Source organism: Vigna umbellata, chromosome 4 (genome assembly GCF_029865625.1).
Source record: "Vigna umbellata cultivar VRB3 chromosome 4, Vumbellata_1.0, whole genome shotgun sequence".
Lineage (NCBI taxonomy): Eukaryota > Viridiplantae > Streptophyta > Magnoliopsida > Fabales > Fabaceae > Vigna > Vigna umbellata.
Window position 1 is genome coordinate 21156806 of NC_142168.1, and position 69427 is coordinate 21226232.

Here is a 69427-nt window from a genome sequence, read left to right on the forward strand (position 1 = left end):
TATGCATTGTTGACTGCACATTTAGCTCCCAGACTTAAGGTATTTTAACCCAAAGTCTTATTTTGCAAGACAAACTTGTGTTGGTATATACATCATAAAAATACATATTTTAAATAAAAACCAAATATTTGATATATAATAGACACATATATAAAAGTATTTACTTTTTCCATCTACCCCAGTGTGTCTGCTGCAGAATAGTGGTGTGTCAGAGCCATTATTTTGCAGCAGCAAAAGATGGTTCTGTTAAGATCTGGTGCAAAATAAGGTGATCTGATTTATACTATATACCTTGTAATAGGTAGGGGTGGGCAAAGTGCACTGTACTGCACTGCACTGTAAAAATTTATAGTTAACTATAAACCAGTTCAGAAAAACTGTACTGAACTATAAAATAGTTCAAAATAACTGAATTGAACTATTTTCTGGTTTAATTATACTGCAGTACAGTTCAGTTAATTAGTTTTTAGTTTATCACACTACAATTCAATTAACTATATTCCATGTTCAATTAATTCATGACAACTCATCAACACTAAACTCTTCCCAAAGACATAAATCAATAAACTGCGGAAGAAAATAAAACACGATAAAGTAAAATTCCCATAATTAATTAATATACGCCACAATAATATTAATTTGGTAGAAACAAAAAATAATAAAATAATTTATCCACACAAACATTATGTCATCTGCGTAATGATGTGAAGATGCTAGCATCCTTCTTCACCAGTCCTCTGGAGAGAAGATGTTACAGAACCAAAGCCCTCAAAACGAGTCGTTTCTCCAAATTGTACCTAAACAACCAAGGGTACGCAATAAACACAGAACTATCCCATCCAAGCTGACCCACCCAAAACTCTGTCACTACATCATGTTTCTCCATGGAACAGAGCATCATTGCAGGGTGTTTCCTAAACCCATCATAAAAATGACCTAAACCACTATGATAGAAAATGACATAAATCACAGTTCACAATTAATTGTACAGTTCACAGTTAACTGTACACTAAGTTCAGTATTTTTAAACTGAACTGTTAAACAATATAATTGGTTTTTAGTACAAATAGTTTAAGTTTTTTAAGTACCAAATAGTATAGATTAACTATAGTTTACAGTTTTTTATTGAACTGTGCCCAACCCTAGTAATAGGTAAAGAAATGAGGTGATCATATAATTCTGTATGAAATCGAAACCCATTTATAGATAATTTTATTTTGCTTGTATACCTTTGTTAATTAACATGTCTGTATTTAGTATACGATAAACTTCTGTTCTAATAATCAGTATTATCTTGTACGTACCTTGAGGCATAGGTTAGACTCTAGAAATTGGTTTTATATTTGTAGGGAGTTTCTATTTGCATGTCAATGTGGCATTCATTTGTTTCTTTAACCCAGACTTATGCTCTCTGTTAAGATTCCTCCAACAACATTTCTGAAATGTTTTGTGGAAAACTAGTCTTCAAAAAAAGAATCGTTAGAACATATTGAATTATATTTTTCAAGGGATATGTCATTTATTCCCATTGAAATTTGTGCATGATTGTATGCCATGGATGGACACTGATTTTAAACTAATATCTTTGAACCATACATGTTGCTTCTCTACTTACACTTTTTGGGTTTAGTGTTAATTTACTAGGTAAAGAGAATATACGTACCTTTACCAGATGAAAATGTTCGAAAGCTTCTGTTAAAACACAAGCTCAAGGGTCAAGCATTCTCCTTACCTAGTAAGCAATGTGCTCATATTTTATGTTGTGATATTTCTTTTGATATATGCGTACTCGGTGATACTACAGAGTGTATTTCCTGGTTATTTATTCTTCTATAGGGTAATTCTGAGTTTACTGTGGCTAGCTTGTACCTTCATATATTCTGGTTTCACCTAAAACTTAATGCCAAATCTGGTCGAATTAATCTACTGCTTATCGTTTGCCAAAGAAATACTTGAAAATGCAAAAGTTTTATTAGCTGTTAGAGATGTTATTTTCTTGATATAACCATCTAATTTAAACTGATGTAAAATTAAAACTGATATATTAATAAATTAAAATTAAATAACAAATATACCAGTCCAAAATTTAAACTGCTATAAAAGAATAATCATACGTGAGAAGATTAAAAATATCTTGATAATAAATTAAAATCCTAATTTGTCAATTGTAAAGAAAGACCTAAGTCAATAGTTAAACATTCCCATCAATTGGTTATATTAATTTTATCAACATATTCTTACACTATATACTTTGTTTACAAAGGATTAAGACAATAGCTGACAATCTAGTTGTAACAAATGTGACTCTCCTTTTAGATGTAGTTGATTTCCAAAGCCTAAGTTCTCTTACATCATGATGAAATAGAGATATAACAAGGTTTAGGTTTAAGATAGTTAAAGTTAGAAAAAAGTAATAAGAGGTAAATCAAGATATATTTAGTCTGATGATTACCGTGTACATATATAGCAGATGCTAGCAATGCAAGATCCTATGATTAAGGCTAGCATTAAGATACTACAACCAAATAAGGTAACAAATAATGCTGACAGCCATTGATTGGTAATTACACTAATTACAGAGATTGACAGTATCAAGTCAAATCATTGGATCCATACATTAAGGGATCTTGTCTCTAATTCCCCCTTTCAAACTGATGGGTGAAAGAGTCACCCCAAGTTTGTCTTTGAGTTGGTTGAATCGTGTATGAGTTAAGGCTTTAGTGAGGCAGTCAGCAATTTGATCAGCTGATGGAACATAGGCCACAACAATCTCATTTTGTAGCACTTGGTCTCTGATGTAGTGCACATCAATTTCAATGTGTTTGGATCGAGCATGCATAACTGGATTTGAAGCTAATGCGTTGGCACTCAAGTTATCACACCATAGTGTTGGTTTTCTTGGCAGAGGGAGTCTTAGCTCATCAAGGAGTGAACGAGTCCATGCTATTTCAACAGCTAAGTCAGTCAGGGCTCTATATTCTGACTCTGTGCTAGATCTTGAGACTACCTTTTGCTTCCTTGAGGAACAGGAAACAAGTGTTTCACCAAGGAAGACACATTGACCTGCCATGGATTTTTTATCGTCCACACTTGTGGCCCAATCTGCATCTGAGAAGCCTGTTAAGTCCAAGTCATTGAATGGTTTAATGTGTAGACAGTGTTGGATGGTACCTTGAAGATATCTCAATATTCTTTTGATGCCTTGCCAGTGATCTATAGTGGGAGAGCTCATGAATTGGCTGAGCTTGTTAACAGAGAATGCTATGTCAGGCCTTGTGTTTGTTAAGTATTGCAATGCTCCTATAGTTTGTCTGAACACGGTTGGATCTTTTAACTTCTCCCCTTCAGTTGTAAATTGCTTGCCAGTTACCATAGGTGTTGGACAAGATGAGGCATTTTCCATTTTGAATTTTCTAGGATGTCTCCTATGTATTTCAATTGCTTCAAGTACATACCAGATGCATCTCTTTGAACTTCTATGCCTAAGAAGTAGTGTAGTGGACCAAGGTCCTTAAGGGAAAACACAACATTGAGTTGTTTGATGAAGGATTCTAAAAATTTGGTGTTGTTCCCTGTGACAATTATATCATCCACATATATAAGTAGAAAGGTAATGTGATATGTACCTCTTAGAGTGAAGAGTGAGGAATCACTTTTTGTGTTCTTGAAACCCCAGCTGAGTAAGGCATTTTTGAGGCTGTCAAACCAGGCTCTTGGGGCCTGTTTCAATCCATAGATTGCCTTAGATAACTTGCAAACATGTTCAGGTTTAGTTGAGTCTACAAATCCCTCTGGTTGATGCATAAACACAGTTTCTTTGAGGTAGCCATTAAGGAAAGAATTGTTTATGTCTAGCTGTTTGACCTCCCAATTGAGATGCACTGCAATTGAGAGTATGATTCGAACTGTACTGGCCTTGACAATTGGGCTGAAGGTCTCTTCGTAATCCAATCTAGCTATTTGTTGAAATCCTTTTGCAACTAATCTTGCCTTTCTCCTTTCAATTGTCCCATCTGCTTTGTACTTGGTCTTGAAGACCCATTTAGAATCAATGATGTTTTCTTGGCCTTGATATGCTACCAAAACCCAGGTTTTATTTGACATGAGTGCCTGATACTCATTATCCATAGTTGCGTTCCACTGTGGTCTTGTGGGTGCTTCTGTGACATTTTCTGGTTCCTTCTCATTTGTAAAGGTTTCAGCTAACCCAACATAGGGCTGCTTTGGCTTGTGAATTCCAGCCTTGCTCCTGGTCCAATGAGTGTTGATGGTTGTGCTTGGTTCAGGAAAATCTTGGGGAGCTTCAACAACTGTTTCTATGGGATCAGTGTCATGAGAAATTGGACTGTTCCTTGTTGAATCATTTGTATCTTGATCTCTGCTAAGATTAACTGCAGCACTTCCAGTTGGACTAGCTTTTTCTTGTTCGACATTTGGATTGCTGTCATCGGAAGGTATTGCTTCTCCAATATGTGATTTACCTGTAGTGGGCAAAGAAAAAGAGGCCGATGGACTTTCAGTTAGTGTTTTCAAGGGACTTCTTGTATTGAGAAAACCATCATGGAATGGAAAATTTTCTTCATTGAAAACAACATGTCTTGAAGTGAAAATTCTTCCATGAGAGTTTATGCATTTGTATCCTTTGTGGGAGTTACTATAGCCCAAGAACACACATCTGGTTGTGTGGAATTGCAGTTTGTGCTGATTATAGGGCTTGAGACAGAGATAACAAGCACACCCAAAAGGTTTTAGGGAGTTGTAGTCAGGTTCCTTTCTAAAGAGCAATGAGTAAGGACTTTCATTTTGAATGACTAGAGAGGGCAGTCTGTTTATGAGATAAACTGCCGTGGAGAAAGCTTCCCACCAATAGTGTAAGGGCATTTTGGCTTGTCCTAGTAATGTCAAGCCAAATTCAGTAATATGTCTGTGTTTTCTCTCAGCCCTACCATTTTGTTGTGATGTGTAAGAGCATGACATTCTGAATTGTATCCCTGCTTCTATTGCATGGTTTTACACAGTCTTATATTCACCACCACCATCACATTGGATTGTCTTAAGTCTCTTGTTAAACAAATTTTCTACCATGTTTTTAAACTGGATAAAAGCTTGTGCAGTATCTGATTTCTGTTTCAGAGGATAAATCCAGGTAAATCTACTAAAGTCATCAAGGAAGTGAACATAATATTTGAAACCCGAAGGAGATGTTACTGGTGCAGGCCCCCAGACATCAGTACGAACTAATTCAAGAATTTCTTTAGCATGAGAGGAAGAGGTTTTAAAGGGTAAAAAATGCATTTTGCCATATTGACAAGCCTCACAAAAGTTAAAATGATCACTAGGTGATAGTTTGACATTACAACTTTTCAAGACTCTATCTAGAACTTTATTATTTGGATGACCAAGCCTTCTATGCCAGCTCTCCTTGACAGATACATAAGTACACGGGTCCCTTTCAGTCCTTGAGAGCTGATACAAGCCATCTTTAAGTATCCCTCTTAGAATTACCTTCCCTGTCAACTTGTCCTTCACAAAGCAACAGTTTGCATCAAACTCAACCAGAATGTTATTGTCAGCAGTTAATTTCGACACACTTAATAGGTTTTTGGTAATGTTGGGCACATATAAGACATCATGTAAGTTAAGTGAGTTTAGCTTTGAGGAACCTGTGGCAACAATCTTCAATTTTTCACCACTTCCAACTATTAATGAGTTGTTACCATGATGTTCTACCAGATCCTCGAATTTGTCAGTTTGGTGTGTCACATGATTGCTTTCACCACTGTCAAAGTACCAATCATAATCTTGAAGAGAGCTTTGTGAGGCTAGGAAGGCATTGTGTGCTCCTTGTCTGTCACTGCCTGCTAAATAATTTGAGTTTGAATAAGACTTATCAAACCTGTAGTAGCAATTTACTGCTGTGTGCCCGACCTTGCAGCAAACTTGACATGTTGGATTAGATATTCTTCCTCTTCCTCTGCCTCCTCTCCAACCTCTGAAGTTAGAGCCTCTCCAGTTGCTACCGGAACCTCTCCAGTTATTGTTTGTGTTGAATTTGTTGCCTTTGTAATCAGTTTTGTTGGCAACATTTGCTGAAGGACTAAGGGTTAGGTTGGTGAGACTATTCAGTTGATCAAGTCTACTTTCAAAGGTCAGCAATTGAGCCTGCAGATCCACCAAAGTGAGACTGGTTTGATCCGATAGCTTGACCACCGTAGGGTTGTATTCAGCATCTAAACCATTCAGGGTTTGAATGATTAGATCTGAGCTGGAAATGGGGCTGCCTGCAAGTTTAAGCTTGTCGGCAAGATTCTTTATTTTGACCAGATACTCCTCCATCTTCATCTCTCCTTTTCTGATGCTGTGAAACTCAGATTTAAGGTAAGTAACTCGAGACCTTGTGTGTGCACCTGCTAGGCTTTGGGCTTCATCCCAAAGTTGTTTTGAGGTTTCACAGTGCAGCAACTGTGTTGCGATTTCAATAGTCATTGAATTCATCAACCATCCAAGGAGTTGTGAATCACGAGCCTGCCAATCTTCAAAAGCAGGATTTGGCTTCTTGCTTGAATCTGTAGAAGCTATGAATTCTTCAGGACACTCCTTTGTCCCTAGCATGTGACCATCGAGCCTACAGCCTTTGACTATAGAGATCACCAAGGATTTCCATAGTGGGTAGTTGTCTCTATCCAACTTGACAAACACAGTGGATGAGAGATCATTTTTGAACGTTGAATCTGCAGCGGATGCCACATTTTTTTTATTGGATCAAGAGCCTTCAGGGCTTAAGAGCTCTGATACCAAGTTAGAAAAAGTAATGAGAGGTAAATCAAGATATATTTAATCTGATGATTACCGTGTACATATATAGCAGATGCTAGCAATACAAGATCCTATGATTAAGGCTATCATTAAGATACTACAACCAAATAAGGTAACAAATAATGCTGACAGCCATTGATTGGTAATTACACTAATTACAGAGATTGACAGTATCAAGTCAAATCACTGGATCCACACATTAAGGGATCTTGTCTCTAATTGTTAGTTATGTAACAAGTTTTATAACTTCAAAACAATGGAAGTATATTATTTAAAATGCTTAAAATAATATTTTATACCAAAATAAAAAAATGCCTCTGTAATTGTTGTATGCGTTGAATGTTTGAAAGAAACCTACAAAAATGAATAAATATATATTACCTTAATATATATTACCTTAACCACCTTAGACTTTGAACTTCTAGTATAAAAGAGTAATGACATTTTGGGATCCCTCAATTTCTTAGACTATCTCTACACCTCCTCAAGGAAGATAATGAAACCTTTCCTTCCTTATTTCTTTTACCATAAATAGGAGGAAAAACTGTAGTATATAAAATAAGTGTTTGAAGGAAACTGTTTTTTTTTTAACTTTTCTAAATTAATCCATAAAATATAACTATTATTTCAATACATCCTTCTGTCAAAGGTTTAATTACTGATTAACAGAAGACATCACATGACAATATTTATCTTCAATAAATCTTCAATAAATCTTCATTGTGTAGATATTTGATGACACGTCTTCAATGGAACAAAATGTTATAAAGGATGTTCGGGAGCAATGAGTTGCATTTCTTTTAACCATTTGTAAATGATTGGATGTTTCAATATTACATTTTGAATTTAGGAACTATTTTATGTATAATATGTTAAGTACTTATGTTAGGTAAATATATTTAGGAACTTTGTTAGGTAAATATTACTTTTTGATGTGTTAATGAAAACAATATTGATTATTTTACTTGTTATTGATTATTTAAACTGTATTCTGGGATTGAATCTTATGCAAGTTTGAATATGGATAGTAGTACATACAAATAAAATATCTAAAAAAAGACATCACTTTTTACACCGGTCAAAGTCACATCAGGTATAAAAAGTCTTGCTTTTTACACCTATTATAGCACTAGTAGGTATAAAAAGAAAATTTTCCCTCTAGCAACGAAAAAGACTTTTTATACCTGCTCTCATAGTACTAGGTGTAAATATAAGAGTTTTATGCCTATTACGAACAACACAGTTATAAAAGTGAGTTGGTATAAAAAATTGTAAACTTTTCATACCCCTTGCTTCTCTACCTACTCAAAAATAGGTATAAAAAACTTTTTTAACAGGTATAAAAAATTATTTTTTACTAGTGATAAGGTAATGGAAACGAAAAATACTTAGATTATAGAGAGGAAACGGGAGAAATAAAATGATAAACAAAACAATCAATATGTGAGATAATAAGATAAAGGAAGAAAAAACAAGCACGTTTACTATCACCACCGCTTGATCTACAATATCACAATAATAATAATAATAATTGTTACTACCGAGGGCGGAGTAACCGACCGGGCGTGTTCAGATGTGTCCAATCGGGTCTCTCAAGTCTAATATGTCCGATTGGGTCTCTCAAGTCTAATATGTCCGATCGGGCGGGCTTCTAAAACTGTTTGCTAGAGACAGCGGTTGAATGCTCACGAATGTGTAATTAATGAGGTAACGGTCCTTGTCGAATATTTAAGATTAGCATTGAAAGTCATTAAAAGGTAATTAATGGGTAATATTCTCTGAAATCATATAAATAACAATCGAAGGAGAAGGTAAACTCTCTGCTTTTTACAATTACATAGACCTGCAAAGACCAATTCTGACTTGAGCATCAGAGTGTTTCCTGCAGGTCACCCCACTTATACTGAGAGCGAGCATAAGGAAGGTGAAGGGCGAAGGACCGATCGACTGAGGAGGAGTGTTTCCGGGAGGAGGCAGCAGGAGTTTTCCCCAGTCCCATTCAGCAGAAACATTTTCGTGTTACTACCGAGGGCGGAGTAACCGACCGGGCATGTTCAGATGTGTCCGATCGGGTCTCTCAAGTCTAATATGTCCGATCGGGCGGGCTTCTAAAACTGTTTATTGGAGACAGCGGTTGAATGCACATGAATGTGTAATTAATGAGGTAACGGTCGTTGTCGAATATTTAAGATTAGCATTGAAAGTCATTAAGAGGTAAATTAATGGGTAATATTCTCTAAAATCATATAAATAACAATCGAAGGAGAAGGTAAACTCTCTGTTTTTTACAATTACATAGACCTGCAAAGACCAATTCTGACTTGAGCATCAGAGTGTTTCCTGCATGTCACCCCACTTATACTGAGAGCGAGCATAAGGAAGGTGAAGGGCGAAGGACCGATCGACTGAGGAGGAGTGTTTCCGGGGGTGGCAGCAGGAGTTTTCCCCGGTCCCATTCAGCAGAAACATTTTCGTGTTACTACCGAGGGTGGAGTAACCGACCGGGCATGTTCAGATGTGTCCGATCGGGTCTCTCAAGTCTAATATGTCCGATCGGGCGGGCTTCTAAAACTGTTTGTTGGAGACAGCGGTTGAATGCTCATGAATGTGTAATTAATGAGGTAACGGTCGTTGTTGAATATTTAAGATTAGCATTGAAAGTCATTAAGAGGTAAATTAATGGGTAATATTCTCTAATATCATATAAATAACAATCGAAGGAGAAGGTAAACTCTCTGTTTTTTACAATTACATAGACCTGCAAAGACCAATTCTGACTTGAGCGTTGGAGTGTTTCCTGCAGGTCTATACTGAGAGCGAGCATAAGGAAGACGAAGGGCGAAGGACCGATCGGCTAAGGAGGAGTGTTTCCGGGCGGAGGCAGCAGGAGTTTTCCCCAGTCCCATTCAGCAGAAACATTTTGGCGTCCACCGTGGGGCCGAGGATCATTGAAGATAACCTTTTACGACCACAGGGATGGAGCAAGACCCGGCAGTGTTTTTACAGGAGATGAGAAGAAGAATGGAAGCAATGTAGGCGGAGATTGAAACCCTTAGAGGCGAGCGGAATGCGGCTAGAGGGACGCAAGCTAATCGTCCATCTTCCGCACACGCCCAAACACCACCTATTGTAGAGATGCCGGAAACAGAGCCAGATTCAGAGGAAGACACAAATCCTACTCCTAGTAGTCATTATCAGGGAGAGGATCAGAATGAAGCTGGTTCGCATCGGACCGCGAACCGTCCGGTCCCAACCGGTCGAGCTAGAGCTTTGCACCCGTTCACAGCGGTGATCATGGAGGAGCAGATTCCGGATAGAGCATTTCCGGCCTTGGAAAAGTATGATGGGTCGGGGGATCCGGAGGAGCATTTGAGATCTTTTGTTGACGTCATGACCATATACTCCCCAGTGAAAATGTGTGGTGCAGAGTTTTTTCCTTATCAAATATGGAATGGACGCAATGTTACCGGTCGAAGTAAGAGAACCTACTATACGAAGGGAAGTTCAAAGTCTGCAAGATAACAATGATGAGCTTCGTGTGGAGCTTGATACTTTGGATGAACGAAGAGAGGTGGCAGTGATCCGAGCGGAGGCTCGGAAAAGGCTTCTGGCGAGACGTTACAACACCAAGGTCAGGCCTCGACAATTTGTTGAAGGAGACCTCGTGTGGAGAAAAACGGCAGAAGCCCGACGAAACCGATCGTCGGGAAAATTAGTCGCGAATTGGGAAGGCCTCTTCAGGGTGGTGGAGAACTTACAAAATGGAGCATACCGCTTGGAGCACCCGACGGGAAAGGCTATACCCAATACATGGAACGCATCCCATTTGAAATTTTATTTCAGCTAAGAGCTTTGTGCTTATTATTTCATATCAATAATACATTATGTTTATCACACGAAATTTTCGTCATGTCTTAACAGCTGAACGGGTGAGGCAGATTTCTTTTGTGAACTCTCACCTTGGTTTTAGGGCACGCTTCTAGAGAGCTCCTAAGACCTAAACCGAGCGGGTGAGGCAGATTTCTTTTGTGAACTCACACCTTGGTCTTAGGGCACGCTTCTAGAGAGCTCCTAAGACCTAAACCGAGCGGGTGAGACATATTTCTTTTGTGAACTCTCACCTTGGTCTTAGGGAACGTTTCTAGAGAGATCCTAAGACCTAAACCAAGCGGGTGAGGGAGATTTCTTGTGTGAACTCTCACCTTGGTCTTAGGGCACGCTTCTAGAGAGCTCCTGAGACCTAAACCGAGCGGGTGAGGCAGATTTCTTTTGTGAAGTCTCACCTTGGTCTTAGGGCACGCTTCTAGAGAGCTCCTAAGACCTAAACCGAGCGGATGAGGCAGATTTCTTTTGTGAACTCTCACCTTGGTCTTAGGGCACGCTTCTAGAGAGCTCCTAAGACCTAAACCGAGCGGGTGAGGCAGATTTCTTTTGTGAACTGTCACCTTGGTCTTAGGGCACGCTTCTAGAGAGCTCCTAAGACCTAAACCGAGTAGGTGAGGGAGATTTCTTGTGTGAACTCTCACCTTGGTCTTAGGACACGCTTCTAGAGAGCTTCTAAGACCTAAACCAAGCGGAACTCCTAGGAGACAACCCAAGCACGAAGCGAAAGGCTATGCGCGAAAAGTTGATAAGTAAAACATGAAAGTGCAAGAAATGTGTAGAAAGCAAAGACTCAAAAGGCATATATTCATTAAGTTCAAAAGTTGTTACAAGATAAAGTTGAAACAAAAAGCCGTAAAATCCTATGTCTAACACCTAGGATCGACCTTCAGCTTCATCGGTCTCTCCGATCACTTTGGCAGCAGCGTCGGCATCTTGGGCGGCCGGAGGAGAGGATGGCGGAATGTGGATTGTAACCAACTTGTTATCCACCACCATCATGCTCACATCAAGGAGGGGATCGTCGGTAGGCACTTGAAAGAGGAGATTACACTGGGCGAGAGCCTTATCAAACCCGAGTAGATGCTCGTTTACCACCTCATCGCCCAGAAGCTTGTTTTCTGCCTCCAACTTTGTCACCCGATCCTGGAGAGAATCCCACTTGGCCGTCACCTTGGTGTTGGAAGAGGTGGCTTTTTGGAGGTCGAGTTTAGCATCGTCCAAAGAACGTTGCATACGGCGCTGAGTAGAACGGGCCTTGGCCAACAAAGTGCTGGCTTTCTTCTTGTCCTCTGCCGCTATTCGCTCAGTCTCGGCCAAGCGAAGGGTCAGGTCTTGGTTGGCCTTGAAGATAGAATCGAACTTTGCTTGAAGAGCTTGAAGCTCTGTGGAAGCGGAAGCTCTCTTCTGGGCGGCATAGGTCAAGCACATGGCCGACCGCGCAGTCAACTCCAACGCCATGTTGGAGGCCTCTTCCTCGGTCAAAAATGGCGGTCAAAAATAGCTTACAGAACACATTAGAAGGAAGATTTTTGTTGCCCAGAAAACCGATCAGAACGCGGCAAGAGGACTTAGGGGGTAGCTGACAGAGCTGATTTATCAAGTCCAGATCCTCGGGAGCCATCCGGGGCTTGGGCCAGGAAATGACCTTCTGACGATCTCTAGTCCAGTAGAAGGGAAACTTAGCCTCTTTGGTCGGCGAGCAAAAGCTCTGGTATCAAGTTTCTGTGGGCACGACTTTAAAGAAATGCCCTTTAAAGTCTTTGTACGAGCTGTTGTCAAGGGTCAGTAGGTGCTTGTTCCCGACCGTCCGAAGGGAGACCCAAGGTTTGGACGGGTGAGGCTGTACATGAAAGAAATAAAGGAAGGCGGCAGGAGTCGGTTTAAGAGCTAAGCCGGAGCAGATGGCGGAGAACGCTTGCATGAAGGCCCAACCGTTCGGATGAAGCTGCGTGGGAGCCACGTTGAGCGTTCTCAGTAAACCCATCTGGAAGTCAGAGAAGGGGAGAAGAACCTTCAAATCCTCGAACATAGTGGCATAAACATAGAAGAAGTCGGTGGGGTAGTTACCCCGACCATGGCAGACGCGCTCGGTCATCTGACAGATGGCTAGTTTAAAATGCTTAGCGTCGGCAGCCGCCTTGACCAGACAGACGTGGCTGATTAAATTTCGGAAGGGCTGGCGGTGGTAAAAGCAGGAGGAAATTTGGCTAACTTCGTGAGGCACCCAGTCGTAGCCGGGGACAGTTGGCCAAGCTTGGGGCTTCCCATCCCAAGCGCTGGTGGAGTCCACATGGATGACAACTTCGTTAGAAGCGTCACTGTCTACCAAGAGATCGGAGGAATTCCCTGAAGGAGAAGCCCTAGCGCCGGGACCGGGAATGGCACCCAGGGATGAAGATGGACTCGCAACGTCATCGTCGGCGTACCCCCTACCCTCGTCGCCGGAGAAGTCAGAAGACATGGTTACTTGAGAAGTTGAAGACGAGAAGGACAGAAAGGAGATTCAGAGGAATAAGATGCTGGCGACGGCAAGGAGACTGAAGTAAAAAATTAGGGTAAAAGTATGGGTATTTATACAAAGATTAAAACCGACTCAACTGGTATATTCAAAGCGTCAAACACCAAAGGATCTGACGGTCCAAGCGACCTGACGTTTCCGTGATAGAAAGATCTGACGGCTCAGGCGATCTGAAGTTTCGTTTTTCACATTTCCCGCCTAAAAGTTAGAGTCATGACTTTACGGTTCTCGACAGAGCAAGTGTCAGCGGGTTAAAGGCTTGGACAAAGAAAGAGGAAAGCCGAACGAAGACCACCTCGAAACCCTGCGCAAAAAGGTATTTTTGCTAGGGCTTAGGGGACTTGTGTTACTACCAAGGGCGGAGTAACCGACCGGGCGTGTTCAGATGTGTCCGATCGGGTCTCTCATGTCTAATATGTCCGATCGGGTCTCTCAAGTCTAATATGTCCGATCGGGCGGGCTTCTAAAACTGTTTGCTGGAGACGGCGGTTGAATGCTCACGAATGTGTAATTAATGAGGTAACGATCCTTGTCGCATATTTAAGATTAGCATTGAAAGTCATTAAGAGGTAAATTAATGGGTAATATTCTCTGAAATCATATAAATAACAATCGAAGGAGAACGTAAACTCTCTATTTTTTACAATTACATAGACCTGCAAAGACCAATTCTGACTTCAGCGTCGGAGTGTTTCCTGCAGGTCACCCCACTTATACTGAGAGCGAGCATAAGGAAGGTGAAGGGCGAAGGACCGATCGGCTGAGGAGGAGTGTTTCCGGGCGGAGGCAGCAGGAGTTTTCCCCGGTCCCATTCAGCAGAAACAATAATAATAATAATAATAAAAATAAAGAAAGCGAAAGAAATAATATTCGAATAACTACGTGCAATTGTTCCAGTCAACTTTATTAAAAAAAATCCAAAATCTAGAAGTTCTTTAAAGAATTTGGTTAATTTATCACAAACAAAAAAAATTAGTAAATCAAAGTCGAAAGCAAGTTCTGAGGTCGAATTTGAGGTTCTGAATGAAATAATTACTATATATGCCTTATTACACATACTGTGTGAATTCAAATCATGTCCAAAAATTCAAAGATTCTTAACAATGAATTATTGCAATAGGTGCATCCATGCCATATTCACTAGTACAATAAAGGGAAATGACACCGGTTAATTTCGCTTATAGGCACCGGTTCTGCAACTGAGGCATATAGAGGCGAGGTAAAAAGGATAAGTTTAATGCCTCGGTTGTGAACTGAGTTAAAAAGAGATCGGTTTTTGCCTCGGTCCTCTTTTGAACCGAGACCGTATCTTTGAAAATTCTAATAAAAAAAAATCAAAAAACTGCTGAACCTGCTGGGTCCTTTTCCTTAAGCCTTTAATAGTTCAGAAAATCACTCCAGGATTCCTTTTCCTCAAGCCTTTAATAGTTCAGAAAATCACTCCAGGATTCATTACAAAGCATCAAAGTTCAGATACATACATTACAAAGCATATAACAAAAGCCAGTGGGATGAAAGAATCAATGTTCTTCATTACAGAGCATATAACAAATGGAAAAAAAATCAGAAAATAGAATCCGAAAATCATTACAGAGTATCAAAGTTCAGATACATCAGAACATCAGAAAATCATAGTTCAGATACATTACAGAGCTGGAAAAAAAAATCAAAGAAACCACTGGCACCCGACGGCAAGCGGGAAGGCTCCTGACGGCAAGCGGCAAGCGGGTGCTAGGCCAGCGACTCCACCACTGGCACGGGCCGCACCAAGCGGTCCACGAACAGCACCATCTGAGAAACAAAAAGAAAAGGGAGAGAAAGGGGATCACGATCGAGATCTGGATCTGGATCTGGATCTGGATCTGGATCTGGAAGCCGCACTCGAAGCCGTCGCACACGATGAAGTGGTGGTGGCTCCCGATGGCAGCAAGGCAAAAGGTGGCGTGGAGAAGGAAGAAGAAAGCTATCGATGCGTGGTCGCGACCTCCATGGAGTTTGGACGAGAACGAAGGCGTTGTGGTGGCGGCTTGCAGGTTTGCGCGTGGTGGCCGGCGACGTGGTTGAACGGTAGTGGTTGCGGCGACCGTAATGGCTGGTGATGGTGGCGGTCTGATGATGGGGTTTGGTGGAGAGAAGAAATCGTGACGGAGGGAGGGAGGCAAAGATGAGAGCGAGAGATGAGAGCGCGAGTGCGAGAATGCGAGAGTCTGCGAGAGAGGGTTTTTGATTTTAACCTAAGGGTATATGCCTCGGTTATATTTAAAACTGGTGCCTAAACCCTTTAAGTGCATCAGTTACACAGCGAACCGGTGTCTAAACCATTTAAAATTTATATTATATGCCTCGGTTGGCCTTCTACTCAAGATATTAACATCTATAGACATCGGTTCAAATATAACCGAGGCATATAACTGCTCAATATTTACCAAAATGCCACCATACTTTTATACGCCTTGGTTTCAGTAGAACCGAGACATATATAACGCGTTAAAAGAGCTTTTTTTTACTAGTGATTTACTAATAATAGCAATAAATAATCCATAGATTATAAAACAATTCTCACCCATTACACTGATCGAAACTTGGTTTGAACAATACGTACCATTTTATTTATTTTATTAATTAAAAATCATTTTCTTAGTGTTAGCACCTATAAATTTATATTGAAGAGTGACCTAAAGAAAATGAATCCTTTTAACTAGCATAATATATGATGCTTAAAGTAATAGAAAGGGCAGATTAAGTAGATGATAGATAAACAAACAAAAGAATTAAAAGTTTCAAAATGGTGAGGATAAATCTTGTCATATTAGCGTTATTGCGAATCATGAATGCTTCTCCGATTGAATTCCCAAAATATTAAAGAGGAATTCCCTATAACTTACACAAGCAATAATAATGAATTACTGTGGAAATTGTTAGTAACGAATGCCTATTTGCTAATGTTTTAATAGACAAATTAACATGAACTACGATTAAGGGAAGGGTGACCGAGGGAGGAACTAGTGACAGTGCCAAACAATAAGGTATTGGAAAAGATAAATATTACATTTGTTCTTTGCGTAATGGATGTAATATATTCTTTTATATTAATGAAAATACCATCGTGTCGTATTTGACATCAGTTTTAAAAATTCTCTAATATAAAAGAAAGCCCCAATTAAACCCTAAAACTTATTTTATAGTTTTTTCATTTAAAAGTAACAAATGAAATAAAACACTTAATTAAAACGGGCCATGTAAAATCAAATTATCACCCTATACACCATGTTGTTGACTATGTAAACGAGGTTAAGAAGAAAAACTAAATTGTATGAAATTAATGAAAATTAAGATCTGATTGAAACAAAAAATATTATCACCGAATTGAAAAAACTCAATAAAAATAGGAACTAAATATTTAAATCATTATTTTATTATAATTGAATAGTATAACCCCATTTTAAAATAGGTATCTATTGAGGGAAAAAGTACCAAAATGGTCCAATTATTTTCAAATTCACAAAAATAATGTAAATTTTTAAAAAATTTAAAAAAAGTAAGTTGTGCTAATTTAGTATAATTTTAATGTATTATGATATAAATTGTAGTCATATCAGATTGGTACCATTTTAATGTATGGTAATTTTTGTTTTAATTGAAGTCGTGCACTTGAAACGACTTTAATGTATTTTAATATAAAGTGAACTTTTGTTAACTTTGTAAATAATTTTTTTAAAAAAGATAATTAATTGTTTCACATTAATAAGTCAAAATCATATCAAGTTGACAACTTCTTAACTATCAAATCACAATAAGCTAACATGATTTCTTCATTTTTAAAATTGCACCACTTTTCAGTAATTTTAAAGACAAAATTACACCATTTTAGTGCTTTTGTAGAGAGTTATTGTTCATTTATCATCAAGGTAGACCTTTTTCTTCAACAAAACTTAAATTTAACTTATCTTAAAGTCCCACGTTTATAAGTACTCAGAAATGTTCAAATTATGTTGAAAACACGATTAGTTCAATGAAGTTGATAAAATAGAAGTAGAAATATATTTCATCTTATTACATAAAAGTAAATTAATGACCATTGTGCCTTTTATTTAATGAAAAAAGTAAGGAATTACGGGTGATGTGATGAAAGATAAAAGAGTTTATCAAGGGATGAATTATTAATGTTAAATTGGAACCCTATAGGGTGAATTGGATTTAAACCAGTTTTTCATAATTCTTTAAAAAAACTTAAGTTTCTGAAATCTGTTTACAAATGATTTTAACCAACAAAAAAAATGCAGAAACTTAAACAGAAACACACCACTATTTTATACTAGATTGATTCTTAATCTAAGTCTAAATCCAGTCATTTTCCAACAACCTGATTTAGAGAGACTTCACTATATTGTAAAGGTCAAGAAAATAAAGAATTTCTCAATTGTATCCTCACATACTCTAATATACAGAAATACAAACAAGAGAGGCTCAACACACTCTTTCACAGCCCTGCCTCTCTAGCTAAGGCAACTACGAAATTTATACAAGAAATACAAAACTTGGGTGCACCAGTGTGTGTGCAGATCTCATAGATGAAAAACACAACAACCCTCTTGACTATTCTTTCTTGAAACTTTCTAGATCTTGAGATCCTTCAAAATGTTTAGTTGATTGCTCCAAGAATGTCTCAAGACAACTCTTTGATGTGTTCTTTTGTTATTGTTTTACTTTTTTTTTTCAGAAAAATAGAATCTATTTCATTATTGAAACAAGTTAGAACACATATATATATACGATATACAAAAATTGATGCACTTAATCGATTAATCGATTAGGTTAATTCCTTAATCGATTAGGCCCAACTCTCTGTTTTAATCAATTAGGTTATTAAAACAAACACTACAGTTCTAACTGACTTTAATTGATTGTGGACTTTGTTTAATTGATTAGTACAAAAGCATTTCACCATATTTATGCACTCTTGCTTCTCATGCAACTAAGACTCTATCATATATGAATTATGCATCCAAGACTCTATCCTATATGAGTTTAATTTTAATCTAACAGTTTAAGCACTTAAGAAAGAATATTTTCAGAGTTCATCATCAAAAACAATTTTACCATACTTATTCTAGAAAGAAGTTCTAGTCCTTGTTCTTGAAAGAAGTTTGTAGTCCATAGAGTATGTTATATATAAGGCCATTGGCATTGTGATTCTTCACGGTATCAGCTTATCCGTTTGTGAATTTCACAGCTTTCATGACCATAATTTAAAAAAGGATGCCAATTTATATCAAATTTATTCTGGTCTTAAATTTTATTTGTTTGCTATCTCAGGATTACCATGTTTGTGCAAAAGGGGTGAGCTGCATGCAGAGGGAGAGGCTGGCACTTCTCCACTTAAAGGTTGGCTTTGTTGATAGATATGGCATGCTCTCGTTTTGGACCACTGCTAATTGCCAATGGAAAGGTATTGATGGCTTTATATTTTTATCTGGAGGGGTTATTTGGAAAAGATTATGTTTATATATACGTGTGAGACATTTATGAGATATTGAGTTTTATCTCATATTCTACAGTATTTTTAATTTAAAATCTTAAAATTATAGTTTATAGATTTTTTTTGTCGACTTTCACTCATCTTATTTGAATTATTCTCTACAGGTATTGTCTGTAGCAACTTAACTCACCACATACTTGTACTTGATCTTCATGGTGATTGGTTTGCTATGGACGAGTTTTTTCTCAGTGTGGCATCATCAGTAACTCACTCATGGAGTTGCAACACTTAGAGGTTTTAAACCTCAGTTGGAATCAATTTCAAGGTATTCAAGTCCCATATTTCATTGCTTCTCTAAGAAATTTGACATACCTTGATTTGTCAAATTCTGGTTTTGGTGGAAGAATTCCAAGCCAGTTTGGTCTTCTTTCACATTTGAATTACTTAAATCTTGAAGGGAATTCCCTGGAGGGTTCAATCCCTTATCAACATGGAAATCTCTCCAAGTTGCAACATCTAGATCTTAAGGGTAACTCTTTAGAAGCAAATGTACCTTCTCAACTTGGAAAACTGTCAAACTTGCAGAAGCTTTATCTTGGATATGGTGGGATTCTCAAACTTCATGATGGAGGTTTTTGGTTGTCTAATCTCACTTCTTTGACCCATCTTGACTTAAGTTTGATGGCTAATCTTAACAATTCTCATAGTTGGCTACAAATCATTGGAAATTTACAAAAACTCAGAGAATTAAGCTTGTCTGATTGTAGCCTTTCTGATCATTTCATCCATTGATTGAGCCCTTCAAAGTTCAATTCTTATACTTTCCTTTCAGTCTTTGACCTCTCTTGGAACAAGTTTACATCATCCATGATATTCCATTTGGTGTCAAATATCAGTTACAATCTTTTTGAGCTTGACCTCTGTGGTAAGAACCTCTTGGAGGCTCCTGCCTCAAATCATTTTGGTTTGATGATGCATTTTCTTGAGCGGCTAGATCTCTCCTCTAATAGACTTAAGGGTGGGGCGTTAGAATCCTTCATAGATTGGTGCACCTTACAATATTTAAACATATATGGAAACAATACGACTGCAGACCTTTCATCAATCGTTAATAACTTATCTGTGGTGGCTGTGTGAGGAACTCAGTACGAGAGTTTTATCTAAGTTACAATCTTTCAATGTTCTCCAATTTGAAAATATTGGATCTTTCAGTGAACGGGTTGAGTGGAAAGATACCTGATAGTAGCAAATTTCCACCTCAATTGGAGTCTTTATCACTTGAATCAAACTCATTGGAAGGTGGAGTTCCAAAATCATTGGGGAGCACATGTACTTTACGTTCGTTACACCTTTCAAATAACAGTTTCAATGAAGAGCTTCCACTGATAATGCAAAACTTGTCAGGATGTGCTAGATCCTCACTGCAAGAGTTAGAACTGAGAATGAATCAAATCAAGGGTACACTTCCTGATTTCTCAGTATTCTCATCTTTAAAAACTTTATCTCTCGATGAAAACAGGCTAAATGGTAAGATTCCCAAATATATTCGATTTCCTACTCAGCTGGAGACTCTCAAAATGAATTTGAACTCTTTGGGAGGTGTGATCAGTGACTCTCATTTTGCTAACATGTCAAAGTTGCAGTTGTTAGACCTATCACACAACTCATTGGCTTTAGAATTTAGCCAAAACTGGACCCCGTCCTTTCAATTGTGTTATATAGGGTTGAGATCTTGCAAGTTAGGTCCAACTTTTCCTAAATGGTTCCACACCCAAAAGGACATTGAAATTCTTGACATTTCTAACTGTGGAATATCAGATTCTGTTCCAGAATGGTTTTGGAGTAAAGTTGCAATACAAGGAATGACAAAAATGAATATTTCATTCAATAACCTCAAAGGTACAATTCCAAATTTTCCCTTGGAGGTTACTCCTCATTTTGTAGTCCTTGCATCCAATCAGTTTGAAGGCCCTGTTCCACCATTTCTTAGGGGATCAGCATTTCTTGATCTATCTCAAAATAAATTTTCTGACTTTTCTTCTTTTCTTTGTGCAAATGGGACAGTTGAAGCTTTAGGCCAGCTTGACCTTTCAAACAACCAATCTATCTCAAATCATTGGCGTATTTAGATTTGAGTCAACAATTTTTCAGGAACGCTTCCTACTTCAATGGGATCACTTGTTGAACTTCAAGCATTACTACTAAGAAACAATAGCTTAACCAAGGAGATCCCTTTCTCCCTAAGGAATTGCATAAAGTTAGTAATGTTTGACTTGGGAGAAAATAGATTATAAGGAACTATCCCTTCTTGGATTGAGGAAATATATCAAGATTTGCAAATATTAAGCTTCAGAAAGAATAACCTCTCTGGAAGTTTACCAGTTCAACTCTGTTACCTACAAGGCATTCAGCTCTTGGATCTCTCACTCAACAGTCTATCAGGAAGAATTCCCAAATGCTTAAAAAATTTTACTTCAATGACTCAAAAGACTTCATTAACAGATTATACACACCAGGGGTATTCTGTCAGCATTAGATCGATTAGAAAGTACATGAACTACTATGATTTGTATTCATTATTGTTTCACTTTTTTTTTCAGAAAAATAGAATCTACTTCATTATATACGATATACAAAAATTGATGCACTTAATCGATTAATCGATTAGGTTAATTCCTTGATCGATTAGGTCCAGTTTTAATCAATAAGGTTATTAAAACAAACACTACAGTCCTGACTCACTTTAATTGATTGTGGACTTTGTTTAATTGATTAGTACAAAAGCATTTCACCATATTTATGCACTCTTGCTATCTCATGCAACTAAGACTCTATCATATATGAATTATGCATCCAAGACTATATCCTGTATGAGTTTAATTTTAATCTAACAGTTTAAGCACTTAAGAAAGAACATTTTCAGAGTTCATCATCAAAAACAATTTTACCATACTTATTCTAGAAAGAAGTTCTAGTCCTTGTTCTTGAAAGAAGTTTGTAGTCCATAGAGTATGTTATATATAAGGCCATTGGCATTGTGATTCTTCACGGTATCAGCTTATCCATTTGTTAATTTCACAGTTTTCATGACCATAATTTAAAAAATGATGCCAATTTATATCAAATTTATTCTGGTCTTAATTTTTGTTTGTTTGCTATCTCAGGATTACCGTGTTTGTGCAAAAGGGGTGAGCTGCATGCAGAGGGAGAGGCTGGAACTTCTCCACTTAAAGTAACTCACTCATGGAGTTGCAACACTTAGAGGTTTTAAACCTGAGTTGGAATCAATTTCAAGGTATTCAAGTCCCATATTTCATTGCTTCTCTAAGAAATTTGGCATACCTTGATTTGTCAAATTCTGGTGGAAGAATTTCAAGCCAGTTTGGTCTTCTTTCACATTTGAATAACTTAAATCTTGAAGGGAATTCCCTGGAGGGTTCAATCCCTTATCAACTTGGAAATCTCTCCAAGTTGCAACATCTAGATCTTAAGGGTAACTCTTTAGAAGCAAATGTACCTTCTCAACTTGGAAAACTGTCAAACTTGCAGAAGCTTTATCTTGGATATGGTGGGACTCTCAAACTATGGAGGTTTTTGGTTGTCTAATCTCACTTCTTTGACCCTTGACTTAAGTTTGATGGCTAATCTTAACAATTCTCATAGTTGGCTACAAATCATTGGAAATTTACAAAAACTCAGAGAATTAAGCTTGTCTGATTGTAGCCTTTCTGATCATTTCATCCATTGATTGAGCCCTTCAAAGTTCAATTCTTATACTTTCCTTTCAGTCTTTGACCTCTCTTGGAACAAGTTTACATCATCCATGATATTCCATTTGGTGTCAAATATCAGTTACAATCTTTTTGAGCTTGACCTCTGTGGTAAGAACCTCTTGGAGGCTCCTGCCTCAAATCATTTTGGTTTGATGATGCATTTTCTTGAGCGGCTAGATCTCTCCTCTAATAGACTTAAGGGTGGGGCGTTAGAATCCTTCATAGATTGGTGCACCTTACAATATTTAAACATATATGGAAACAATACGACTGCAGACCTTTCATCAATCGTTAATAACTTATCTGTGGTGGCTGTGTGAGGAACTCAGTACGAGAGTTTTATCTAAGTTACAATCTTTCAATGTTCTCCAATTTGAAAATATTGGATCTTTCAGTGAACGGGTTGAGTGGAAAGATACCTGATAGTAGCAAATTTCCACCTCAATTGGAGTCTTTATCACTTGAATCAAACTCATTGGAAGGTGGAGTTCCAAAATCATTGGGGAGCACATGTACTTTACGTTCGTTACACCTTTCAAATAACAGTTTCAATGAAGAGCTTCCACTGATAATGCAAAACTTGTCAGGATGTGCTAGATCCTCACTGCAAGAGTTAGAACTGAGAATGAATCAAATCAAGGGTACACTTCCTGATTTCTCAGTATTCTCATCTTTAAAAACTTTATCTCTCGATGAAAACAGGCTAAATGGTAAGATTCCCAAATATATTCGATTTCCTACTCAGCTGGAGACTCTCAAAATGAATTTGAACTCTTTGGGAGGTGTGATCAGTGACTCTCATTTTGCTAACATGTCAAAGTTGCAGTTGTAAGATAACAGAGAAAAAAGGAGAAAGAGAACCAGAGAACAAAGAAGAAAAGAATTGTATTGAAGAAGAATTGAATTAAAAAAAACAACAAGGTAAAGGTATATATACAGGAAGTAAAAAGGCTTCCTAGACCGAACGTCCTAAAAGGGAACGGTCGATACAAAGAAGGCAAACGGAAACAACAAAGGAAAAGGAACGATCGACAGAGCAAAGGACGAGCGTTCAGGACGTTCCTGTCGAGCAGCGAGAGCGACAGTCACGATGTCGAGCGACCCTGTCGAGCAGAACGAACGACAGGCACGATGTCACGAGGACGAGCGTTCCTGTCGACCAGTGAGAGCGACAGTCACGATGTCGAGCGACCCTGTCGAGCGGAACGAACGACAGCGACAGTCACGATGTCGAGCGACCCTGTCGAGCAGAACGAACGACAGGCACGATGACGATCGTACCTGTCGAGCGATAAGACGAGCGACAATAACCAGATAAGGACGAACGGCGAGCGGCAACAATCAGATGATGACGAACGACCATAATAACTCTATCATCCCCCCTCAAGATGAACATGAATGTTATGCATGTTTAGCTTGGAAGTAACCATATTGAAAGGAGAAGGATAAAGAGATTTAGTGAAAACATCTGCAACTTGACTGGTAGAGGAAACATGCAGAAGTTTGATGAGACCATCTTGAAGCTTTTGTCGAGTGACATGACAGTCTATATCAATATGCTTTGTTCGTTCATGAAAGGTGGGATTCTTGGCAATGTGAATGGCAGAGTTGTTGTCACAGTAAACAGAATAAGGTGTCGGGCACGATATATGCAAATCTTGTAAAAGATATTGCAGCCATTGTAATTCACAGGTTAATGAAGCCAAAGACCTGTATTCAGCTTCAGAAGAAGATTTGGAAACGGTTGTTTGTTTCTTTGATTTCCAGGAGATAAGAGCAGTGCCAAGAAAAACGCAAAAACCAGAGATAGATCTTCTAGTGGTAGCACAGGTAGCCCAATCAGAGTCAGAATATGCGTGAATGCGGAAGGAATTATTAGCAGCATATAAAAGACCAGAACCGGGAGCATTCTTTAAATATCTAATAATTCTCATGGCTTGTTGCATGTGAGGTTGGCGAGGAGTGGAGATAAACTGACTGAGTTGTTGAACAGCAAAGGTAATGTCGGGCCGTGTATGAGTGAGATAAAGAAGACGACCAATGAGACGGCGATAAGAAAAAGGATCAGTAAGAAGAGTGCCTTCATCAGCATGAAGTTTGATGGAAGGATCAGCAGGAGTAGAAGCAGGTTTACAACCTAACATACCAGCTTCAGAGATTAATTCAAGACAATATTTTCTTTGATTAATACATATCCCAGCTTGAGATCTAGCAATTTCAAAACCCAGAAAAAATTTGAGATCTCCAAGATTTTTGATGTGAAACTTGTTGTTTAGATGATCTTTGACATTGGTGATTTCAAATAGGTTATTTCCAGAAAGAAGTATATCATCAACGTATACCAGAAGAACAGTGATAGCAGTAGGAGAATGTTTGATAAAAAGAGAGTGGTCAGCAGTGCTTTGTTTAAAACCAAGAGAAACCAACTCATATGTGAGTTTATGATTCCAGTTCCTGCTTGCTTGTTTTAAACCATAAAGAGACTTGTTAAGTTTGCAGACAAGATTGGGAGCAGAAGAACGAAGACCAGGAGGAGGCCTCATGTATATCTCTTCAGATAAATCACCATGAAGAAAAGCGTTGTCGACATCCAATTGATGGAGAAACCATTTATTGATGGCAGCAAGAGCAAGAACGAGCCGAACAGTAGTGATTTTAACAACAGGTGAAAAAGTTTCATAGTAATCCAATCCTTCAGTTTGAGTGAAGCCTCTTGCCACTAAACGAGCTTTATATCTATCAATAGAGCCATCCGGTTTGTGTTTAATACGATATACCCAACGACAACTGATAGGTTTCTTTCCAATAGGAAGATTAACCAAAGTCCATGTCTGATTTCTTTCAAGGGCAGCAAGTTCAGAATTCATAGCCTGTTGCCAACATTCAAACTTGCTAGCTTCTTTAAAAGAAGAAGGTTCAACTTGAGCAGAAATATTATGACAAAAAGAAGTGTGGTTAGAGGAACATTTATTATAAGAAAGAAACAAATGCATGGGATATGGGGTAGTATGAATAGGTTGAATAGCAGAAGTGATACCACAGTAATAGTCATCTAGATATGTAGGTCGAGTTTTATTTCTAAGAGAGATTCGTTGTTCAACAGTAGGAGTAATGATATTATCAGTGGGGTGAGGAATGTTACAAGGAGAATGATTTGGAGCAGTGGAAAAAGGTAGAACAGTAGGAAAATCAAAGAGAATAACATCAGAATTATCATCATTTGTAGGAGAAGAAGGGGAAGTATAACAATTTTTATAGGGAAAAATATGTTCATGAAAAATCACATTTCGAGAAACGATAATTGAGTGTGAATACAGATCATACAGTACAAACCCTTTGGTTCCAGATTTATACCCAAGAAAAATACATTTATTGCTCTTGGAATCAAGTTTTGTACGTCCTGCAGTGGCAGAGCTGGAGTAAGATAAACAGCCAAAAACTTTTAGATTTGAAAAATCAGGTTTGATGGAATAAACTAATTCATAAGGAGATTGATTATGAAGAAAAGGTGTTGGAAGTCTATTAATGATGTGAATGGCAAGTTTGACAGCATAGGACCAGAAAATATTAGGAACTTTAGATTGAAAAAGTAAAGAACGACAAACATTAAGAATATGTTGATGCTTCCTTTCAACAATGCCATTTTGTTGAGGAGTAGCAACACAAGAGGTTTCATGAAAAATACCTTTAGTAGAGTAAAAGTCATTAAGAAAAAATTCTTTGCCATTGTCAGACCTTAGAATTTTAAGTTTACATGAAAACTGATTTTCAGTTAAGAGAATAAAGTTTGGAAGTAAGTTTTTAACATCAGATTTTTGTTTTAAAAGAAGGATCCATGTAAAACGGCTATAATCATCAACTATAGTTAAAAAATATTTGTATCCATCAATAGAAGAAATAGAGAGGGGACCCCAAATATCAACATGAATTAGGTGAAAGAAACAAGAAGATTTAGTTTTGCTAACAGAAAATTGAAGACGTTTTTGTTTAGCAAAAGCACAGGCATCACAAGCATCAAAAGATTGAAAGGAAATATCAGTATATTGAGATGCTAAAATTTGAAGAACTTTATTTGAAGGATGTCCAAGTTTCATATGCCACAAATTACAGGAATTATTAGAACTGTTATGAAAGGCAGAATGAGAAATATTCAATTCAGAAGTAGTTGTGACATTATTACTAAGAAGATAAAAAAGGCCCTTGTATTTCTTAGCTACTCCAATCGTCTGGTAAGTATCCATCTGCACAATGAGACAGCTATCTTGATGAAAAACAATGAAGAAATTATTTGAATGTAATAATTTTGAAATAGAAATAAGATGAACAGAGAAGTTAGGAACAAAAAGAGTATTATGTAAAATCAAATTGCCTAAATTTACAGTGCCAGAAAATTCAGCAGTAACAAAACTATGATTTGGTAAACGTATAGAAATAGGAGTAATGGGATGCAAGGAATGAAAAGGAAATTTAGAAGAACATATATGATCAGTAGCGCCACTATCTATAATCCAAGAAGAAATATTAAATGAAGAAAAAGAACCTGATGACTGTGGAGTGCATTGATTAACACTGGCCTCCTTAGTAGTAGGAGATTGAGATTGTTTCAACAAACTAAGAATGGCGTTATACTGATCTTGAGAAAAAGTGTATTGAGGTTGAGTTTTATCAGCAGAAGAATCATCATTAGAATTATCAGTAGAGGTGTGTGAATCACCATTAGTCATGTTGGCAGAAGAATTGGAGATAGCTAAATGAGGTTTGATGACGGGTTTATAACCTTGAGGAAGACCATATTTGAACCAGCAATTATCAGAAGTATGATTAGTTCTTTTGCAATGATCACAGTACTTAGAACGACCACCAAATTTAATATTACGTCCTCGTCCACGACCAGAAAAAGTACCAGAACGATCAGTTTTATAAGGTTTGTGTTGAGGATCGTAAGAATTGAAATTGGCCATAGAATCTTGTGGAGTTTGTGAGGACGAATTATGAAATTCACGTTCTTGTTGAAGAATCAAAGAAAAGGTTTTGGTAAGATTTGGCATGGGTTCCATTAGCATGATTTGAGAACGTACAGAAGAGAATTCATCATTTAACCCACGGAGAAACTTGATTACAGAATCATCATTACGATCTTGTTGAATCTTGATTAACAATCCACAATTGCAGGGAGAATGGCAGGTACATACAAGAATGGTTTGATATAGAGAAAGCTCTTTCCAAATTATTTGAAGACGAGTATAATATTGAGATACAGTGGAATCACCTTGTTTGCAAGAATGAATGGCTTCTTGAAGATCAGCAATACGAAACTTGTCACCATGAGAAAAACGTTGAAGAAGATCAATCCAGATTTCATAGGCAGATTCCATCCACATAACAGATTGTTTAATAGGGAGCGTCATGGATCGTGTCAGCCATGAAATCACCATCTTGTTACAACGCTTCCAGGCTTCGTGAAGAATATCATCATCAGCAGGGCAAGGAAAAGTGCCAAGAACGAATTTTTCTTTATTCTTGGTTTCCAGAGCAACGAGCATATCATGGCGCCATTGTTGATAGTTGTTATCAGAAAGAAGAGGAGTAACAAGAATAAGAGCGGGATTCTCACCGGGATGCAGAAACAGAGGGTTGGCAGGGTTGGAAAGATGATCAGTGATAGAATTGGAGAAAGCCATGAGAAAAGTATTTGTCTACTGATACCATGTAAGATAACAGAGAAAAAAGGAGAAAGAGAACCAGAGAACAAAGAAGAAAAGAATTGTATTGAAGAAGAATTGAATTAAAAAAAACAACAAGGTAAAGGTATATATACAGGAAGTAAAAAGGCTTCCTAGACCGAACGTCCTAAAAGGGAACGGTCGATACAAAGAAGGCAAACGGAAACAACAAAGGAAAAGGAACGATCGACAGAGCAAAGGACGAGCGTTCAGGACGTTCCTGTCGAGCAGCGAGAGCGACAGTCACGATGTCGAGCGACCCTGTCGAGCAGAACGAACGACAGGCACGATGTCACGAGGACGAGCGTTCCTGTCGACCAGTGAGAGCGACAGTCACGATGTCGAGCGACCCTGTCGAGCGGAACGAACGACAGCGACAGTCACGATGTCGAGCGACCCTGTCGAGCAGAACGAACGACAGGCACGATGACGATCGTACCTGTCGAGCGATAAGACGAGCGACAATAACCAGATAAGGACGAACGGCGAGCGGCAACAATCAGATGATGACGAACGACCATAATAACTCTATCAGCAGTTGTTAGATCTATCAGACAACTCATTGGCTTTAGAATTTAGCCAAAACTGGACCCCGTCCTTTCAATTGGGTTATATAGGGTTGAGATCTTGCAAGTTAGGTCCAACTTTTCCTAAATGGTTCCACACACAAAACGACATTGAAATTCTTGACATTTCTAACTGTGGAATATCAGATTGTGTTCCAGAATGGTTTTGGAGTAAAGTTGCAATACAAGGAATGACAAAAATGAATATTTCATTCAATAACCTCAAAGGTACAATTCCAAATTTTCCCTTGGAGGTTACTCCTCATTTTGTAGTCCTTTCATCCAATCAGTTTGAAGGCCCTGTTCCACCATTTCTTAGGGGATCAGCATTTCTTGATCTATCTCAAAATAAATTTTCTGACTTTTCTTCTTTTCTTTGTGCAAATGGGACAGATGAAGCTTTAGGCCAGCTTGACCTTTCAAACAACCAATCTATCTCAAATCATTGGCGTATTTAGATTTGAGTCACAACAATTTTTCAGGAACGCTTCCTACTTCAATGGGATCACTTGTTGAACTTCAAGCATTACTACTGAGAAACAATAGCTTAACCAAGGAGATCCCTTTCTCCCTAAGGAATTGCATAAAGTTAGTAATGTTTGACTTGGGAGAAAATAGATTATCAGGAAGTATCCCTTCTTGGATTGGGGAAATATATCAAGATTTGCAAATATTAAGCTTCAGAAAGAATAACCTCTCTGGAAGTTTACCAGTTCAACTCTGTTACCTACAAGGCATTCAGCTCTTGGATCTCTCACTCAACAGTCTATCAGGAAGAATTCCCAAATGCTTAAAAAATTTTACTTCAATGACTCAAAAGACTTCATTAACAGATTATACACACCAGGGGTATTCTGTCAGCATTAGATCGATTGGAAAGTACATGAACTACTATGATTTGTATTCATTGTTGACATGGAAAGGTGCGGATCATATATTCTTAAACAATGAGCTATTGCTGTTGAAAAACATTGCTCTTTCAAGCAACCAATTATCAGAAGAAATTTCAATTGAGATAGAGGATTTGTTTGAGCTCATATCATTAAATTTATCTAAGAAACAATTTGACAGCAGAAATTCCCTCTAATATTGGAAGGCTAACCTCACTTGAATTTCTTGATTTGTCAAGAAACCAGATATTCGGTTCAATTCCTACTAGCCTTACCCAAAATGATCGCCTTACCATGTTGGATTTATCTAATAATAATTTATCAGGGCAAATTCCAATTGGCACTCAACTACAAAGTTTTGAGGCTTCAAGTTATGAATATAATTCCAATCTTTGTGGGAAGCCACTTGACAAATTGTGTGGCGCAGAGGAACCACCACATGAAGCAAATGTTGATGAATCAAACGAAGATGAAAATTTTGTTGTTAATCGTGCATTTTATGTGAGTATGATACTTGGATTCATTACAGGCTTATGTGTAACTTTTGGCTTCATTTTGGTCAATATAGTCCATGACGACAACTATATTTTAGGTTCTTGAACAACTTAACCGACAATATGTATCGCATGATCACAGTAAAAGTTCCCAGTTACAAGAGGTAGCTTAAAGGCTTGATGTTATATATTATCTTAGTCATTCCATATTTACGTTTTTTCCTTTCAATAGCAGTTATAATATATAGACTTTATAAATAATGTATAGTTCCTCTATATATTTTGTATGATTTGTCCTTTTTCTTAATCTTGAGTTTAGAGTTGTCAAAAGTAGATAAGAGTTTGACCAAATCTAATTTACCAAATTTAAATAAAAACACATGTCCTTTTTAGATTTCATTCTCACACCATGATGTTTTTTCTCTATGCAATTAATGTGAACCTAATGTTGGCTTAATGACAAATGGTGATTCAAGTGCTGGATCATTGGTAAACAGTCATATATGCACATAGTTGGATCGATGTATGTAATTATTATTTTATAAAGTTAAGTATGTGATTTAATCTCAGCAGCAATTGGAACTTGATTCACAGAAGTATAATTTATTTTAAAGAACCGTCTATTAGCCACACGAACATAGCTTTAAGTTCGAATGATGAAAGAAGATGTAGTGGAAAGAATTGACATGGTCTGACTATGTTAAAGCATTAGAAATAGAAGTGACAGTCTAATTCTGCTAAAGCATCATAAGAAGAAGTGGTGGTTTCTTGTTTGATATTTTATTTTCTTTTACATTTTGGATTATGGCGTTAATGGCTTGCTTTTTTTTTCTTATTTCATTTCAATTTACGCTTGAATTAAATATCCTTCAATCAGGAACTCATGTTAAATGCAAAATTGAGTCTCTAGTTTCGTATTTCACCTTTATATAAAAGGAAGAACTGAAATAGAAGCCAAAACATGCCCATTAAGAAAAGAAGGTCTACGTAGTACTCACTTCATTGACAAACCTTATCATTAAATTTGTCAGGAGTTAGAAATTTGGCCTGTAGAAATGTTGCATGAAGATTTTAATTTCTACTTGCAAGGTTAGGTTGTTAAGGTTCATCAGTAAAGGAAACAAAGATTTACTTCCATACCGTAAGAAATCCTGATTTGTTCCTGAAAAAGAGATATGGCTTCCCAAAAGTCACACATTAGAATTCTCTTTTGAAATGCATTTTTGTGGTGCTTAGCTTCCTTGTCACTTTGGTTCTGAGATGATATCTCTGAAACCTGTTTGTCCATGTTTAAAATGACGTGATAAGTTGTTGATGATGTAGATGCGGTAGGGAGCATAACTTGGTGTTTCTCCATTCAAAACTAGGCTAGCTAATACTAGTACAATAGTTCCCATAATAAGCACCGTAGTACATGATGAAGTTATTGATTATGTATAGATAGATGCAATTACAATTTTTATACATGTCGAGTAATATACTACTTTTTATCATTAACTTTGTTTTTTTATTAATAGCTTTTTTAATATTACTAATATATTCTTATATTTTTCTTTTATAAAATACTTATATCAAAATTTTATTAAGCCAAATCATACGGAGTTCTTTTTATCAACCAAAATAACAACACATGAACTACGTACCAATGAAAGAGAGAATACAAAAAATAGTTATTATTTTTCTTGATAATGGAGTGATTGATAAGTTTCTTCTTGCTTTATCTTTCTTTTCAACTTTATCAACAATGTATTATTTTCAAAGTTAGATGAAAGAAATGTAATTTTATTGATTCATTTCAAATTTTAGCCAACATTAAGTCTTGTTCGAAATCAATCTTAAAATGGAGTTAATTCATTATCTTGATCCATTGAGGAAAGATATTAGTACGAGACAAGATTTTGAAGAAACTTTTTAACATGTAAAAATATACGATAATTCACATATATATATGTATACTTTTAGTTATATTTTTTTACTTACATATGTTTTGTTTTTATTTATTAACTAGGGATATGTAAACCTACCAAGTTCAAAGAGATATATGGTTTCAAAGTCTAAGTTAAAAAATATCAAGTCAACACCAATTAAGATAGATTACAATTGTTTATTTATAACTACACTATTATAATATGTTTATATATGTTTGCTCCCTCAACCTGTAAGACCCATGAAAAATATTTACCTTAATAGTAATAATTTTATTACTATTAGTAATAAATTTCTTTGTGAATGGAAAATATAATAAGTTTATAAAATGTGGAAAGCTAAATAAGAAATTTTGGTAGCTTAAATGGTAGAAAATTGTGGGGATTTCAAGAACATGGGTTCAATCTCTTTTCTACCTTTTTCTTTAAAAAAAAATAAAAAAAAATTTAAGATATTGATAGTGGATAAAGCACTCTAGGTTTGGAGGCATTATTGAGGGATCCAATATGTCAAGTGATGATTAAAATATTAATATAATAAAATAATATTAAAATAATAAATAATATTAAAAAATTGGTGAATAGTAAAATTTTTGAACTATAAATAGCCATGAGAGGGGAGGCTATTCTGCACAAAGAGGAAGAATCAAGTGAGAAAGCTTGAGAAATAGAGAAGAAAGAGTTAGGAAGAAATTTTTAGTTGCAAGAAGAGTAGAGGTTCTGGAGGCTTTTCGGGGAAACAAATTCTGAGCAAGAGATTAAGTCTGGAATAGAGGTAGGGGAGCTAACCTTTCTAAGCTTTTATATTATGATTTAGTATTGTTTTATTACTATTCATGTCTTGAAATTTTGTGTGAATACTCTTAATGAAAAACATAGGTGCTTGTTATATATCTATGTATATTGAAAATCTATGTTAATATTATATGTTGTTGTTTTGAATCTGTAAATAAGAAATTTGTTAAAACTAGTTGAGGAACACTTTGGCTAAGGAAAGACTTGGTACTTAAGTTGTCCATTGTGACGCACCTCTCTTTCCTGGAAGTCTACTCGACAAGTTTTTAACTTAAATCTTGTTGAACATATTATGTACTGTTAAATTATTGTGCAATATATCTTGTTGGAATGAAAATTTCTGATGAATTCATGTTATTGTGGTACATATGGAATTATGAATTATAATTGTGATGGTAGGATAGAGGAATCTTAAAAACCGGAGTTGGTACATCCCTAATCATAGAGCAGCCCTGGTCAAATCCAACAAGTTGTGACTAGTCATATGTACTGGCGTTTATGGTGAGTTTGATTTGTCAAACATTTGATTCTTCTCCGGTGACCATTTATGGTGATATTTTAGTATTGTTAATTTATTTTGTGATATATTCATTTTGTATGATTTCTGCGATGATTGGATTTTATTGGATTTGAATTTATGCATCTGAACATGATATGAGTATTATGGGGAGATTTTGTAAGGGTATAATGTGAGTTGAGGAATATGAGCATGGTATGAGTCTCGTGGAGAGATTCAGTAATGATATGGTATTTGTGTATATGTTGATGTTGAGGGTCCTGTAGTTGGAGGTTATCCTGATACTCTAATAATCATCCAGTCTCAAGTTGAGAAGGATGAATTATGTGGTGAGAGGGGCAGGAGGTCTTGGTCTATGTGTCGGTTTTGGACATAGTGTTGAGGACTAACCTTGTGGATGGTATGAAGTATTTTGGAAGTGTATTTGTAAGAGGAAGTAGAGGTCATCACAAGTGCACAACCTCTCGTGACCGCTCATCAACATATCATCGGAATGAGTGTCTATTGGGTATTGTGAAATGAGTGTCTATTGGGTATTGTGGAATGAGTGTCTACTGAGTATTGTGGAACGAGTGTCTATTAAGTATTGTGGGATGAGTGTCTATTAGTAATTGTGGTATTGTGAGATGAGTATCTATGATGCGATTGTTGTATGATGGTATGAGGGTGACATAATTATTATATGGGGTTTGTTGAGTGTATCAAAGTAATGGATGAGTATCTATGATGCGATTGTTGTATGATGGTATGAGTATCTATGATGCGATTGTTGTATGATGGTATGAGGGTGTCTGACATAACTATTATATGAGATTTGTTGAGTGTATCAAAGTAATGGATGAGTATCTATGATGCGATTGTTGTATGATGGTATGAGGGTGTCTAACATAATTATTATATGAGGTTTGTTAAGTGTATCAAAGTAATGGATGAGTATCTATGATGTGATTGTTGTATGATAGTATGAGGGTGTCTGACATAATTATTATATGAGGTTTGTTGAGTGTATCTGTCAGACCTCATTTAAAACGCACCTAAAAACCCTTTGAACGGACGCTAGGTGTCAAGCGAAGGGGATCCGAAAATCAGATAGTGGAAGACAGGTGTCGGCAGATGTGCGGACGTTCGTTTTGACGTGGGAAGCAAAACTGATTTTTCAGAAACTCACGTCACACTCTCTGCATGCACCCTTCTTCTCTAAACTCTGAAATTCTCATTTCTCCCTCTTCTCTCTAAAAACTCTCCCTTCTCTCTACCAAATCTCACCTTTTCTCTTCTCAGATCACCATTCAGGCACCGTAGAAGCACTTCCGGCATCCAGAGCTTAAGTTTGAACCGATTGGTTTCGAGTTCTGAACTAGTAAGTTCTTCTTCTCCCTTAGTCGTTTGTTCTCTGGCACATGCAAACCAAGTTCTGGTTGCATGAGTTCATAGTCTCGTTCTGAACCATTTTGGTTTGTTGTTTGGTTTAGTTTGAAGAATTGTTGAGCGTGAGGGTAAAAGGAATTGTAGTCAGGCGAACCTTATTTTTGCCTCTAGGAACGTTCATTCATGCTCAGATGTAAGGGAAGCTTATTAATTTAATTTGTATGATTATGTGTATTGCATGAATGTTCGTTGAATTGACTGAATTAATATGATATATGATGGTTGATATGTTTGGATTATATGAAGTATGCAAATTGACTATGATATGAATGTATAAAGTTATGAAAATATATGTTGAGAAATGAGTATGAATATAAATGATTCTGGTATGAAATTTCCCCTATGAAAGTGTACGTTCGTCACTGAACGGTCATTGACCGTTCGGTTTTTCTAGTAAACTTGGTTAGAATTGGATTCTTTCATTTGCGAAGAATCCTAGTTGAGGACGAGCGTCTTAATTTCGAAATACTGTGCATGAGCGTTCGGCCAAGCATAGTTAGTTCTTGGCGTTCGGTTATAAACTTGAGTGTATATATATATATATATATATATATATATATATATATGTGTGTGTGTGTGTGTGTGTGTGTGTGTGTGTGTATTTGTATATTTTCGTTTATTCTTAAACACTACTCCAATAGTATATTATTATATTTATCAAGCTTTCTAATATAAGTTTAGTAGTGCTCGGTCTTACACCAAGCGCTCTTACTGAGTAGTGTTCAGTCTTACACCAAGCGCTCATTCTCTTTCCTATAATATATCTTGATGAAAATAGCGTTCATCCAAATTCAATGGACTTTTCTCTCTACTGTGTTCGGTCATTGACTGACATTCGGTTTCTTGATGCTAAACTCAAACAAGCTAAGTATTCACAAACGTTCGGTTTCTTCATGAGAATTCTTCTAAGTATTATTCTTTGAATGTCTTGAAGTGTCTGTATCCATTGGTTCCGGCCTAGAGCCTTAGTACTTGACTTGGTCATTTCGGTGTTGGTTGGAGCTCTCAAGAGTCGGTTCATCTAATTGCCTCACTTTGTAATTAACGTTCGTTCCATTCGTTTCTTGTGATATATGATTGTACTCGGTTTCTTTCTCAAACCGATAGTAATCCTCTTGGTCTAAATCCATTATGGAACTGTAGACCTCTCAGTCTCGCTCCAAGTTTTGGTCTCGTTCTGAGTTAGGGTTGAACGTTCGGTATTTGGTATCCGAACGAATCTTTGGGTGAAATGTTTAAGTGAGATGATTTATAATGAAAGATGATGAGAATATAATGTAAATGAAATGTGTGGATTATGGACGAGCGTTTCGGGGAGGAACGACTCATGAATGAATATTGGAATTGGTAAAGTATGAATGTGGGCATGCTAAGTTAGCGGTTCATCCTGATGTTCCGTGAGTACTCGTCCTCACGTAGAGGAGGGTAGGTCATGTGTGGGAACGGCAGGAGGTCCTAGTCCTTATTGGTTAATTTGAACAGATAGGATTAACCTCGGGTGGCAACTGTTGAGGGTATCCCAGTTACTACATCACTCGGGTGCACGAACGTCGTAGCTACACAGATTTCATACAGTCTGAATAGTCAGTCTAGTATTAGGCTTCGCATGAAACGTATGATGAAATTTATCTTATGTGTTTGATTGTGTGAAATGTATGTTTATACATGAATTAAATTACATAAGTTTACCCTGTGTTTCCTGTCTTGTCATGATTTGTACGTTCGTCTTTGTCATTGCAATGATCATCCATGTGGATGTGAGCAAAAGGAAACGAACTGTTGGAAGAGGCGCTGGTAGAAGAAGAAAACTTGGTTGAGGTAGAAGTTAAGACCGAACAGTAGGACGTTCGGTCAGTAGTTTAGTTTGGTTGTAAGGTGGTCGTTCGATCACCTTCTCCTTTTCTTTTGATTGACTGTTCGGTATAGGTTTTTATAAACCGTTCGGTCAGAATTGTACCACTGTATAGCTTTGTTTACTCGTACTGCTTTGTAAGGCCGTTTGGCCATAACCGTACGCTCTCTTTTAGTGTAAGACTGATCTGAATTATTATTGAATGTGATTCTTCTATTATATAGTTTTAGACTGTATTTTTGGGATGTTACAGTATCAAAGTAATTATGCATGTTTTATAATTGGTTGTATGTTAGCTCACCCTACTTGTTTGTGTTTGTGTATGTGCGATAATCGTATAATTTGTTATACGGGAGCAGATGGAGGAATGTCGTCTGACTCAGTGCCAATAAAGAAAGAGATAGAAGAATAAATTAGAAGAATTCGAGTTATATTTATGAGTTTATAGTTGAAATCTGAGTTTAAAAGATATATATATATATATATATATATATATATAAAAGCATTGAGAGGAGATTTAAATATGTTCAAATGTTACGTAGATAATGAATATTTCATAAACTATTTGAAGATAAAATGAAAAGAAAACATGTATGTATGTAATTGTTTGAATGAATTATAAACAATTTAATATTGTAGTTTTTTTTATTAGTGCTTTATGCAAACTCTTGTATAGGTAAATTTTTTCTTGTACCCGTTGTAATATACTGACATATGAGCTTTGATATATAGACTTATTACTTTGTGCGTTGTATTTATTGTATTTTTTTATTAATTATAGTTTTAAAATGTGTTTACTAACTATTAATACTTTGGAATAAAAAAGTAACAATGAAGTAAGTATAATCCAGAAGATGAGTGTAGTAAGTGTAGTTGCACATTGGTTAAATCAAACAATTAAGTTTTTGTGCATAATTTGTATTTTGCACTAACAATAATTACATATATGCACTTAATCTCAAAACTGAAGGTTGTTGTGGAGATCCCAAAACAATTAATCATATATATTTTGAATTTCAAAAATTCTTGTGGTTTTTCAATTTATATATCTATTTTCAATTAATCTCTGAGCAGTTATCTATATTTCCTATCTTGCCGCTTGACTTTGATATTGCTAGTTCTGGAAGTTCTGGAAGTGCTAATTCTGTTGAGTTGTAGTCGCAGAAAGAACAGAGGAATGATTCTTCCTTTTTGAACCATATTCTATCACATTTTATCAAATAGTGTACTCTGCTGATATGCCACAAGTAATTCACTTGAAATTTTTAGTGTCCTCTTTAGTTGTTATTAGGTTCGGCTAACCCAAGTTCTTTTTAAATATTTTAAAAAGAATCTGAAATATTTTAAAATGAATTATCAAGAAATTTAATAATTAATAGATTATTTGCCAAGTGACAAAAGAAATTCATGTCGTGCTATGAATTCTTCAACTTACAATCGAATTTCAATGTAATTCATACCATCTTACTCTGCTTAAGTTTAAGGCAAAAAAAATCTAAAGTAATTAACGTAAAATTAATTAAAACATGAACCCTCATAATCACATGCAAGAGATGAAGGTAGAAAGGAACAAAAACACATAATCTATTGGTTTTACATAATCAAAGAACTTGACTCAAAATAATTATGTCATTTCTAACGTTTTGAAGATTCATCAAATTATTGTATGATAATAACTTCACAGGAAAGGCTTAAGATATAAACAAAGTATTTAGAAAAAAAAAAGATCACAATCACAATAGGCTTCCTGAACAACTATTACAAAATAAAAATGGAGAAGAAAGAAACATTTAAAGAAAATAAATGGTTAGAAATCTTCCTCAGTTATCGATATCCAGAGTACCTCTTTCCTCTGTTTATTTTTTGTCCTTTGAGCATGGTACCCTCACAATCATTCTAATCTTCAAATTCCATTTCCTCTGCCAAAAATTAAGCAAATTATATTAATTTTGCCAGAAATAGAAACAATAAAAAGATAACGTAAAAAAACAAATTCAAAGCAAACTTATATTAAAAGGCAAAGGAACAGAAAACTCCAATAATTTAAGTTACTACTAATTAAATTCTTTCAATTTATTTTATACTTTGTAAAAAAAATCATTTGTAATAATAAAGGAATTATCTTGTATGATTATCAAAGCAAATAAAAAAGTGTTTGTAGAAGCCAAATTAAAACTAGAAATCTTCAAATTCATATTGGAGATCTTTACTTATTACAACTTACCATTTATTATAAATAATGTATTTATAGAAATAATTATATCTATCATCCATGAAACTAATATTGCAATGTTTAAACATACAAAAGAAAAACCAACTTATTATGAGAATGTCAACAATTTTGAGACAAGATTGAAAGAGATAAAAATAAAGAGACGGAAAATATGTCTTATGCTAACGATTTTTTATTATTTTATTCTATCCATAGACATTAGTTATTATCTTTAAGTAATATTCTTATTTTCAATTACATCGTTAATCTTTCATCAAATTTCTTTTTATCTAATAAAAAATCGATTTAACCATAATATTTTTGTAATTGTTATTATTTGGAAATGTGAATCATTTATGACAAGAAACTCATTAATCAAATTTAGAAATCAAAATAATTAATTATGTGGATATCAATTAGAAATTATTAGTATGTAAAATAGTCTTTTTTATAAATAAAAAATTATAATTAATTTGTTAATTAGACTTTAAATTGATCATTGTCATTAGCTATCAAAGTTTTACATATTTAATATTATTAATTTTAAATTAGTCTCTAATTTTAAATTAAAAACTAATTTAGTGAAAAAAAACTTAATAATTATAATAATAATAATAAAACAAACAAAAAATCAAAATTTTAACACAAGGTTAAAATAATGTTACCTGTAGCTATGTTTTGTAGTAGATTTTGAAAACTTTCACTGTTGTCATGACATAAAGAGTGTCTCCTAAATTATTTAAGAACTTGAAATATGCATGACGCCAAGAATGTAGTATTAAGATTGAGCCAAACACTCCCCAAAAGCTTATAGCAAATCCAATTGTCATACTTATATAATATTCACGATTGAAAATCAAATTGTCATCCTCTTGAAATTTAATAATTGGTCCTTGTCTTGCCACTCCATCAATGCACAATTCCTTTAATGGTGCTCCACAGAGATCAACATTATCTTCATATTTCGATGCATCGAAACTCTGTAATTGTGTCCCAGTTGGAATTTTTCCAGATAAATAATTGTGTGACAAATCTAACATAGTGAGTCGGTCAATTTGAGCAAGACTCGAAGGAATAGAACCAACAAGTTGGTTTCGTGACAAATCAAGAAATTCAAGTGATGTTAACTCTCCAACATTTGAAGGAATATTCCCTGTCAATTGGTTTCTTGATAGATTCAATGACACCAATCCAAATAAACGCTCAATTTCTTTTGGAATTTCTCCTGATAATTGATTGCTTGAGAGATCAATGCTATTTAAAAGTGATAATCCCATATTTGTGAACATTTGTTCTGAACCTTTCCACATTAATAATGTATTCAAGTTGTATGAAAGGTAACCTCTGATAACACTAGTGTTGACCAAATATTGATGACCTTGATAATAATCTCTCAAAGAAGTCATTTGAGCCATTGATAAAAAGTTTTTTATGCATTTAGGAATTTGTCCAGATAGATTATTTAGCGAGAGATCTAAGAGTTGAATGCTTTTTAGATAACAAATTTGCAATGGTAAATTTCCAGAGAAATAGTTGCTTTTCAAGCTTAAAAATTGCAACTTTAATAATTCCTTCCCAATCCAATTTGGGATAGATCCTGATAATCTATTTTCTGCTATGTCTACCATCACCAACTGTGTGCAATTCTTCAAGATGGAAGGGATTTTACCTGTTAAATTATTGCTTCTCAATAACAAAACTTGAAGTTCAAGGAGTGATCCCATTGAAGAAGGAATCTCTCCTGAAAACTTGTTCTGACTCATATTTAAGTAAACCAATGACTTCAAATGGGTCCAACAGTCCGGAATTTGTCCAGAAAATTTGTTATTTGAAAGGTCTAACTGGTATGAAGTTTCAACTACACCACTAGAGCATAAAAACGAAAAAGAATTTGTGAATTTATTGTTTGATAGATCAAGAAATATTGAGAAGAAAGAAACATTTAAAGAAAATAAATGTTTAGAAATCTTTATGTCCAGAGTACCTCTTTCCTCTGTTTTCTTTATGTCCTTTGAGCATGATACCCTCACAATCATTCTAATCTTCAACAACAATTCCATTTTTCCACTTACACTCCTATAATCCAGATTTCCTCTGCCAAAAATTAAACAAATAATATTAATTTCCCCAGAAATAGAAACATTAAAAAGATAACGTAAAAAAACAGAAATTAAAAAAAAAATCATATTAAAATGCAAAAGGAATAGAAAACTCCAATAATTTAAGTCACTACTAATTAAATTCTTTCAATTTATTTTATACTTTGTAAAAATGATCATTTGTCATAAAATAATTATCTTGTATGATTATCAAGACAAATAAAAAAAATTGTTTGTAGAAGCCAAATTAAGACTAGAAATCTTCAAATTCATATTGGAGATCTAAACTTGAATTACAAACTTACCATTTACTATAAAATATGTATTTATAGAAATAATTGTATCTATAATCCATGAAACTAATATTGTAATGTTTAAACATACAAAAGAAAAACCAACTTATTATGAGAATGTCACAAACAATTTTGAAACATGATTGAAAGAGATAAAAATAAAGAAACTGAAAATATGTCTTATGCTAACGATTTTTTATTATTTTGTTGTATCCATAGACATTAATTATTATCTTTAAGTAATATTTTTTCTAATACATCGTTAATCTTTCAATAAATTTCTTTTTATCTAATAAAAAATCGATTTAACCATAATATTTTTGTAATTGTTATTATTTGGAAATGTGAATCATATGACAAGAAAATCATTAATCAAATTTAGAAATCAAAATAATTAATTATGTAGATATCAATTAGAAATTATTAATATGTAAAATAGTCTTTTTTATAAATAAAAAATTATAATTAATTTGTTAATTAGACTTAAATTGATCATTGTCATTAGCTATCAAAGTTTTACATATTTAATATTATTAATTTTAAATTAGTCTCTAATTTTAAATTAAAAACTAATTTAATGAAAAAAAATTAATAATAATAATAATAATAATAATAAAACAAAAAAAATCAAATTTTAACACAAGGTTAAAATAATGTTACCTGCAGCTATGTTTTGTAGCAGATTCTGAAAACTTTCACTGTTGTCATGACATAAAGAGTGTCTCCTAAATTATTTAAGAACTTGAAATATGCATGACGCCAAGAATGTACTATTAAGATTGAGCCAAACACTCCCCAAAAGCTTATAGCAAAACCAATTGTCATACTTATATAATATTCATGATTGAAAACCCCATCCTCTTGAAATTTAACAATTGGTTGTTGTCTTGGTTCTCCATCAATACACAATTTCTCTAATGGTAGTCCACAAAGATCGGTATTATCTTCATATTTTGATGCACCGAAACTCTGTAATTGTGTGCCAATTGGAATTTTTCCAGATAAATAATTATGTGACAAATCTAACAGAGTGAGTCGATCAATTTGAGCAAGACTTGAAGGAATAGAACCAACAAGTTGGTTTTGTGACAAATCAAGAAATTCAAGTGATGTCAACTTTCCAACGTTTGAAGGAATTTTTCCTGTCAATTGGTTTCTTGATAAATTCAATGACACCAATCCAAATAAACCCTCTATTTCTTTTGGAATTTCTCCTGAGAATTGATTGCTAGAGAGATCAATGCTTTTTAAAAGTGATAATCCCATGTCTGTGAACATTTGTTCTGAACCTTTCCACATCAAGATTGCATTCAAATCATATGAATAGTCACCTAAGGTAAAACTAGTGTTGACCAAATAATAATGACTTTGATAATCTCTCAAAGAAGTCATTTGAGCCATTGAGGAAAAGTTTTTTATGCATGTAGGAATTTCTCCAGATAGATTGTTTTGCGAGCGATCTAAGAGTTGAATGCTTTTTAGATAACAAATTTGTAACGGTAAACTCCCACGGAAATAGTTGCTTCTTAAGCTTAAAAATTGCAACTGCGATAATTCGTTCCCGATCCAATTTGGGATAGATCCTGATAATCTATTTTCTGCTATGTCTACCATCACCAACTGTGTGCAATTCTTCAAGACGGAAGGGATTTTACCTGTTAAATTATTGCTTCTCAATAACAAAACTTGAAGTTCAAGGAGTGATCCCATTGAAGAAGGAATCTCTCCTGACAACTTGTTCTGACTCATATTTAAGTAAGCCAATGACTTAAAATGGGTCCAACAGTCTGGAATTTGTCCAGAAAACTTATTATTTGAAAGGTCTAATTGGTATAAAGATTCAGCTACACCACTAGAGCATAAAAATGAAAAAGAATTTGTGAATTTATTGTTTGATAGATCAAGAGATATTGAACCTCGTAAAAATGGCGGAACATGACCTTCAAATTGATTTGATGCAAGACTAAGAGAATAATAATGATTCTCTATTGGCAAATTTGGAATCGTACCTTGTGAATTATTAGATGAAATATCTATACTCATCCAATTTGACAATCCAAATTTGGTCCAAAACCATTCTGGAACCGTACCTGATATTCCACTCTTTGAAATGTCAAGGGATTGAAATACATTTTGTTTCTCGAGCCATTTGGGAAATAATGAACCAAGCTTACAAGACCTCAATTCAATAGTAACCAATTGAAAAGTTGAAGCCCAATTTTGAGTAACTTCTAAAGTAAGTAAGTTATCTGACAACATCAATGTCCTTAACTTTGTCATATTAAAAAAATGAGAGTCAGTTAACACACCTTTCAAAGAGTTTGACATCAAGTTTAATACCTCAAGTTGTGTTGGAAATCGAAGATCTTCAGAAATTGTCCCATTTAGCTTGTTACTATCAAGGTACAAATCTTTTAATGATGGGAACATTGTTGCGAGGTTGCGAGGCAAAGTACCCTTAATTTGATTCATGCCTAGATTTAAACTTTGCAATGATGAGGATAAGTGATGCATTATTGTTGGAAGGTTTTCACTTAAACTGTTATTAAATAGGTTCAATGAACGCAAAACAGTACCATTGTGAAGTAATTTTGGAACTCCATCCAATCGATTTCCTGATATATCCAACGTTTCCAACTTTGAAAATATTGAAAAATCAGGTAATGTGCCATTGAATTTATTCTGACGGAGATATAAATTTCGCAATGAGTATCTAGAACATCCAGACAAATGATTAAATATGATCGTAAGATCTTCACTCAACTTATTATCAGACAAATCCAATAACTCTAAAGTACATGTGCTCCCAAATGATTTTGGAACACCACCTTCTAAAGAGTTAAAGCTAACTGACAACTGCTCCAAATGAGATGGCAATCTAGTGCCTTCAGATATCTTCCCACTCAATTGGTTGGAAGAAAGATCGAACGTTTTTAAATTTAAAAATGCTGAAAGGTCAGGTAGGGAGCCTCTGATTTGATTGTATGCCAAACTCAACTCTTGTAGTGAGTATCTAACACAAGCACTGGAGAAATTATGAAGAATTGACGAAAGGTCTTCGGTCATATTGTTTCCAGACATGTATAATGCCTATTTTGGTGCAAAACCCAACTCCTTCATTACTTTATTCTAAGTCCTCGTCATTGTCGTGTTTGCCTGTTTCCATTTTTTTTTATTCTTCATATCAAATAATTTTTGTGGTCCATAAATAACTTTATTATGCATTTCATTAATGCATGCAATATTTCAATAGTATCAATTGACTTCGAAGAAGACTTATGTATTTTTATTTTAAACGACAATATTATATGAAAAAAAAACATCAAACTCGACCTTACAAATACTTAATGAATTGGAAGTTAATATTTGAAAACCAAATTAAGAAAGTGCTCTGAAAATGCACTTCAAAATGCAATTGTGTAGAACAAATTGTACTATTTGCATTATATTTATTTGTGGGTACCAAGATGGTTAATTTTTCCTAACGACATAGAAAGAGTCCAAATTCATAGTTTTACATGAATAATAAATAATGTTATTTATTCTTAGAGACAAAATATTCTATGAAAATAGATACAATTATAAATTCGTATATTGTCTGTGATTTTTTTTACAAAATTCATAAAATAGATATTTTTCTTTAACGAGATTTTAAATTATTTGTAGGTCCAGCTAAATATTAAGAAAATATTTTAATAGTGAAAGCTTATGTCACCATTTATATCTTGTTCCTATAATATTGTCATCTCATATTACTAGCAAATGACTTTGTTAAGTATAGTCATTATTGGACAAAATGTAAAAAATATTTCCAAATTAAAAAGGAAACATCAATAAATATAGTCATTATTGGAAAATTACACATTGGTCTTTATTCAAATAAAATGACAAGGGAACCATCCACTTTTCCACCTTTGTCACTTTCCTCGTTATTTCAATCAATGACTTATTCGAAGACTTGTGAAACAATGGTAACTAACATGAAATTGGAATTTTTAGATTAAAATACAATTTTATATAAAAAGTAATCGATCAAATGTTAATAGTGAAAGAATTATAAGTCAATATTCTAAACATAATAAAATTAAAAAAGTACTCTGAAAATGCATTTCGCAAGGCAATTGTTTTCTCAACAAGTTGTAATATTTGCAATAGCTTCTTTTATGAATAGCAAGATGGTTAATTTGACATAGGAAGAGTTCAAAGACAGTCCAACAGTTTACATATGAGTAAAAAATAAGTTATTTATTTTTATGTAGAACTAAAACATTATATAAATAAATACCATTAGAAAATTTTATATTTTGAGTGATTTTTTATAAAAAAAAATGTTAAAATTATTCTTTTTTATTTTTTTTATTAATTTTTTAAGTTCTACCAAATTTTTTAATTTAAATAATAAAAATCCAGATACGTTATAAGTTCGCTATGGTAAATTGTCTTAATTACACATTATAAAGAAATATTGACAAATAAAAAAGGAAACATCCTTTTTTCTAAGAGAACAAAATATAAATTAATTAATATTTAAGACAACAACAACAATTCTTTTTTACTTTTTCAAATATGAAAATTTGTAAACCTTGTGAATTTCTACTGTAACAATGATTTAAAAATGATATTTCTAGACATTTTCTATTTTATTTTCATCATTTGTTTTACATGTAAAATTACTAATTAAACACGGGATGGTATATTTTTAATTTTAACTATTTTTACATTATATTTGAATATTTTAGTTTATAAGTGTTCTATTCCCGTTCAAATGACAGTGTTTTTCTTTTTTGTAGTTATATAAATATGAGGGTCATTATACACTAATACTTTTCATTGTTTGTCATATCATACTTATGTGATGGGTTTACTTTAGAATATTCCAAGTCCTCACCCTAAATGTCACTCCAACTTTTATATAATATTTAATTAGTTAAATACATGTTTATCTATTATAATTAAAACTGGTAAGCAGCAAACTTGGGATAAAATTTACTGTGGATTAATGTTTTTCTTTTTAAAAATACAATATCTATTCAATTTACATATACGTGATGCATAAAATAAACTACAAATTATATGGTGTATACTATGATATATAGACCAAACGGTAATAATCAAAGACCGATCGATCGATCTACTGTAGTAGCGCTTGTCAACCAGGTCAAACCACGACAACACTCGTCAACCAGGTCATACCGGGACAATGCTCGTCAACTATGTATTATACCTAGTAGAAATCGAATGATCATACACTCAGCATCGTTCGGTCACCACTATGGCCAACCAGGGCAAACAGTTCTATTAAAGCTGGATCACAATTCGGTCAGTGCTTATATTATTATTGGGCCCGATATCCAGCGGATGATAAAATATCTATACTAACTTTTAGCTCCAATATCTATTAAAGCTGGGCCACAATTCATGTCATCATCAACAATAGGTATAGGCAAGGATACATTTAGCTCCAAAGCAATATCTATACTAACTTTTACATGTCCCCTAGGTAGAGGTCTACCATGTAGTTTATCACTTTTAAAATTATACAATTTTTCATGGGCAACCAAGCAAAATGAAGGTGATTGATACAAACAATTTAGAACTTGAGATCCCCTACATTATAAAATATAATTATAAGATAAATTATTTAAAGTGGCCAAATGTAGAGAGCTTTTAAAGTAAACAAATTACACTAACATTACTTTTAATATAGAAAATAAAATTATAAGACAATCTCCAATGTGACTAAATATGAAGATAAGTTTAAAGTAAGCAAATTAAAGTAATATTGAAAGTAATGTAGATTAGTTAGTTATCTCAACAAAACTATTTGATGACAATGTACAACTCTCTTGGCCACTATTGAGACCAAAATGAGCTTCTTCAATGGTATTTGGTGTACCAATTTTTCGAAGTGAAATAATCTCATTTTTCATCCATGTTATTATTTCACTCAAGTCTTTTATTTGAGTAGTCAATGTATCATGCTCATGATGTGTATGACACTTTTTGGACAGAAAAAAATCTTTGTAACCGACTCCAAATCTCATCCCCTAACATGACCTGAATACTCTTGGAGACATAAAGCTTGACTCAAAATGTCAGAGTGATCATTACTCATCTCTTCTGAATTAGTTTGTGACAATATCATCTAAACAACAATAAGCATATCACATTTATTCTCATTTCACGCACACAAATATATAATATATAAATATATTTTACTTACACATTTGTCCCAAACTTGTTAAACTTTTTCTTTTTCAATTATTTCGCTTTTGTTCACATAAGCATGCTTCCACACTTGACGGAAACGTTACTAACATTAATCCCGATTTCTTTATCTAATTATTGTGAAAAAAATCAAACTACTTAAAAAATTGTAATAACTGAAATTGGCAAAATTTGTAGTCTGTCACGTAACAAGTATCTAAAGTATGGATGGGATAAAGAAAACCATATTTTTAATTGGACTTAAGGTAGAAGGTGTGACCAAAATAAATTAGTATCATACACCATTCGGTTAAAAAAATACTACACTAAGTGGTATTATTCAAGCAATTAGTCTTGATCTATAACAGCTAACTTTTCATGTATGTTATTTAACTAACACAATAAATTCAATTAGAATTTACATCATACTGCATATTCAATAATATTCACCAGAAAGCCAGAGACAGGATATATAGGATCACAAGTATTTCACCCAACGAATACACACAGGCTAAATGTAATCTAATTAAGTTTATGAGCATGCATTGTGACACTTCAAAACAGTTTATTTCAGTAACTCAGATTTCCAAAACAATTTCCACAGCAAACATTATTAGTTGCATCACACTAATTGGAATTCACGATCATAAAAGACAATATCTCGTTTTATACCACAGAGAGAGTTTAACTTCTACTTACATATGTTCCAATCAACCATAATTACACCCAGTTATTGTAAATCCGCTAAAATCTTTAAGTTCAAATCAGAATGGGACAGAACATATCACAAAACCCAGTCATACAAATTTAATCATCCAGTGCAGTTAACCTTGTTTAAATCTTTCTAACATTTCTATTCAGTCTTTTCCATATGCCTAGTAAACATCATGGTTTTATCACTTCATAACAACATACACAACATAAACTAGACCCTCAATAATCCCATATTCATCAAGTAATGCAGCATAACATTTTTACACATGAAATAAAATTCTGAACTCAAAACTGACGAAGAATGCTGTACAGAACCACCAAATCCTATAGGTGCACCTAGGCCAGAATCACTAACAACAAACTGTCATTCAGCCAATCATTGTAATAAAATAAAATAAAAAGGATTATCAAAGTTGAAACTAATACATCTGTGTAAAGATCGGAAACGTATGGATAAAATCTTAATAAAAGAATAGTGCATTAATCTATGGTTGAATAATAGAATGTCATATTAACATATGTTGTGTAATAATGCTTTGTAAAATACAATGCTCTATCCTTTAATTATACTGATACTTGATAGTCTACTAGATTTCCAATCATAATTAAGTAATTAAAAAAAATTATATTTTATTGTTATAATCACATGTCTTTTGCAAAATTGTCATCATAGTTTTCAATTAATGATAAATGATCAATGTCTCTTTATTTATCAATATTCTACATTTATATAAATTATTTAACAACTTTTTGCTAATGTATCCTAAATTTGAAAATCATTGTTGTGTCCCTGTACCGTCCTAATTCCATATTGAGTATATGTGCTTCATAGAATAGAAGGAAGCAAGATGACTGCTATTTTAAATATTACATACAACCTAAAAAGTTTACTCTTCATGTGTAAGTATTGAAGAATTAAAGAGAACCTCAACCCCACAAAACCAGATTATAAGATGAGGTTTACCCACTTATATACTCTAAATTGGTCTTATCTCTAGTTGATGTGAGACTTCCAACAAAAGAATTAAAGGATAAATATATATTGTATTTAGATAGTATACATTACCTTGAAACTTTTATCCATACGTTTTGCAATAAACTATTTCCAAATATTCACACTAATCATGGATGCATACTTCACAGGAGGTTGATTAGGAGGATTCTCTAAATAATCTTCATTGTCCTCCTTTAGATATTTATGGGCCAAGGAAGTCCTAAAACTCCTAAGCAACAACCATGTCTCCCTTAATACATACGTCTTGTGACATGTATCTACATTGAAAGTTAGCTATCCAAAAAAAAAAATTAGTAAAAAAAGTTTGGAAATCATAACACATACTTTAAAATAAGTAGATTTAAGTAGTAAACATTAATCGTATATCATTCCAAATGATCTCTTTATAGGCATCCAAACTTGAATCTTTCAAATTATCACAAGTTATAGACACATTTGATCGAGCAATGGATCCAAGATAACTGATGAAGTTTGTGTCACCAGGTAATGGGTTGACCTTTTGCATTCCATGAAACCTAATAATATGAATAAGTACATATTGAACAATAATTAGGAAAGTAACATATCTAATATACCAAAAAATAAAATATGTATATAACCTTTAATTTGTTCCCTTCAGCTTTGTTGGGAGAAAGAATACCATCTTCAGTAATAGTTGTCATTTACCTATAATAAAAGTGATTCAGATAATAAAAATGATAACATAAGTAAAAAAGGATAAACATACAAATAAAAATTTATAAATCCAACCTTTTCTTCTTTGAAGTGAACTTTAAAGACTTAGGTTTCTTATGGACACAAAATGATAGATTTATCCAAATTCCTTCGTCATGATCATCTCTCCTATACAAGATATCATCTGTTATTGGATGATCATCCTATGATATTTCATACAAAGATCATCTTCAATATTAGTATCTTCATCTTCTATTTCATCATTGGAAAGATCGTTTATTTTATTAGTCAAAAACACAATTGACCAATTGACATCAATTAAACCAGTGACATAAAAAAATTGTTGAGCTTGTGATGCTAAAATTAAGGGTTAAATATGTTTTTAGTCCCTTAAGTATCACACGATTTTGGATTTAGTCCCTACTCGAAACTTTGATGGCTTTTAGTCCTCATAGTTTTAAACTATTATAAATAGTCCCTAATTTTGGATGGCGTTAACTTTTGTTTGACGTGGCTAACGGCCAGCCCACGTCTGATGCCAGGTATGAGTTTATTCTCTGCCACGTTTTCTTTTCTTTTTATTCCAAATTTGCACACAAATCCCTAATTTCTTCAATGTTTACACTTCAGAAGGAACACTAAAATTAGGGTTCATAAGGAACACCGCAATGAGGTCCAAGAAGGCGAAACCCAAATCAAAGGGGCTCCAATGAAGAATTTTGAGGTTGAACAAAATAATTTTGAGGTTTCACTTCCAAAACTTCATCATCATCACCTTCTGGGAATGCTACAGATCATAATAATAACCCTGTTGGGCATTCTTATGATCCCAGAATAAGGACTTTTGCAGCTTCTAGCTCCTCATCAAGGATGAGTGATGGACCAAATATTGATCTTCCACTAGTTTATGCAAATTTCCTCAACCAAAACCCCGGTTCTGAATCTGGGATTGAGAGCAGTAATCCAGATCAAGTTTGAACAGCTTTTGATCCTTCTCTGGAGAATAATTCAAGGCTATCAAACACAGATGTTTCTGATCCAGGTACTTTGCTTGAAGAAATTGCTCTTACTGGGTGTTTGAATCTTCCAAAACAACCATCCACACATTTTGCTGAGGCTAATAATGGTGGCCAAATATGCTATGGTGACTTCAACTCTATGCAGACTATTCAAAAAGGTGGAATTCAGCAGTGTAGTAGTCATGGTGGTGCTGTGAATTTTGAGCTGCCGCCATTACCTGGTGAAGTGGAAGCGCCACCCACATCTCCTTCAAATCGCGCCGTCATCGTCGAGAGAGAAAACCAGAGCCACTAGATGGCGGTTTCATCTTCACTGGACCACCTCGTGCCAGCCAACGCGTCAACCTCCAAAAACCTGCAGGAATCAAACCAAGAAGCCAGAGACACAAAAAACCCATCACGAAGCCACTATCCCCATTCTCGCAAGTCATCAACCTCCAGACGTAAGAGAGATGTGCGCAGCAACTCGCGCCATCTAAGCAACCCTAATTTCAGTGTTCCTTCTGAAGTGTAAACATTGAAGAAATTAGGGACTTGTGTGCAAATTTGGAATAAAAAGAAAAGAAAACGTGGCAGAGAATAAACTCATACCTGGCATCCGACGACCACACTATCGGAATCGTCTCGGTCAGGCGACCACCGTGGTACGAAGATCGCGACGAACGGACCACCCACGCACCTCCATGCGCTGCCGCAACAGTCACCGCTGCCACCACTTCCCGCCGTGCGTTGCCGGAGAGTTCTGCCGCCGATCAGAACCGCCGTGATCGCATCCTCGCCCTCTTTCTGGATCTGTGGTCGTTGCGTCAATCGGAGCACTTTGAATTTTTAGGGTTTCTCCCTCTCCATGGCGTCTTCCTCGTCTACAAACACCTCTGTTGGTGGCTCATCTTCTGATCCTCAATATATACCAATTATGTGAATGTACACTTGTCCATTGACAAGTTAGATGGCACAAATTATGCAAAATGGGCGTCCGACATCAAACTTTGGTTGAAGAGTCAGGGGTACTTAGATCACCTTACTCAAAATGTGACTACTGCTACCATAGATGACACTTCCCGCTGGATGAAAATTGATGCTCAGTTATGCATTGTTATAAAGTCCACCATTCACTCCTCACTGAAACAAATGTTGTGATCATATGAAACATGTTCAGAAGTATGGGCACAAGCGAAGTTGTTATACACAAATGACACTCAACGTCTTTATGGTGTTTGTCAGGACCTATTAACTGTTATTGGTCCGCGCAATCTTGGTCCCATGGCAGAATATTTGGGTAAAATTCATGCCCTTCTTCATGATTTTAATGATATATTACCTCCTGCTTCCACTCCTGCTGAAGAATTGGAACAACGATCAAAGTTCTTCATGTTGTTGGCATTATACGGACTCCTGATGATGTCTCTCATGTTCGTGATCAGATTTTGGGTTCTCCTGTCATAACCAACTTTACTTCTACTTGTTCTGCTCTTTTGCGTATACCGAGCAAACCCATCACTGAGACATCTCCTCATACTGATGATTCCTCTGTTATGGCTGCCCAACGTGATGATCGAAGTCGGTCTCGCAAGCCAAGTAAAGGACGTCCAAAATGTGACTACTGTGGCAAGTTAGGCCACAAAATTGATAGATGTTATGCGCTTCATGGAAGTCCTCCTCGACCTGTAGCAATGGTTAATTCTGATCCACCTCCCCGATCATCATCTGCAGACCATCCTACTTCATCTAATACTGTAGAAAAACTTGCAATCTTTAACGAATTTCTCAGATGGTATGAGGATCGTCAGCACTCTAATTTCACTACATCTGCATCTGTTGCATGTACAGGTACACCTTTTGTTGGTCTGACTCACTCTCACTCCCTCGTACCTTGGGTCCTTGACTCAGGCGCCATCGATCATATCACTGGTAACAAGTCCTTGTTTTCTTCCTTGTCATGTCCGGATAATTTACCCTCAGTAACAATGGTTGATGGGTCTAGAGTTTCATCTCATGGTGTTGGTACTGTTAATATTTTTCCATCAATATCCATTGATCATGTACTTTATGTCCCTGGGTCTCCCTTCAACTTATTGTCCATTAGTCGTCTAACTCGTACTCTTAATTGTGTTATTTCATTTACTAAAGATTTTGTTTAGTTGCAGGACCGGAGTTCGAAACACATGATTGGCACAGGATGTGAGTCTCATGGCCTTTATCATCTCCGCCCTTCTCCACATGTTGGCGTAATCATGGAGTCACCATCCCTTCTTCATACTCAGTTAGGTCATCCTAGTCTTGCCAAACTACAACAACTTGTCCCGAGGTTGTCAAAATTATCAAGTTTGTCGTGTGAGTCTTGTCAGTTAGGGAAGCATACTTGTAGTTCCTTTCCTCGTAGTGTCTCACAACGGGGCGTCGTCCCCCTTTTCATTGGTTCATTCTGACATTTGGGGACCTAGTCGTATTAAGTCCACTTTAGGTTTTCAGTATTTTGTTACCTTCATTGATGACTATTCCAGATGTACTTGGTTGTTTTTAATGAAGAATCGTTCTGAGTTGTTTTCTATTTTCCAATCTTTTTTCAATGAAATAAAAACACAGTTTTGGGGTTTTTATTTGAAATTTACGCAGTGATAATGGTCATGAATACCTTTCTCAACCGTTTAAACATTTTATGGCTTCTCATGGCATTCTTCACCAAACCTCATGTACTTATACCCCTCAACAAAATGGGGTGGCTGAGCGCAAGAATAGACACCTTATTGAAACAACTCGTACACTTCTAATTCATGGTCAAGTACCCTCACGTTTTTGGGGTGATGCAGTTCTCACGGCATGTTATCTTATCAACCGCATGCCATCTTCCGTTCTAGATAACAAAATCCCTCATTCTATCTTATTTCCTCAAGACCCTCTGCATCCATTACCTCTTAGAGTTTTTGGGTCTACATGTTTTGTTCATGATTTTAGTCCTGGTCTTGATAAGTTATCTCCTAGGTCTCACAAATGTGTCTTCTTAGGATTTCCACGGTCACAAAAAGGCTATAAGTGTTTTTCCCCTTCCCTCAATCGTCATTTTATCTCTGCTGATGTCACTTTTGATGAATCTTCCTTTTACTTTTCACATCTATCTTCTAGTTCTGTACCTCTACCTGTTACTGTTGATATTCCTCTTATATGTGATCCTCCTGGTGATGCTCCACCCATTTTGTCTCCTCCTTCTTTAGACTCTCATTCATCACATGATTGTCCTTCACCACCACCCTTCAGGTTTATAGTCGCCGCAATTGTCTCCCTCATGACTCACTTCCAGTGCCGCCTCCTGTGTCTCCTCCGGCTCCAGCAAATGAGTTTGACCTGCCAATTGCCCTCCGTAAAGGTATACGCTCTACCCGTAACCCTTCCCCCCATTATACTGTTCTTAGTTACCACATATTATCTCCATCTTTTTACACTTGTCTCTCATCCATTTCTTCTGTGTCAATTCCCAAGTCTGTGGGTGATGCCTTAACTCATCCTGGCTGGCGTCAAGCTATGCTAGATGAATTAAGTGCTTTACAGAAAAGTGGAACTTGGAAGTGTGTCCAATTACCATCTGGAAAGTCTGTTGTTGGTTGCAAGTGGGTGTATGCTATCAAGGTTGGCCCTGATGGCACAATTGATCGTTTGAAAGCTCGACTGGTTGCCAAAGGGTACACACAGATTTTTGGTTTGGATTATGGTGATACTTTTTCTCTAGTGGCAAAAATGACCTCTGTTCGCCTATTCATTGCCATGGTCGCTCTTTGACAATGGCCTCTTTACCAACTTGATGTCAAAAATGCTTTCCTTAATGGTGATTTGCATGAAGAAATTTATATGGAGCAACCGCCTAGCTTTGTTGCTCAAGGGGAGTCATCTGGATTGGTATGTCGTCTTCGCAAATCCTTATATGGCCTAAAACAGTCTCCTCAGGCCTGGTGTGGTAAATTCAGCTGTGTTATTCAACAATTTGGTATGTCTCGCAGTGAAGCGGATCATTCAGTGTTCTATCGCCACTCAAGTGCTGGATGTATCTACTTAATAGTGTATGTCGATGATATTATTCTCACAGGAAGCGACTATCTTGGCATCACTCAGATGAAACAACACCTTTGTCATCATTTTCAAACCAAAGATCTTGGCAAACTCCGATACTTTTTGGGTATTGAAGTAGCACAATCAATGATAGTATTGTCATATCTCAGAGGAAGTATGTGTTAGACATCTTGGAGGAAATAGGGTTAATGAACTATAAATCTGTTAAAACACCTATGGACCCTAACATCAAACTCCTACCAAATCAGGGGGAGCCTTTCTCAGATCCTGAACGGTACAGAAGATTAGTTGGTAAATTAAACTATCTTACTGTTACGCATCCTGACATTTCCTTCGCAGTTAGTGTGGTGAGTCAATTTCTAAACTCCCCATGTGAAGACCATTGGGATGCATTGTTCGCATACTGAAGTATATTAAAGGATCACCTGGAAAAGGTTTGTTATATGGCCCTAACAACGATACAAAAATCGTTTGCTATTCAGATGCTGATTGGGCTGGTTCCCCTTCTGATATGAGGTCTACTTCTGATATTGTGTCTCTATTGGTGGCAACCTGATATCTTGGAAAAGTAAGAAGCAAAGTGTTGTGGCAAAGTCCAGTGCAGAAGCAGAATATAGAGCTATGGCATCAGCTACTTGCGAGCTTGTGTGGCTTAAACAATTGCTTAGTGAACTGAAATTTGGAGATGTCACTCACACGACACTTATATGTGATAATCAAGCTGCTCTCCATATTAGCTCTAACCCGACACTTATATGTGATAATCAAGCTGCTCTCCATATTAGCTCTAACCCTGTCTTCTATGAGAGAACCAAGCACATTGAAGTTGATTGCCATTTCATTCGAGAAAAAATCATATCCGGAGATATCAAGACTGAGTTCGTTAACTCAAGCAACCAGTTGGAAGACATATTCACTAAGTCCTTACGAGGACCTAGAATTGATTATCTTTGTAACAAGCTTGGAACATATGATTTATATGCTCTAGCTTAAGGGGGAGTGTTAGATGTTAAGATGTGTGTTTCTGTTATTTGGGCTCAGCCTATTCTGTATTAAGGGCATTGGCCCATATCTTACAATATAAATAAACTATCCTATGTGTATGCAAAACACACAAGGGATATTTTCTCCCAATCTTCTCTATTTCTCACAAGTAACATATGGGAGGCCTTCAAAGGCTAACAACCATAAACCTGTATGGACTTTAACCACCCTGAACAACAACAAACCTTAAGGGACTTAACTGCCCTAACAACAACAAACCTGCAGAAACTGAACTGTCTGCAGTGGCTAACAGCAAAAAAGCTATAGGGACTTAACCACCCTACAGCAGCTGAAACAGCAACAAACCTTCAGGGACTAACTACCCTGTAGCGGCTGAAACTTTTCTTCCCCTCACGACTGAACGGCATATGCACGTCAATGACAGAACGTGAAGGTGAAAGAACTAGTGAGAATCGATTCGTACTTGGGGACAAATCTAAAACCCCTAACATCGAACGAGCCAAATCAGCGAGCAGTCTCATAAAGCAACTCTCAATGAGTTGTTATAACAAAGCATTGACAGAAACCAAAAACACCAAAGATTGGGACTTATGATGGCATCAAAAGGCCAAAGACAGGTTAGAGGTCCAAAGTTCTCTGCTGAACTACTCCAAAAAGGTGATACTTAACATTGTATCACAAGAAGTATGGGCTAAACTCTAGCCCAAAAAGAAAGTTCTCTACAGGGGTTGAAAAATATTTCCCCTCACGGCAAACAGCGAGAACGACGGCTAGTGCAATTCACGAAACACTCTTAATCTTGACCAAAGAAAATATGGTAGCTTATGGAGGCAACAGCAACAAATTGCAGAGGTTACAACAACTGACTGCAGTGACAGCGGCATTAAAGCACCCGCCAACAAGGCTGATGAATTGTTGACTGGAACATTACAGCTACAGAAATAGACTCCCCTTCACCCTTTTATACAAACAAAGTAATTCATGTTGTAACATCAACACACGTCAATCAGATTCTATTAATTCTAAAAACACAATATATGTATACATGTTTCAAGAGGTTTAAACAGCGTAGGTATATAATCTGGTCCTTATAATATATACTTCCAACCAATTATTTAGAATCACTATACTGTACCACACACATTAACAACAGCATAGTCCAAATCGTAATCATTACAACACCTGTACATGCTAACTTAAACAGAATTTACATAAAATCACTCCACCTACTACCCATAATTGATCCCTGGGACCATTAACCCTTACAAAACAAGTTATCACAGAGCAATATGACACACTGTCACACATTTCAGACCGTGAAATCAAGTTTTGTTATTCAAGTTGAGTGTTCTCACGTCATTTTCAATCAAAAGTCAGAACATCTATACTGATTCAGAGTGTTGAAGCAACATAATACTAGTTTATGATCATGCCTCAACAACCTAATGTTTAACAATACAGCAGGGCCAACATCCAGAGTATTCATATATCAGCAAGTTGAGTAAAGCCCTTAGATTATACTGAACAACCTTCAACCCACCAGAAATGTTCACAGCAATTTCACCACCTAGAACAATTTAAAACCTAGTTCACTCTTATCATTCAATCATCTACGAGTTAAGTTCTGAAATAAACTTAAGCATGCACTGGAAATTCTTTCACACCAATAATTTCAGAGAAGACCATTTACCACCTCAAAGCACAAAACTTCCAGCAATTTATCATTTAAAAGCATCCCTCCTAATTAATCTACTCCTTATTGACACCCAAAATCATACCAATATAACATTTATAAACATATTAACTCTTTAAAACAAAATAGTGAACAGAAAATATGTTTTTATGCATTCCAATTAACATTCATTATTGAGATAAATACCTCCACATAGGTCTTGTTAAAAAATATCACTCAAGTTAATCCATAAATTATTTAGGCTGCTAGACAGGAAATCATCACATAAATTGGTTCATGTATAACTCTAGTTTCTCGAAAACGCATTTTAAACATTCCAAATTTATGAATAGAGCGTAACACTAATTTTGTTGTTCAGAAACATAGACTTCGGTAAGACAGTCACATTCACACTTAAGCAGCAAACATATGCAGATCATTTCTGACTCGAACCATTTGTACTACATACCACATTATATCCTAAAACCATACGAACATTATCATTCATAAGTCAAGGAAAAACATAAAATTTTCATAAACAACCCATCACACACGCATGCATCATGTGACCAGACCAGTGAAAGCAACAGACCATGATTCAGTAATCTCGTATAGTCAACAGAATTACCACACTCACAGCCATGATAAACCTTGGCAATCACCCATACAACTTTAGCATATCAAATTGATACTGCATGCATTGCATCAAGCCTGTCACGAATCAAAACATGAACACAACATATATCTAATGTTTTTATAACAAAATAAAACTATAATTACTTTCAGTATATTGTAAATAGCATGATAACAATGGCAGAGTAGCTTAATGTCAACCACGACATAACAATGCAATTCAAATAAAAATAAAAGAAATCATTAGCAGAGCATACCATTCAAAATGATAGATTCTCCATCCAACTATATTTTATCATCGAATCAAATTCCAATATTAACCAACCATTATCAAAAGCAGAGTAACAATGTGAGACTTAGACAATGCATAATCAATCATATTATCAACACTCATTCAAGCAAGAAGTCGAAACACACAAAGGTTAACTCCCCCATACCCAGTTCTAGCTCTTCTCACGGTCAATACCCCGACACCAAAAACCTTCAAGCCTCTATTATCCTTACCATTCCTTACCCCCAATGAACTTCCGCCAGTTTAATACCCTCATTGCAGTAACAAAATACTCTGCAACCCTCACTTTCGTGCCTCTAGGGTTTTAAAAAAGAGAAAGCAAAAGAGAAAAGAAGGAGGGAACATACCTAAACCCAGTACACGAACAGAGCAAAACGAAGCACCAAGAGAAACGAGCGAAACCAAGCATGAAGCGAAACCAAGCACGAAGCCGAACGAACGAAACGAAGCAAGAAGCTGAACGATCCTATTCGAACCATAAGCCAAACGAGCGAATACGAGCACGATGTTGAACGAGGAAAACAAAAACCAAGGAAACGAAAAAAAAAAGGAGAACGTAAAAGAAGCATGAAGATACCTCTAAACTAAAAACCATTTTTCAAAATTTTTTTAAACACCAAATAGGACTTACACAAAGAAATGTTATCTATTGTAATAGACAGCATTTTTTTAGAGGATATTTTTTTCTCTATTTTAAATTATATATTAAAAAAATAATATTAATTACTTATAAATAGTACTTTTCTCAAAAAGTGTTATTTATTATCATAGTAATTTTTTAAATAAACATTATTTATTGTTTCACGTATTCATGAATAATATTTTTTTTATATAAGCGTTCTTTATTTATGTTAACACTTTTTACATCAATTAAATACAAAATTGGTATAAAAAAATATTTCAAACAGTAAAATCTTTCTTTTTCAATCTTTCTTGGATTTCATCAAAATCGTTTCTACCAAGCAAATAAGATATCTTCAAATTATCTCAACACACGTAATAGTAAAATCCAAATCATCACTAAAACATAAATTTCCAAATAGGTAAAGAATATAAACAAAATTTGTTTTAGCAGTTTTGGCGATGCTAGGGTTTTGTGAGGAATTGAATAGTTTTCAAATAAACAAAAATAAAAAACTAATTTCTATAACTATTATAATTAAAATTAATATAGAAAATTTTTTTATTTATTACAAAAATGTCGTTATGTCAAATTTCTATATAAGTTATAATTAGAATCACTATAAAAAGTTTTCTTATTTATTATAAAAATGTCACAACGTATACTTTCTATACTTTTATAACTAAAATCGATATAGAAAGTTTTATTTTTTATTATAAAAATGGCATCGCATCCACTTTTTATAGTTGTTATAAATATAGCCATTATAAAAGTGTTACCATATTTATAATTATTTATAATTATGTCACCGTACTCTTTTTTATACATGATGGATTATAACTAGGATAATTAGTTGTTATAAAAAGTATTTTCTTTGTCTTATGTAAATGCTAAGCTTCACTTATAATATACTAAATAAGAAGTATTTTTCATTCTTCGCAAGAATTTAAAGGTATAATGATAAAATTCATAAAAGTTATAGAGAAAATAAAAATGGAAAACAACTAATTTGGTAAATTAGTACGAATGAGAAGTGAGAAAATGAGATAGCAAACTTTTGACACCTCCTTCCATAGGTGCATTGAGTTGTTAATTTGACCCATGGCCTAGGATCAGTCTTAACCCACTCTTGAAAATGCCTTCTTTTATGAAGTCCCCTCAAGTGACGGCTAGAAAAAAGTCACAACCCGTAAAGCACCCTCTCAAGCGGGTTAGGGTTAGGGTTAAGGTGGATTTTGTAACACCCCTTACGGAGTGTCACTAGAAAATAACAAAATCCAAAATTTTACGCCAGTTTTTTTTTAAAATTAACATCGCAGAACTAAACCATCAAAAGTTTAAGCGTCTTACAACATAAGGTTAAAACCTTACAAATATCAAATTCATTATTCAAAGACATAAAATTACTTTAAAACATGATAAGTCCCCCATAGTTATTCCCATAACTCTCGTCGTGCTACTTCATCTCTTCCTCATCTGCAATGCCATCTACTCCCGTACAAGTACGATCATCGTAGGTGGAACCACAACCACAAAAGGAAAGGGTGAGTAAAGAAGAACCTAACATAGCATATAATTTCAATATCAAAATATCATAACTTAGATTATCCGAGTCACAACCTTACAATACAACATAATATTCAACTCATAACTTAGATCATCACCACTCAGACTATCAAAGTCACAACATTACAATACGTCACAGTATTATACTCGCGACTCAAATCATTTCCACGAGCTTCTGTTGTTTTCCTTGAATTTTGTCGTACCAAACCTGTTTCGCAAAACAGGGCCATTCGAGCCGTCTTCCATCGCAACTTCAGACCTATCTCCCCGACTCTTCAAGGAATTACGAGTAAAAACTTTGGTTAGGCGCACCCACCGAGCACTATACTCACACGAGCCGAAGTCATTGGGCGAGACATCCAACCCTCTCTAGTCCCCGCGCACGAGGAAAGGGTGACACTCGAACCTCAGTCTCAGTAGAGACTCTACACACTATCGTATCGTAATACGAACACCATCGATTCGACAAAATTTCTAAGAAAATGACAGAACGCTTGCTCTCACGATTTTACCATCACAACCATACGTAGATCACCATCATGCACAAAGTCAACCAAATTCATTCACCAACAATTAGTTAAAATCACAAATAATTAAATAAATTAATTTAATTATTCTTCCTACTGATGCACCCCTATGAAATTAGTAATTTCACACTTCCATCAACTAGAACAACATTTCTAGTGCACCCCACTTTTTAATTAATACCCAACATCAAAGAAAACACCTAATTCTAATACATCCCCTTTTTACTATAAACACATTCCTTCTATCTACACTTTCAAGTGGACCCCAAAACCATTAAATTATATTTTTTTTCTCACTTCCAAGTAGCTCCCACTTGGAACCACTCATTTCTCACCAAACTCTTACTTTTTCTCTCCTTCTTCCTTACTTTTACGTGACTTTACACTTCCTTCTCATCATTCTCTTTTTATTTTACCTTTTTCATTCAACAACTAAAGTTCACATTGATAAGTGTGAACTTTACTTGTATTTGTTACTTAAAATGTTGTGCTTTTGGGTAATTTAAGTGTTTATTCTCATGAAAAGTATATAAATGTTGATGTAAGTATAGTTTTGAATGTTTAAATGTGTTTTGATGCTTTTGTATGTTTATTTCGAAGTAGAATAAGGATTGGATAATATCAAAGATTTGGAGTGCGTCACTCGCTCAGTCAGAAGGATCAAATAGCTCAGCCAGCGAGCCAGCTCCTCGCCCAGCGAGCAGTGCCCACTCGCCCAGCGAGAAGTGTTCACTCGCCCAACGAGCCGTGCTCATTCGCCCAGCGAGCCGTGCTCACTCGCCCAGCGAGTAGTGGTCACTCGCCCAGCGAGTGGAGTCCTGTCGTCCAGCGAGAATTCACTTAAGGTCCTTCTCTTTAAAATGTCACGAAACTGATCCAGAGAAGGGGAGAGACCAGGGGGAACTCTGCAGCTCACGTCCAGCTTGTGTCTAAGTGCTTCCATGGTGGAAAACCACCACTTTCCACCGTCCAATCCATCATTTATCGCTTCTGTGATGTATATGTGTAGCTAGAACTCCATTTCACTATGGTTGAGAGTAAAGTTCTGAAACTCTTTGTAATTTCTCTATTAATGCATGATCTTGTATGAATTTTGTGTTCTATCTTTATTATTCATGCCTACGATGGGAATCTGAGCTAATTGAACGGTTAAATCATTGGGAAATGTATGAGACCGCAGACCTAGGATAGAACAACTAAAGGATTTCAAGTCCTAGACATAGGATGGAATTTTTAGTCATCTGTGACATTGTGTTTAAGGCAAATCTGAGAACTGAATTAGCTAAGGGATTAGTAATTTAGTTTGAATGATTCAAAAACTGTCATCTGAGGGATCAGAGGCTGCATGCGCCTAGGATGTCGATGATTAATTTTGAGGAATTGTGTTAGTAGAAAAATTACCTGAGTGATGAACTTGAATTTCAACCCCAGTGAACCTAAATTCGACTGTTTTTACCACTTTATTTACATTTGTATGCTAATATTAAGTTTGTTACAAAATTACGTTTAATAATCGCTAAATTGGTAAACTTTAACAATCAGTGAATCGAAACAAATCTCTTGGGAAAACAATATCCGGACTTACCGGTTTATTACTTGAACGATCCGGTATGCTTGCCGAGGTCTCAACACACATACTCCATTTTCTCTCTCTCATTTACGTAACACATACCCCATGCATTCCTATCCTCTTTTCTTATTATTTTCTACCCATTACGTAACCCACCACTCCTTCATTTTTTCTTTGCTTTCAAAGGTCATCCCAAGCTTCTTCCTTCATGGTCTTTGGTCCTCTTCCAGCACCTTTCTTTTCTTTTTCTTTGCCACTTTTACATCAACCAAGCCATGCCCATCTCCATCTTCCACTTCTATTCTTCTTCCATCATGTTCTTCTTCTACCCAAGACATCAAACTTTCATTTTTCTTCACTATTTTTCATCAAAACACATGTACCCCAACTTACCAAACATCTCTTTCACTCCTCTCGTTCTCATAATTCATTCTTTCCTCTTCCAACAATGGAAGAGAATTCTCAATACCCTCTTACCCACACTCTTGGTTAAAGAGTGTAGATAAGTGCTCCCAACAATATATAATTCTTGCAAGGTAATAAGAACCAAGATATACGAAATATACATGATTTTAAAGTGTACCCATGACAGTTTTTCATACACAAACAACATCCCAATACATCCATAGTGGATGAATTTGTTGGGTCATTAAAAGTTAAAAAATAAAGGGAATGAACTGGGATGAACAGGTTGAACCTCTTCACCTAGAACAACAGGTACAATTTGACTTGAATGGAAGTTAGAATATTTAGAGCCAAGGTCCTAAGAGTGTAGGACAAGGAGGCCAAAAATGAGGTGGACGTGCCCAAGGTAATTTTAAGGATGATAGTGAAGAGCAAACCAACAAACAGAATTGGCGTGGTCAAGGACAAGGGAAAGACCAAGGAGATCGATCAAGAGTCAAGTGTTTTAAGTTTGGCAAACACGACCATTATGCAAACGACTACAGATCGAGGAAGTGCTAAAACTATGGTAAGCCTATCACATTGCTAATTTTTTCAATGTGAGAAGAAAAGTGAGAGAAACCTTCTTACAAAAGAAGATGAAGAAGAGATAAGGATTTTTTTGTTTTCAATAAACTCAGACACGTTCAAGACCAAGCTATCAGAGGTAGTGCAAGAGGTGACCAAACAACTTGATGCCGAGCAGATTCACACTGAGTTGTTCTAGGTTGAACAAGAGGAGATCGAGTTGTTTGAAGCCAAGGAGGTGAAGGCTGACTGAGTGTCGAGTTGTCAAAGAACTCGGCAATGCTGATGAAGTGCTCGGTAAATGGTGCGACAAATGTGGAGAAGACAAACCTAGAGAAAAAACTTTGGCAAAACGATGAAGAGATTCAACAGATAGGGAGGCTTCTCGATGAAGCTAATGGGATTATGAATAAATAGAGGACTGAGCTTGAGGAGATGAAGAAGGCGGCTGAAGATAAGGAGGAGGAAACATAATGCTCTTGAACGACATAAAAATAGGAAAGAAGACACTAGTGTAGAAAAGGCTTTAGACGTCTATTATTTTGGGTTTTTTACGTTTAATCCCGGCCTGACGTCTTTACGGGTGACATTGATTGGACGTCAGTTTGCACTATCAGACATCTATATAGATGTCTGACACTACAGATCAGAGGTCTATATAGACATCTGACACTACATATCAGACGTATAACATTACAGATCAGACGTCTAAAGTGTCGTCGTATTTGATTGGATCTTTCTCTGCTTGAGGCCTCTTGGGTTGCTCCTGGCTCATGGGGATTCAAGGTTACAACTTTATATTTTACTTGAAGAGAATGGATTGTACCTTTTTTTGTATTGGATGGTTTTAAAAACGTAGTGGAGGGAATACGAGGAGTGCAAAACACAAGAAATTGTCGCTCAAGAACGGCCGTCAAAGGACATGAGCAAAAATGCACCAAAACCCAACGAAAACACATTTAATAGGTTCAAACGAAAGATAATTCATTAAAAAGTAATGTAATCAGAGTAAAACTAATTTTAAACGGTGCAAAAGTGAGAAAAACGAACTTGAAAAACGTAACCCGTGGAGAGAAAATGCGAGGAAGATGATGAACATTAAGTGCAAATAACTACTGCCTCGCGTTTGTGGTGTTTTAATGCAGCCATATAAAAGTTTGTTTCCCCAATAACAGACGTCTATATGGCTTTAGAAGTCAGACTAGGGGGATATGACGTTTAAATCTAGTCAAAAAGTGACTTTTTAGATTTCAAAAATGAGTATATAGAAGTTTGTTCTCCACACAACAAACGTCTATATGGCTTTAGAAGTCGGATTGGAGGGATCTGGCATCTAAATGGAGAAAAAAATGACTTTTTAAATTTCAAAAATGAGTATATAGAAGTTTGTTCCCCTACATTAGACGTTTGTTCCCCCACATCAGACGTCTATATGGCTTTAGAAGTCGGATTGGCGAGATCTGACGTCTAAATGAAGTCAAAAAGTGACCTTTTAGATTTCAAAAATGAGTATATAGAAGTATGTTCCCCCACATCAGACGTCTATATGGCTTTAGAAGTCGGACTGGCGGGATCTGATGTCTAAATGGAGTCAAACAATGACTTTTTAGATTTAAAAAATGAGTATATAGAAGTCTGTTCCCCCACATCAGACGTCTATATGGCTTTAGAAGTCGGATTGGCGGGATCTGACGTCTAAATGGAGTCAAAAAGTGACTTTTTGGATTTCAAAAATGAGTATATAGAAGTCTGTTCCCCCCACATCAAACGTCTATATGGCTTTAGAAGTCTGGTCCCTCCATAACAGACGTGTATATTGTTGTTTTATTTACAGAAAATGTCACCGGTCATTTTTTACGTTGGATACACTAGTGTAAAAAAGACTTTGGACGTCTGTTATTTTGGGCTTTTAACGTCTGATTTTTGTCCGACATCTATATGAGTGACGTTAATGAAGAGCTATTTAAATAGGAGTGAGTATTTAAAGATGTCTAGGTAGTGGAAGGGCTAAGATGAAGAGAATTATGCTAAAAGAGTTGATTTGGTGGCTAGAAAGTGGTTCAAAAAGAGTTGGTGAATGGAGCACACCAACAACAACATCTACACTTCGTTGAGTAATTCGTCAAGCTAATGCCGTTAAACAAGCGCTTTTGGGAGGCAACCCAGTTTTATTACCCTTTTTACTTGTGTTTGTATGGTTTTTGTGTCATGTGAATTAGTAACTTATGTTTTGCATGTTTGTGTTGTGTTGCAGGCTTGTGATTTTTGAGTTGAAATGTTTTGTTTATGGTTGTTATGTGTGTTTTATGTTAGTTATAGCTTGGTTTGTGTGTAAGTTCTTTGAAAGAGTGTCAATTGCCCAAAATCATAGAGTAAGAGAGACAAATTTTCGTAGAATAGCTGGGCTGCAGCTGAGCTGCGGTTGAGTGCCACACCAGTAAATATGGTTTTGAGCTGTTTTTTTGATACGCCGTTGGGCGGTAGCCTGGCGGCAGCACTGTAGAGACATTTTGGCCTTGACACGTTTTTGTTGTTGTTTGTTCTAAGTTTTTCTTTTCTTTGCACTCTTTCACACATTCCTTTTAGTGTGTTTTTGGACCTTTCTATCCAGTTGTTGACTATGAGATACTAATTTTACTTTGAGCTTTCTTGTTCAAAACCATCATTGGTGAACCTTTGAGGCATGCGTGAGTTGAGCAACCATATGACTTGAAGATTTATCTACTCGTGCAGCATGGCCTGGGGGCCAGGCCCCTACTGATTGGGGGAGGTGGAGTAGTTGCGGAGCATAAGCTACTGGGAGGAGGAAGATGTTTCAGATGAAATTGAAGCTAGTGTTCTATAGTTATGAAGCTGCAAAGTGTCCAACTTGATCGGTTTTTCAGTTTTAATTTCAAGTTTTATTTGTTTTCAGTTTTTAAATTTGGATTTCTTTTTGACTTGCCTAGTGGATAGTTCTTGTGCAATTGGTTTGGTGATTTGAGTGAATCATATGTTATGCTTAAATTGAATGCAAATCTCTTGTGCTTGCTCTTTATCCATGAGAATTGTTTTGAAAATCTGATTGAGATTATGTGGTTGAGCTTGTTGAATAGAGATTGTGGTTGCTTGTATCTGTTTAGATAGATGCTTGGTTTTAATTGTGATCCATATTCTTGGCTTGATGTTTATCAAATTTTGGAACCCTGAGTAAACCTGTGAGATGTTGTGCCTTAAAGTTTATTGTTGAATGCTATTACTTTGGAATAACAATTGATTTTGCCTGAGTTTCTCTATTTGAACTAGTTACTTGCATTATACAAATGATCAAGGCCATCTTGTTTTTCAACCTCTTCTACATTTTTGAGCCTAAAATCCAATGTTAAACCTATGAACCTTAAAAAGAAAACTTTCTCATTCCTGAAACCTTACGCTTATTGAAAAATCCTTAACCTCCTTACCTTGAGTTGAGATGAACATATATGTTAGGATGAGGAGCATGGTTTAAGTTTGGGGGAGTTCTTATTATCAGAAGGGAGCATTGAGAAAATAATAAGTTGAGTTAAAAAGAAATAAAAAGAAGAAAGGAGAAGAAGAAAAACCAAAAAATGAATTCAATGAAAAAGAGTTGGGAAATAAGTTGAGAGTGGTTTATTCAATTTTGGAGCAAAAGAGATACTATGCTATATCATGAATCAAATTGTTTGGTCTCTTATCTCAAGGTACTTTGTTGTCTAGAAAAACAATGTTTTTTTCTTAGCCCAGCCACAATATAAGCTTCAAAAAGTTCTTGTGATGTTAATTTGCTTGTGAATGTGTTTAATATTGTTGAAACGAAAGGCAAAGTTGATTTGTGTAACACTGTAATAGTTGAGAGTAAGACACACATCCTAATACACCATTGTGCTTGAGTGAAACACTTTCTTTGGTGAGGATTGGTTCCATGAACTCAATGAAAACAACTTGCCATGTTTGTTGATCTATCATTCGCATCTATCTTGTGACTTTTAATTTGTGAGCACCATGGTTGAAGTTTAGCTTGCTAAGGCCATATTATCTATTGAATGAAATTTTAAGTTGAGCAAGCATGATTGATTTTGTTTATTTGATTTAAATTGTTTCTTGGATTGCTAGACCATTGCGATTGAATTGTTTGCTAGGTGAAGTACTTTTGCTTGAGGACAAGCAAAGTTGTAAGTTTGGGAGAGTTTGATAATGCTAATTCTTACCATTATCTAAGCATCATTTTAGTAGCAAAATAAACTCCTTTCTAACTTGTAACTTGCTTAATCCTATTCTTTTGTCTTGTTTTCTAAATAAATGTGTTTTAGACTAAATTGATGTATTATCCTCACTAATTCCCTTATTTTGTAGCTAATATTATGCTTAGAAGAACCTTCACCAATGTATAGAGCTTAACCAACCATAAAAGCAAGTAAAACAAAAAGAGAGAATTTTGGAATGCTGTGGGTGCGGTGCAGTTGAGTGCCACTGTTAGGGATTTGACAAGCGTACCAAATCGTTCAAGTAATAAATTGTGGTAAGACCAGGTATCGTTTTCCCAAGAGACTCGTAATACTAGAAAATTGTGCGATTAACAACTCATCTAGACTCAAGAACAACTCATCATTTAAGAATATGTGCAAAAAGATAAATTCACAAGTAATTACAAGGTTGTACTTTGGTATTGAAGGCACTTGGAAATGGAAAAGACTAAAAATGGTATGAAATGACATTATTACGGTTAGTTTTCACCAATGCACTCTTGTGTATAACCAATTTCATCTCCTCTTTATCAATTTACTAAAGTCAATCCACTAAAACACTCTAACCCTAATCCCTTAGGTGAAAGAGCCTAGGTTTTCCTTATCAAACTCCAATCCCTTGGACAATCTAACAAGCAAACCCGCATTAAAGAGCTAGGATCTTAAGACAACATATGAATCATCTTCCATCCCTAGAATCAATGACCACAAGGACTCTTGTTTCAGTTCAAGGTTTCATCTTACGTCCCCATAATCTATGAAACCCCAAAATCAAGTCATGAACGTCCCCATTACATGCAAGCTTTAAGATCGGAAACAAGAATACTAGCAATTGATAGAAAAGACATATATATAATCAAATCATTCAACAAATACACAAGAATTCAGAGGCTATATTTATCCCCAACAAGATGGGTTTGACTCTCCATTTCCATGGAGAGCCTTTAAGGTTACAAAATGGGCATGGAAGAAGATGAAAAACCCAAGAGGAAGAATGGAGTGTTTCCACGAGCCCTAACAGCCCTCCAAGCTCTCCTCTAAATGAAATGCACCTCCAAGCTCTCCTATACTGATGGTGAAACTTAGAAGGACATTTTTATTATGAATTTGCTTTTTACTAGCGAAATGTAAGACTTGTCTTATAAAGGACTTGTCATGATGGTCGTATACAACTTATCGTCTTGGTTGTGCATGAACATACAATGTTGTCATTACAATTGCCAAAAAATCATATAGATGTTACCTGCAACCATTAATTGAGGTTCATGTTCAAGACTTAAAAATATTTTGTTTTACAGCTTATATTTCATTTTTCGTTTTATTTTTTTCTTTTGATTATAACTTAAAATCATTTGTTAGAAACAAAA

The 69427-nt window shown here is 35.6% G+C and overlaps 2 protein-coding genes, 1 long non-coding RNA gene and 2 pseudogenes across 3 annotated transcripts; 2 read left to right on the top strand and 3 right to left on the bottom strand.

The window, feature by feature from the left end:
- Positions 1-5482: 5482 nt before the first annotated feature.
- On the bottom strand, positions 5483-6750 carry LOC148199522 (uncharacterized; the record flags this gene model as incomplete). Its single annotated transcript, XM_088112686.1, has 2 exons — positions 5483-5523; positions 5718-6750. Coding segments are annotated over 2 exons (1074 nt in total), but the record flags the coding sequence as incomplete, so codon positions are not given.
- Positions 6751-13264: 6514 nt separating this feature from the next.
- LOC148199523 (uncharacterized) lies at positions 13265-30404 on the top strand (annotated as a pseudogene).
- Positions 30405-39544: 9140 nt separating this feature from the next.
- On the bottom strand, positions 39545-44346 carry LOC148199524 (receptor-like protein EIX2). Its single transcript, XM_088112687.1, has 3 exons — positions 42921-44346; positions 41933-42848; positions 39545-40739 (listed from the first exon to the last, which is right to left on the bottom strand). Exons 1-3 carry the CDS (start codon positions 44344-44346, stop codon positions 39545-39547), a joined length of 3537 nt encoding a protein of 1178 aa, XP_087968813.1.
- A 5000-nt stretch (positions 44347-49346) lies between these two features.
- On the bottom strand, positions 49347-59118 carry LOC148199525 (uncharacterized). Its single transcript, XR_015786115.1, has 3 exons — positions 58907-59118; positions 49801-49867; positions 49347-49716 (listed from the first exon to the last, which is right to left on the bottom strand). It is a non-coding gene; the product is annotated as an uncharacterized LOC148199525 (long non-coding RNA).
- Positions 50412-53521, top strand: LOC148199526 (uncharacterized; annotated as a pseudogene).
- Positions 59119-69427: the final 10309 nt, after the last annotated feature.

Bases quoted from the DNA above. Each gene is read 5' to 3' on its own strand.
- LOC148199524 (XM_088112687.1), bottom strand. From the start codon at position 44,346: ATGTCTGGAAACAATATGACCGAAGACCTTTCGTCAATTCTTCATAAT. The intron at 42,849-42,920 runs GTAAAATCCCTT...ATAGATTATCAG, and splicing joins GAGAAGCAATAATTTAACAG to GATCTATCCCAAATTGGATC. The intron at 40,740-41,932 runs GCTGCAGGTAAC...TTTATGCTCTAG, and splicing joins AGAATCTGCTACAAAACATA to TGGTGTAGTTGAAACTTCAT.